This window comes from Hibiscus syriacus, unplaced genomic scaffold (assembly GCF_006381635.1).
Source record: "Hibiscus syriacus cultivar Baekdansim isolate YM2019G1 unplaced genomic scaffold, ASM638163v2 tig00112319_pilon, whole genome shotgun sequence".
Classification (NCBI taxonomy): domain Eukaryota; kingdom Viridiplantae; phylum Streptophyta; class Magnoliopsida; order Malvales; family Malvaceae; genus Hibiscus; species Hibiscus syriacus.
The window spans coordinates 1,000,802-1,072,890 of NW_024063301.1; the positions used below are offsets into that span (position 1 = coordinate 1,000,802).

The 72,089-nt window shown below is 37.1% G+C and overlaps 1 protein-coding gene and 1 pseudogene across 1 annotated transcript; one reads left to right on the forward strand and one right to left on the reverse strand.

The window, feature by feature from the left end:
- Nucleotides 1-24,932: 24,932 nt before the first annotated feature.
- Nucleotides 24,933-26,444, forward strand: LOC120177805. The gene has a single exon (XM_039183818.1). It carries the CDS (start codon nt 25,022-25,024, stop codon nt 26,063-26,065), a length of 1,044 nt encoding a protein of 347 aa, XP_039039749.1. The 5' UTR covers nt 24,933-25,021; the 3' UTR covers nt 26,066-26,444.
- An 8,770-nt stretch (nt 26,445-35,214) lies between these two features.
- On the reverse strand, nt 35,215-36,386 carry LOC120177791 (annotated as a pseudogene).
- Nucleotides 36,387-72,089: the final 35,703 nt, after the last annotated feature.

Consider the following 72,089-nt stretch of genomic DNA (forward strand, 5'->3'; position numbering starts at 1 on the left):
ACCCACGTGTATAACTCTTATTTAAAGGGAAAAATATCCTTTAAGCTAAAAAGAATAAATTTCCCCTTTAATTATCCATCTATGCTATTTAATCCATCATCAAGATTCTTTACTTAAATCCTAGAACTTTAACTTATTTAAAAATTGAGCACAAAACTTTTAAAATTCTCATTTTAGTCACTAGCCGAATTTTGGGATATTACAATAACTCTTTATAAGGTGTTCAAAATCATACAGAGAAAATACCCTAGGCTTGGAAAAAGGCGGCTGCAATGTCCCTTTTTCCACCTTTCCCTACTCATCCATCATTGGTGCCCTTCACAGCTAGGCTTCGCCGGGGCAGCGACCAGGCCCTCAAGAGAGGTTGGTGCGTTGGAGCAGTTATGGTGGTGGTCTGATCTCACAGAAAAGCTCTGTTCTGGGAGTTTTTATTCCTCTTGTTCTTTATTTTATTATCTTTTAAGGGCTTGTACTTAAAGTTTAAATTCTTGGATGATATTTTTCACACCATGAACTGTTTTACTTGGTGTTGGTTATGGTTTTGATGAAACTTTGTTTTATGCTTTAATTATGAAGAAGTTTGTTTATGTTTACCATTGTTTTGTTCATCGTTTTAATATTTTGCCTTGCCACTGTAAGAGCTTCCAGAGATTGCCTGGTTCCCAGACAAAACATTCCTAGATTTTGTAAGAGCTTTCGAGAGATTGTCATTCTTCTAGGAATAGATGCCTAAATTTGAGACAATTAGGGAAGATCTACGTGAATAATGGGACTAATCCAAGATAGTGAGATTCTAATCTGCCTTAGAGATAAGGAGAGGGTTTTATTCGACTAAAAGGGGTAGTTACTTGAGTAAGATTGCTAACGAATGTAGTTTACACTAAGGGGTATTGTCGCAACAACAGTTTGACAAACTAAGGGTTGTAGCTCACGTCGAGTAGAATTTTTGTAGTAACCGTCCTTGAATACTCTAGTAATCTTATCAGACAACTTAAGTATAGCTCACCAATTTATTCTAGACATAGGATAATTTTTCATCTTAGCAAAGCCAACCCAAGTGCTCCGTTTGAAGTCTGATTGTGTGAGGTTGCTAGTTTATTTATATAGTTTTGACAAATTTAGCCTTGACAACTTTTATTTGTTTACCTTTTTGCATATTTTTCTTGCCTTAACAAAACTTTTCTGCTCACTTCACTTTATAATTTTTCTGGCCTCGACTATACTTTTTTCGATTTGTTTATATCATTAGACTTAGATACTTAGGATTAGTTAGTGACACATATTCCTAGTTGTAGAAATCTTTTAAAAGCCCTAAATCCTTGTGGAGATGATACTCACTCACTACTATATTACTTGCATCGATTGTGTACACCTGCACAAATTTTCTTACCTTAGCATATACATTTACAAGCAATCAAGTTTTTGGCACCATTTCTGGGGATTGGAAATTAATGTTTTTAAAAGTTTTGTTATAGCATTATTTTGTTTCTTTAGTATTGTATTTTTTATTTTATTTTTATGTATTTATTCGTAATTTTTGTTTACCCTTTTCAGGTATTGTGTGGTTGCGAACTTGTAGAAGTCCCAAGGAACCATTATCTCATTTTGAACGTGAGATGGAAAAACTTTTCTACCAAAGAAGATATGTTCAAGGAGATCAAAAAGCTATATACAAAGTTCAAAATGAAGTGGAGGAACCTATATGAAAGTTTGCTTCGCAAGTGCACCAAACATAGATTCCACGACTGGACTCAAGTTGTGATGTTCTACAATGGAGTCAACGCACCCACTCACATGATGTTGGATGCCTCGACGAATGGTTCTCTACTTTACAAATCACCCGAGGAAGCCTTTGATATTCTTGATAGGATAACCAACAATGATTATCAATTCCTATCTACAAGGCTAAAAACCGGAAGGAGAGTGTCTGAGGCATTTGAAATTGATGCCAAGGATTCCGTGTCTGCCCAACTTTCTACCATAACAAATATGTTAAAAATTTTGCAGCATTCCAGTGAGGTGAAAGAAGTCAAAGTAACCAGCTTAGCATGCATTTTTTTCCACGACAATCATCATGAAAGTGAATGCCCAGAAAACCAGGAGTCCATTAATTTCGTGGGCAATTTTAATAGAAGCAACAACAACCCCTAATCTAATACATACAATCTTGGATAGCGACAATATCCAAACTTTTCGTGGGGTAATCAAGGGACCAACAACAACCATGCATGCAACCTTAACATGCCACAACAAAATATTTATGAACCTATAAATTTTTAGCATCAAAAGATGCCCTGGCAAAATATTAATAAGGGTTCAATATCTTCCTCAAATTCTAATTCCCTTGAAGCTTCACTGTAAGATTTCATGGCCTCGACAAAAGATTTCACGACTTCAACTAAGGCCTTGCTGCACGAACACTCTTCAACAATTAAAAGCCAAGGCACACTGTTACAAAGTCAGGCAACTTTATTACAAAGTCATAGCTCTTCTTTGAGAGCATTGGAGAACCAAGTGGGCCAAATTGTCACGACATTACATTCTCGCCTGCAAGAAAGCCTCCTTGGTGATACTGAGGTCACTAAGCCTTATGGAAAAGAGCAATGCAGTGCACTTACATTGAGGAGTGTCACCCAAATTAATCTGGAAGATAAGCTTGAGGAGATGAAGCAAGAAATTTCTCGCCATGGCATTACACATAATGAATTTGAAAGTCAAACTGACACTATTGAACAAGATGAGTTGTGTAAGGAGAAGAAAAAAAACGAGAGTTCAACAAGTCATCCTACTGATGGAGGAAAATTTATTGCCACGACAAAAATTTCACCCCCAGCCACAATAGATTAAGTCAAACCCCCACCACCTTTCCCTCAAATGTTAAAGAAGCATAACGAAGAGATCATATTCCACTATGAGTCAACTTCATGCGGAGACCACTTTAATGGAGAGAGGACTACTACAAAGGTCCTACAATTTAGATGTGCAAGACATGAAATGCCAGGGCAAAATATTTTGAAGGTGGAACGGTTATATGGTTGGGTATTTTGGTATATACTGGTGTTCCGATCAAATGCGACAAAATTGTCATATCAATTCAAGATGTTTGGAGTTTGAATCCCTTAAACCCTCTTTATTTTATTTTATTTTTATCATGACAAAATTATTTTTTTGTTTGTTTGTGTGTTTGTTTCTATTTGCTTTGTTTCTTTATTTACTTTTAATATTAGTTTTTTTATAAGAACATGATCCTAAGCATGTGGACAAGAATAAAACCCTTGTGGATAATGCACCCACTTAGAAATAATACTCAATTGGTGTTGGCACAAACGATGACATTGCTGATGATGTACATCCATCTGCACAAATGCCACGACGAATTGCAATACCTCCGATCAAGCATCACCTGAAGATGATAGACAATCACGTTTGGACTTCTCCAACTAAGAAATCTACACATACCAACACCCCACCATCAAAGTAGATGTTAGTCAATGTACCTTGCATTACATTTTATCTTTAGTTTAGTCTTCATGCATTGAGGACAATGCATCCCTCAAGTTTTGGGGAGGTATTGTTCATACTTAGTCATTTGCATTGATAATGTTCAGTAGAGATTTTTTTTTTGTTATGACATTAGTTAGGATTAGGCTAGTTATTTGGATTAAGTTGATGATGCCTGATGATGATATTGTTTTGCGTTGGTTAGAATTATTGTACATAATTGTTGATGAAGGTAGAACCAACCTTAGGACTTAATTCTTTGTGATTCTTTTAACACGACTGTATGTTTTCTATCCTTAAGGTACTTAGAAATTTTTTAGGATAGAACTTTTACGAGCCCTGGCATCAAATTAATGAAAAGATTAAGTTGAACTCCTTAGCATTATGAATTGAAAATAAATTCCTCGACATAACTGTAGAGGGAGACTCATCTTTACATCGATATTATCTGGAAACCCCCTTAAATAAATGGTTGCCTTGGCGCATGAGTTAATGAAAGCAATCACAGGATGAATCTACTTGACTTGCTCGGGGGTGGAACGTATGCTTCCTTTCACCTATAGTGTGGGATGGTAGGTGTGATGGGATGACTCCCCTTGTAGTAGTTGTTAAAAGAAAAAAAGAAAACAAAATATCTAAAATTAAATGTTGAATAAACAGGAGTGACGTTGTGCTTAATGAATAATTTTATGCCTTGGCAAAACAAAAGAACTTACTTAAGATTTTTCTAAATTCGTTAAGCATAGACTAGATATTATCACGCACACACACTGACAAAGGATCCTGACCTAGGGAAAGGTACTTGACTTCCCAGTTAGTCTATCATGTTGAGGCCAAACTTGTTGCTGAGGGCTAAAATTTTAAACCACTTGACTGTCCTGATTTAGACTTTGCCATATCTTTTCATTTTTCTATTGCTCATTATCCATTGCTTTAGGATAAACAATAGTTTAAATTTGGGGGTGTGATAACTCCGTTAAAAGACTATATTTTAGGTCTTTTTACTTAAGTTATTAAGTGTCTACAAGCCATTGAAATAACATTTTAGCTGTATATAGTTGCATTTAGGACATATTTTCTTGTGGTGGATAGGTTTCACCGAGGCAAAGTTTATTTGATTAAATTGATGTTGCTGATGAGAAAGGCTCTTTGTTGGTTATGATGATGTAGGAAATGACTGAGGAAGAATTTATTTTCCGAGACAAATTAATTTGCTAGGGCCAATGAAACAGAAGACAAAGATAGTGAGGAACAAATTTTCTTGCCAAGGCGAGTTTTATCTCACCAGTCTAACGTAGTGCGAGACAAAATTACTGATGTCACATGCCAGCTGTCCAATTTACCTCACGTGCAATCATGCCCCCATCAAGAAATTTGAGACCACTGTAAATTGCTATGTTATTCACAAAAGGGTTTAACTTCAAGGGTATTTAGGAAATTTCCAAGGGTACTAAACCCTAGAAATTTCCACTATAAATACCTCATTATAACTCTTCATAAGGTGTTTAGAATCATACATAGAAAATACCCTACGCTTGGAAAAAGGCGACCGTGGCATCCCTTTTTCCACTATTCCCCACTCTTCTATCCTCAGTGCCCTCCATAGTCAGGATTCATCGAGGCGGCGGCCAGGCCCTCGAGAGAGGCTGGTGCACTGGAGCAGTCATGGTGGTGGTATGATGTCATGACAAAGCTCTGTTCTGGGAGTTTTTATTCCTCTTGTTCCTTATTTTATTATCTTTTAAGGGCTTGTACTTAAAGTTTAAATTCTTGGATGATATTTTCCACACCATGAACTGTTTTACTTGGTGTTGGTTATGGTTTTGATGAAACGTTGTTTTATGCTTTTATTATAAAGAAGTTTGTTTATATTTAACATTGTTTTGTTCATCGTTTTAATATTTTGCCTTGACACTGTAAGATCTTAAAGAGATTGCCTGATGCCTAAAGAAAACATTACTATATTTTGTAAGAGCTTTCAAGAGAATTCGATTCTTCGAGGAATAGATGCCTAAATTCGAGAGAATTAAGGAAGATATACATGAATAATGGGACTGATCCGGGATGGTGAGGTTCTAATCTACCTTAGAGATAAGGAAAGGGTTTTATTCGACTAAAAGGGGTAATTACTTGAGTAGGATAGGCAAAGAATGTAAATTATGCTGAGGGGTATTGTCGCAACAGTTTGACAAACCAAGGGTTGTAGTTCACGCCAAGTAGTATTGTTATATCAACCATCATTGAATACTCTAGTAATCCTAGCGGGTACTTAAGTATAGCTCATCAATTCATTTTAGATATAGGATAATTTTTCATGTTAGCAAAGCTAACCCAAGTGCTCCGTTAGAAGTCTGATTGTGTGAGGTTGCCAGTTTATTTATACAGTTTTGACAACTTTAGCCTTGACATCTTTTATTTGTTTACCTTTTGCATAGTTTTTTTGCCTCGACAAAACTTTTCTTCTCACTTCACTTTACAATTTTTCTTACCTCGACCATACTTTTTTCGATCTGTTCATACCATTTTCCACTTCATATTTTCCATGTTTATATCATTAGACTTAGATACTTAGGATTAGTTAGTGACACCTATTCCTAGTTGTAGCAATCTTTTAAAAGCCCTCCAATCCCTATGGAGACGATACTCACTCACTACTATATTACTTGCATCGATTTTGTATACTTGCACAGATTTGCTTACCTTAGCATATACATTTCAAGCGATCAATACCCGAGTGAGTATCGAAATCCAAGCATGAGAGTATCGATACTGGAACACTAGTATCGATACTATCCCACAAAGTTTAACCTATTTTGACTCTATAGTATCGATAATCAAGGGTAAGTATCGATACCCAACAACATTTTTGGGCAAGAAACCCAATTAATTTTATAAGGATAATTGAGGGACTCAAGAATGCCTTAATAACCATGAATAAGAAATCAAGTGAGAACACTCATTAATGATCAATTATATCTATAAACAGTATTAAATAGGAGGATATAAAACTAGCCTTATTTGACACTCGAGAAAACGACAAGGAAGCCTGAGTTATTTACTTAATGATGATAGCATCAAAGTATAGATTGTTTGGATATCCTTAGGTAGTGCATAAGGTACATGAGACTAACTATGACATTAGGCCTTAACACTTGTAAGGGGTGGGTTAGTTGGGTGTCGAATATGATGTAGTGATTTCGGATCCTCATTCTATATAGACTGGAGGGTGTGTGAGCTCCGAGATGCATTAATCTCTCAGTTGTACCATGATGTCTACCATAGAGTAGTGTGGGCATGCGTGCATACTCACTTTATGTTTTCATACTCAATAGTATGTGCATTAGTGAACACTTTTAGTATGATCTTGTGTTTAATGTGACACTGGGCTAGTGAGCTCAATGTTCAAAATCGTGTTTCCGTTCATAGGTCTTTAGGTAGAGCATTCGAGGAGCCGATCGATCGAGAAGTTCCAGATAGTCAAGTAGTCCAAGTATGTCTTGAGACTTATTTTAGTGGGTATATAATATTCATAGACCTTCATGAATATAAGTCATAACTTACATTGATATTTGGTTGTAATATTTTGGGAGCTCCATCGTATTGCAAACATATAACTATTATGTTTCTTAATTTATAGAACTTGGGTTATTATTAAATAGTATTTTATAGTCATTTTAAAGAAAGAAAAATTTTAGGTTAGCTGCTACGGTGGTCATATGTTATGTCCTAATCAGTCGATTGTGTATCGTATCATATTAGGGTGTTATGTTTAGTGGTATCAAAGCGTCAGGTTTAGTCTGTTATAGGAACCGCGGGTTTGAGTTAGTAAATGTCTATAAGTATACATGGCCCTAACGAGTTAGGAGTCGTCTATATCTATAACAATGATAATGACTCATTATTTTACCTTAATTTCTATATTTATCTGAGTGATGTTGTCAATCCTAGCCACTAAGGCATATTAGAGAGTGTAACCTCTTTAGCAGATGACTCCGAGAATAAGTTCGTCTTGGATATAGAGTTTAGAAGTCAGAAGGACACCTGAGTCAATGCGGAGACCTTCTTTAGAGACCTGACTGTGACCCTTAGGTGCATAGTATGATCCATTCGTAGGGCACCTATCGTACCCCCTATCTTACATGTACCTACAGCCCCTCTAGTAGCGCCTTACCAGGAGTCACAGGTTAAGACTCCACAGATATCAGATGAATGATATCTTTGAGTCAGGATACTTAGAGCATGTCACCGCCTTGTTGAAGGGTGACACTATAGATTGGTGAGAGACCATTAAGATGACCATGGAGCCCGAGAGGCCAACGTGGGAGCTTTTTCTATCTGAGTTCAGACAAAAGTTCATTGGGGAGGCTCACATGGATGATTTGAGAAACCAGTTCCTTCATCTGAATCAGAGGGATCGTTCGATGATGGAATACGAGAGAGAGTTTCTCTGGTTGAGTCGGTATGTACCAGATCTAGTATCATTAGAGGACCATAGCTGTAGGAGGTTCAGGGAAGGTTCACTTAGCTGCCGACCCACCTAGGATCTTCACCGACTTGACTCGTCAGGTAAAGACATATGAGAGGGTTTTGGGGAATGAGATCCAGAGCTTCAGTTGCTACCTCAATATAGAGTAAGAGGATGGATAAGTTATCGAGACCTATTCAGGAACCATCTAATAGGGTCAAAGATTCACAAGGATCATGGATGACCCCAGATAGTCAGTCCAGGATACCGACTCAAAGTGCGGATCGTGGGGGTAGACCCAGGTTTCGTAAAAGGCCTTTATTGTCAGTGTAAGTGGTGAGTGCCAATAGATATGTGGGGACACCGTACCCGACCTATCATACTTTTTGGAAAAGGAACACATGGGCATTCCATGATGAGACTCAAGGATGTTTTGATTGTGGCTCAGTATATCATTTCATTTAGGATTGCATGAAGGCTCAGAGTGGGGTCGTAGAGTATATTTAGAGGTATGTCCAGTTAACCTCAAGGGGTCAAAGACCCACTAGAGGTGGGAGTTATGCTTCCTGACAACACAATAGGGGTGTAACTAGATCCATTCTCATTTGTTAGCATATGGTAACCTCCCTTCAGTATGTCTTTAGAGTATAGGAGGAGTGTGACCTAGCAGACATGATTTTAGGTACATTCATTATGTTTTCTATTCTGGTTATAGCACTAGTAGACCCAGGATCCACTCAATCATATATGTGACATGACATAGCCCAAGAAAGAAACCTAGTGGCTGAGGATCTGAAGATAAGAGCTCGAGTGTCCAGTCGTCTAGGGTTGGACGTCTTGCTAGACAAAGTCCACCATTGTTACCTAGTGGAAATTCAAGGTGAAACCTTCCTAGACAATATAATGAAGTTTCCCTTTAGAGAATTCGATTTAATTTTGGGAATAGATTAGCTCTATAAGCATGATTCCAGATTGAGGTGTAAGGCTAGATAGCTTGAACTCAGGAAAGTGGATCGAACCAAAGTCGTGATGGTTGGTGAGAAGCCAAAATGTACAAGAATTGTGTCAGCCATCAAGGTATAAATAATGATAGATCGAGAATGTGAAGACTTCTTGGCTCACATAATCGACACCCAAGTTAATGTCCCGAGGCTTAAGGATATTCGAACCGTACGAGATTTTCCAGATATCTTTCTTGAGAATTTGTTAGGATTACTATCTGACCGAGAGTTAGAGTTTGGCATTCAGGTTTTTTCGGGTTCCGCTTTAGTGTCCATTGCTGATTCCCATATGAAACTGATAGAGCTAAAAGATTTGAAAGCTCAGATTCAATAATTGTTGGAAAGGAATTTTATTCAGTCAAATATTTCTTATTGCGGAGAGCTGGTCCTCTTTGTTAAGAAGAAGGATAGATCGATGAGGTTATGCATCGACTACAGTCAATTAAACATGCTAACTATCAAGAATCGATATACACTCCCTAGGATAAACGACCTCTTTGACCAACCTAAGGGAGTATGTGTGTTCTCCATGGTAGACTTGAGATCAGGGTACTACCAATTGAGACGTAAGGATGAAATCATAGCTAAGACAATGTTTAGGACAAGGTATGGCCACTATGAGTTCCTTGTAATGTTGTTTGGACTCACCAATATTACTACAACATTCATATACCTAATAAATCGAGTGTTACACCCATACTTAGACCAGTTGTGGTGGTCTTCATAGATGACATACTTGTGTACTCAAGATCAGAGGATGAGCATGACTGATACCTCTGTATAGTTATACAGACCTTTCATGGGTGTTAGTTGTTTGCCAAGTTTGGGAAGTGCAAATTTTGGTTGTCCGAAGTTACATTTTTGGGATTATGGTAGCAGGGAATGACATTTGAGTTGATCCTCAAAATGATTCAAGCTGTGTTAGAATGGGAACCTTTGAAGAATATGATCGAGGTGCATAGTTTTTTGGGTATTGTTTGGTATTATCGTAGGTTTGTAAATGGTTTTTCAATGCTAGCTGCCCCGATGACCAAGTTCATTCAAAAAGGGGTTTTATTCATGTGGGATAAAAAATGACATTAGAGATTTGAACAATTAAAGATCATATTGACCCAAGCTCCCGTTTTAACCCAACAAGAGTTAGGGAAAGACTTCACCGTATTTAGTGACACTTCATTAAATAGTCTCAGGTGTGTTCTTATGAAAGAAAGAAAGGTTGTAGCTTATGTATCCTAACAACTTAAGCCTCATGAATGAAACCACCCCATCTATGATTTGGAGTTAGCAGTCGTAGTTTTTACGCTCAAGATTTGGAGACACTAACTTTTCGGTGAGAAGTGTCACATCTTCATTGATAAAAAAAAAGCCTTAAATACTTGCTGACGTAAAAGGAGTTAAATTTGAGATAATATAGATGAGTTGAAATGTTAAAGGACTATAATTGTGTGATTGACTATCACCGAGGGAAAGTGAATATAGTTGCCGAAGCACTGAGTGGAAAGTTAATGTTAAAGCTGAGGGTGCTGTTAGCACGTCTGAGCTTGTCTAGTGATGTTGGGTTGTTAGTTGAGTTATGAGTAGAGCTCGACCTAGTGAATTAGGTGAGAAGTTTACATTGTTCTGATAGCTGCCTTAGGGCTCTCGTGGAGCAAGTCCAAAGAGGCGAGGCCACAAATTTTAAATTTCACAAGGGGATGTGTTTTTCTTTACATACCGACTGTGTGATCATTCTGATGAAAAGTTACAAAACAAGATCATACATAAAGCCCATTGTAACCCACTTTCAGTTTATCTGAGTAGCAATAAGATGTACCAAGAGCTTTGATCATTATATTGATGGCTGAGGGTGAATAAGTAAGTGTCCAAGTTTGTTGTAAAGTGCTTAGTATGTCAACAAGTAAAGGCAGAACACTAGGTTCCTTCAAGGTTACTTCCGCCAATTCAGAGACAACAGTGGAAATGAGATATGGTGACTATGGATTTTTTGATGGGGTTAACGATGACTAGGGAGAGGCACGATGAAGTTTGGGTCATAGTAGATCAGTTGGCCAAATCGGCTCACTTTCTCCCGGTTCAAATGGATTACACCTTAGAGAGGTTGGTGCAACTCTATGTCTGTGAGGTAGTGAGATTGCATGAAGTTCCATCATCAATCATTTCCTGTAGATATCCTCGTTTCACTTCCCAGTTTTAGAAAGCTCTACACGAATCCTTAGGCATCAATCTTCACTTTAATATCGCGTTCCATCCACAGACTGACATCCAGTCCGAGTGTACTATTTAGATTCTAGATGAAATGCTTAGGTGCACCAATCATTTCCTATAGTTTTGGGTTGGGCTTAAACTTGGCCCAACATGAGTTAAAATGGGTGTTTTTAATCTTAGCAAGAATGCGGAAGGACCAAAAGAGAAATTAGACCAACGTTTGAAACAAAAGTTAAATCCCATTAATGGGAAAATATCTCATGTTCTTCCTTCTTTTTTTATTCATCATATTTGTCTTCTTTCTTCTCCCAAAAGCTCCCATCTTCTTCCGTAGTATGTTAGGAAAAGGTTGAAGCTTTATAATTTTTCAAGCTTATTTCTGAAATTCTAACGTAAGAATTAAAGTCTTCATCTTCAAAGCTTTCTTTTAAGATATTAAAATCGAAGTTTGCCTGTAGAAAAAAAACCAAAAGTGGGTTTTAGTAGGGGTTTATGAAATCCAACATTCTATCTCATTTTTCGTAATTTAAGTGTTAGGAAGTATTCATGAATTCAGTCCAACCTCCTAAGATAAGTTGGTAACATATTTACCTTGTTTTGATTAGTGAAAGGAGTGAGAGAAGGCTCCAAGGCTAAAGGGAATGGGAAGTTACACCTTGGGTGACCTTGGAGATTTTTCCAACAGCTAAGAAGTCAAGGTAACAAACTTACAACTTCTTCATTCTATTAGTGTATCATTTGAATGCTTCTAACTTTAGAGTTTGAGTAGTAAAGCATGTATGCACATTCATGGTAGATTCTTGTGATATGTGTTATTAGCATTAGTGTGCCATTGGAATGCTTCTAACTTTAAAGTTTGACTAGTAAAACATGCATGAACATTCATGGTAGATTATTGTGATATATTTTATTAGCGTCTTTAAAGACCTATTATGATCCATTGTAACTTATATAAGACTTTAAGAACACTTGGGGACCTCAATAGGCCCTTTAGAGTGGTTTAAGGAGCCAAATTCATGGTTAACAAGGCACTTCTAGGCTGAAGTATTGATACCGAAAGATCAATACCAATACTATTCATTGATCCATTAAAAACAAATGGGTATTAGGAAGGGAAATATCAATACCCTTTTAAAGGGTATCGATACTGATGGCCTAGTATAGATACTCACAGGGTGATATCGATTCCAAGCAGTTTTGGCCGATTACAGTAGGCTATTTTAGTATTTATACTCATGGGGGTATCGGTACCAAGGGTAGAGTATCAATACTCTCTATAGGGATATCAATATTGAGGTAATTTTTAGAAAGATCGAAGCAAAAATTTGTATCGATACCCGAGTCAGTATCGATACCCGAGTCAGTATTGATACCTAAGCCCGAGAGTATCGACCTTGGACCAGTAGTATAGATACCACCGCTTAAATTTTAACCTGTTTTGACTCCCTAGTGTCGATACTTAAGGCTGAGTACCGATTACCACAAATATTTTTGGCCAAGAAACCCAAATGATTTTAGAAGGATTATTGAGGGACCCAAGAAAGCCTTAATAACCATAAATAAGAATTCAAGCATGAACACTCATCAATGATCAAGTATACCTAGAAATACTATTAAATAAGAGGATATAAAACTAGCCTTATTTGATGCTCGGGAAAATGACAAGGTCACCTGAGTTACTTTAGTTAATGATGATAGCCTTGAAGTATAGATTGTCCAGATATCCTTAGGTAGTATGCAAGGCACTTGAGACTAACTATGGCACAAGGCCTCAACACTTGCAAGGGGTGGGTTAGTTAGGTATTGGATCTGATATAGAGATTCCAGATCCTCATCCTATGTAGACTAGAGGGGTGTACGAGCTCTTAAATGTATTAATCCATCTTTCGTACCATGATGTCTACCCTAGAGTAGTGTGGGCATACGTGCATACTCACTTTATGTTTTTGTACTCAATAGCATGTACATTGGTGAACACGGTTAGTATGGTCTCGTTGTTAGTGTGGCACTGGCTTAGTGAGCTCAACGTTCGAAATCATGTTTCAGTTTGTAGGTCTTTAAATGGAGCATTCGAGGAGCTGGTCGATCACTGACGTTCCAGACAGCCGAGTAATCAAAGTATGTCTTGAATCTTATTTTAATAGGCATATAATATTTGTAGACCTTCACGTATCTAAGTTATAACTTACTTTGATATTTGATTGTATTATTTTGATATACTATTTTGGGAGCTCCCCCTTATTGTAAATGTATAACTATTATGTTTCTTAATTTATGGAACTTTTGTGATTATTAAATAGTATTTTATGGTCATTTTAAAAATAAAAATTTTGGTTAGTCGCTTTAGTGATCCCATGTGACGACCTAATCGATTGATTGTGTGTCGTATCGGATTAGAGTGTTACAAGCTTCATATCCCCTTAGAGCTTTCAACAATGGAGACACCACGAAGAATGAGAGAAGAGATAGAAAGAGTGGTTGCCTTTCTCTCTTTCTTATCACATAAATTCTAATTTACCTTATATGTGGGTGTCATTTACGTTATATAGTGGGGGCTCTTAGGGTTTTATGCCCTTAATTCCTTTTGTGCCCTAGGGAAAAGATTCTCTTCACATGTATATCACAACTGGCTGGGGGGTTGCGTGTACATCTATAAAAAAATATCTTAATTTTGTCATTTTCTGTGCCTAAAAATTTTATTCAAAATGTTACAGTATTTTACTGATTCCCCTCCTTTGTTCCAAACCTACACAAATCACTACCAAACACTAATTTTCTCCAATCAAAGAATCATTTACAGGATAATTAAAGTTTAGTAAATGTGGTTGAAATTAAACAATAACCCAAGTAAAAAGGCATGAAATATATCCTTTTTACGGGGTTAACACATCCCCAAACTTAATCTATTATTTGTCCTCAAGCAATTAGTAGTAATCAACAATAAAACGTGCTATGGAAAAAGTTATTCCAAGGCATGCTATGGTAAAATTTTTAGTCCTTAGAATAATTGGCTTCAACTATACATATCAAAATTTTAATAACTTTTCTTTAAGACAAGGTTCTCTGCATGTGTATGTAATTGCATCCAATATATGCTTAACAGTGTTATAAAATCTCTAAGTAAGTTATCTAGTCTACCCTTGTACTTATTTAACATTTAAACACATTTTTACTCCCATTACTTTAACAAAATTGCAATGTTTTAAAGGGGCTTCAACTCGTCATACCTATTTTCCTAGACTTGAAAATGAAGTAGAGCAAACACCTCATCCCCAATCCTATTAAGTAGAGTCATCCCGTGAAGAATTTCATTCACTCATTTACCATTGCTACCATTTATTAAAGGGGGTTTCTAGGAAATGCAATGCAAAAAGGAATATCCCTCACAGTTTATGCCATTAACATTTTTTCACATTTAAAATTTTCAATAAGCACAAGGGAGTTTAATTTAAGCCTTTTATGCTATCATTAAGAATTAACCGTTCATTAATTTCATATCATACTAAGGCATGCAAGAGTTCATAAAAAATTCTAAAGCTTTTAAGCATAGATAACATGCAATCGTGTAAGAGTTCAAGCACAAAGAAGCAAGTTATATGGTTAATTCTACCAATCTCAATAGTCATGTACATTCAATTCGCAATGATAAAAAAATAATCATCAAACACTATCAAATTATTCATAAGTTGTATTCAAAAAAAGAAAACAAATGACATAACAAGATTATACTAACTACTACAAATACAATTGACTAACTATGAAGACTACCCCCCCCCCCCAAACTTGAACAAAGCATTGTCCACAATGCATGAAAACTAAACTCAAAATGAAATGAAATGAAATGTAAGGTACCTTGACTATTGGTCCTATTGTGGTGGTGGATTTATCTTTTGTGCCACATGCTTGACACATTTCTTCTTTAATGATGTAATGAGTTTTTAGGGTTAGTAGTGGGTTTCATCTCATCATCAGATTCCTCGGTGGGTGGGTTCCAGACATGACTAACTATGCGCTTTAAGCAAAGCTTCATAATAGGCGTTGAAGCTATTGGTGGTGAAGATGGAGATAGGACATCATCACCATTCATCTCATCGTTTGTGTCATCAATAGAACCGAAACTCTTAAAGAAGTGTTTCTTGGGGGATTTGACTCACTTGTGTTTCTAAAGATCTTAAAGAAGAACCATGGCTTTATAGCAGTGTTCCTTGGTTCTCATTAGAAATTGCATAGTCTTGGAATATAGCCTTCATGATCGTTATAAGGTCTTGAAAAGTAGTTTCCAAAGTGTTAAAGTTAGATGAAGATATTGAACCCTAGAATATTTAAAATTTTGGGGACCAAATTACAATTAGCAATAGTTTGGGGATACATCTAAAATGTCTAAAAGTTTATGGATTAATTTAGAATGTCATTTATAATTTAGGGATGTAAATTAAATTTCAAAAGTTTACGGACTAATTTAAAATAAAAAATTATAATTTGAGAATGTTTAGAGCAATTAATACAAATTTTTACTAAAGCTTAAAAGTTTTATTTTATGTTTTTATAAGGATTTTTAAGGTGGAGCAAATGTTTGATTCTCATTAGGGTACAAATATATATTAATAATAATATGTCAACTGTAGAAATGATCATCCAGCTTAGTTGGTAGAGAACAAGGCTACCTTGGGGTCGTGGGAGATCAAGTCCCACGAAGGGCATTTCATAATTTGGAGGTCTCCTACGGAAGCTGCTCTCAACCTGACGTTGGGGGCAACCTACTATCCTACCTCCCCCTTACCCCATTATATATGGGAATAAAGGTCAACTAATAATATGTCAACTGTAAACTCATAATATTCATAATATGTAAAGAATAATATTATATTAGGAAATAGTGAATAAAATAAGACAAATAAAATAACTATATATTTTTATATACAACGATTAAATTAGAGAATTTTATCTTCTACAATATATGTTTAAATATACATACTTTTTTTAATTTAAACCATCTTTCACTCATTAAAGAGTGTAGATGTAGTTACAATAGCAGTAAGGCATGGGGTAGTATGCGATCAAAATACAATGGCTTGGCGGTGAGTGAAACAAAATTAGCAAAAGTATGTGCCACAGCATTCGCCTCACGACGAGTGTAACAAACAGTACCATGAGGATAAGCATCAATGAGCCAATGAGCTTCAGACAAGTAGAATTGCAGGACAAATCGACCAGAAGGATGATTTATCAGCTGATTTACCACAATGAAATCATCGCTCTCAACTACTGCACTTAGGAACTTCATCTCAATCGCTATCCGAACTCCATGGCAGAGAGCTTGAGCTTCAACAAAACTAGCATTCGCCACACCTTTAGAAGGAAAAGCACGACATACAATGACAGAACCAATACTATCAGGTGCAACAAGTCCCGCTGTCGGAGAACTGAGCTGCCGCAGACTAGCACCATCAACGTTGATCTTGATGGTCTCACGAGGGGGGCTTCGACCAACGACTACTATGACTCAGCGAGGAAGATGTAGATGACTCAGCTGAAGAGGACCATATCACTGATAGATAGGCTGATTGAGGGGCTTCGCTAATGTATATAATGTGTCATCCGGGTAATAGGCGGGGCTCATAGTACAACACGCTCCGACGATGCCAAACATTCCAACAGAGTATGAGAAGTGCTGTAAAGTGTTGGACAGACAGGGAGTGCATAAGAGATTCCAACCAATCACCACAAGAGGGGAATTGCAAGGAGACATCAACATAAAACCAGTTGAATCCAAAATTGGTTGTACCTTGGAGCAATCTCTCAAAGAATGAAGAACAATTTCATCAGAGGAGCCACACAAATAACAATGTCCATCTGAAACACTTGTCAAGAATAAACGACGAGACACTAGAAGTGCCTAGTGCGTTGCTCTCTAGCTAAATAAGTGGACTTGTGGAAGTGTAGACAGCCATGACAAAAATGTCCATGATCAAGAGATAGGGAGTTGATCAGATTACCTCTGTAATAACCGCAAATATCTTGAACGAATTGAGTAAGACCCTAAAGAATATCCATTCAGGTTGATGGTGTCAAGCGCCACAGGGGAAATAAGGCTCTGTAAAATTTGGTGAGCATCATTCGGAGAAAGCCATCTTCAGACCTGAGCTTCGTTCCAACCAGAACAATCCGTGAGCATGAAATCGCCGCAAAAGATGTGGGTAGAAGATGCATCAGTGGGGAGAGCAGTGAGATGGATGGGTGAGGTGCCACCCCGCCCTTCTCGGAGAAGCGAAACCTGACTGTTAATATAAATGAATAAAAAAAACCCAACATGTAATTCACTAAAGGCAGTGAATATACCTCTCCAAGCAAAAGATGGACGATTGTCGAGAAAGATCAAAGATGTTTTCAAATGGAAAATACTTGACAAGAAGTTCCCGTGCAACAAGACTATCTGAGTTGGTGATACAATGCCAAATCTTTTTCCCGAACATGGCAATATTAAACATTCGAAAATCATGGAAACCAAGCCCCCCACACGCCTAGGAAGGCACATAGTATCCCACGAGACTAAAGGCCACCCCTGGTTTGTAGGATCACCGATCCACAAGTAGGAATGAAGCACCAAAAGCATGTCATCAATCATCCCATCGGGAAGCAAGTAACAACCTATAACATAAGTCAGTAGGGCTTGGCCAATAGTCTTGATATAAACTACACGGCCTCCATATGATAAAATGCTTTGTCTAACTGTGAACACGAGATGCCACTTTATCTTGAAGGAAACCAAATGCTTGTGTTCTATTATGGCCAACAACCAGAAACATGCACAAATAATATCCCAGACCAGACATACAAGAAACACTCAATCAAGAACTCAGGCGAATTTGAACTTGTTAAGGAGTAGAAGGGCTAACAAATATGTTTGATTTTACAAAGTTTACCTTTTGCTCGAAGCAACTATCATAGAGATCAAGAACAACCTTGACACGAATTCAAAGTCCAATATACGAAGGAAAAATAGACTACCGTCAGTCTAGAATATATGTGTCACTCGTGGCCTACCATGATACGAACTAAGGCCTATAATCTGGTTGGACCGTTGTTTAAAATGAAGAACTGAAGGTAGTCTCTGGGCACAAAGAACGAATAAAATGAGGACAAAGGATCCCCTTGGAAAAGTCCATGGCAAGGAGAAAAACTATCTAAAAGACAACAATTGATTCTGATATGATAAGAAACCAATGATACAAGTGACATGATCAAAGTAACTCAGCTGTTCGCAAAACTCATATAGAGAAGCATGGCATGGGGAAAAGATCATTCAACACTGTTTATGTCTTTTCCATGTCTAATTTCAGGGTGGTGAAATCAAGACATTATAAAAAATTAATCTACCCATAACAAAAGCTCTTTGATTATCATCGATACAAACAAGAAGTGGCCGAAGTCGATTAACAAGTACTTTTGCAACTATTTTATAAATGACAGTACATAGAGTAATATGTCAAAATTGTGTCAAATCCACAGGGTCTACAAGCTTAGGAATATGTACATGGACTATTTTATTAACCCTTAGACATGTACTCACAGACTTCTAACAAAGAAAGGCAAAGGTCGAGGGCATCTCCCTAACCAACGACTAAAAGATCCGATAAAAACTACCATGAAGACCATTTATACAAAGGGCTTCGTGAGAGTCGAATTGTAGGAAAGTGTCATGAATTTCATCTTTAGAATATGCTGCGGTCAAAGAGGCATTCATGCTCTCGATGGCAATCGGTGCCACAATTTGGAGTAAGGCATTATATCGGACGAGGAAGTAATGAACAAATTAGAATAAAACACCACAACCTCACCTTGGATAGCGTCAATGTCATCGACCCACTCATCTGTGCTAATATACAAACCATATATTGTATTACGTTTGTGACGTTAAGACGAGCGAGAGTAGAAATAAGATGTTTTGTGGTCACCCCGTGAAAGCCAATTAACCCTCAATCTTTGTTGCCAATAGTGTTCGAAGCAATTAGCCGCTTTGGAGAAAATATTTTAAGAGTGCAAACTACCGCAAGTCATAAGCAGACATCGATTCTTGGAGAAGTCTTTCTAGTTGGTTTTTTAGCGAAGTAATGTGGCCTTTGTTTCTAGCATATTGTACATGTTGCCAATCATGAAAACATAACCAACAACACCAATCTTGGAGAGGATGGACATGTGAGAACTAAGCCATGCCTCTCGCACACATTGAACACAAGTGCCATCCTTAGTCAACCATTTATCAAACCGGAAATAATCTCTGTTAGCTCAGGAATGAGGAAGGTGAGTGGGTGTCGTGTCCAAGATGGGATAACTATGATCCGAAGAGGGAATAAAAATCATTGGTGATGGAGCTAAGAGTGCAAGAGGTCCACTGTGAAAATAAATCGATCTAGACACAAATTTGACCCGCCGAAAGAGTACCTTTGTACCAAGTGAACCCACCATGAGATGGATGAAGGTTCTAAAGATCATTACGACAGAGTGCATCACAAAAAAGCTAGCATATCAACTTGTGCACAACTGCGGCCGCCTAATTTTTTAGAATTAATGAAGATCCTAATAAAATCCCCCCCCCCCAAAGATCCAAGGAGCCAAAGATTGAGGGCGAAGCCTATCAAGTACCAACCAAGTGTCATAGTGTCTTCGTCTATCACTACAACTATGTAAACCCATAACTGAAGCTTCTGAGTCTCATTCTCTATCATAACATCTATATGAAAGTTAGAGTACGTAAGTAACTGAACAAAAATAGAATTGCACCAAAAAAGTAGAAGTCCTATACAACCATGGCTGTTAGCCAAAGAAAAGCATCCCCCCATATCCAAACTTTGTTTCAATGAGTTAACTCACGCTAGCTAAAGATGAGTTTCACAGAGGAACATCAGGGTTTTTTTTTTGAGAAATAAGTTATTCTAAAGCGTGAATTGTCTGTGAGTTCTTAAGTCCCTGATAGTTCCAACTAATGATTTTCATAAAGCCTAGTGAGGCTGGTGACCAGCCTGCACCGAAATTGAAGAGGAAACAATGGGATCAATCATCGAAGAAAGATGACCAATGTGTTCAACAAAAGAAACCCTAGCCTTTCTGGGTGAGGGGAACAAAACCTCAAGGATAGAGAGAGTAACAGATCGCTTAAAATGATGTATCCCTTTAGATCAAGGGTTAGTAAATCTACCAAGGATAGTAGGAGATGGCGGGGGAAGCATATAAGGGTTGTAGATGGAGCTCAGGTTAACAGCGGACTGACAGAGGGAGATTTAGAAACTACAGAAGTGGTCGATGTTGAAAGTGGAGTCACGATAAAGGAGACAATGCCCAATCGACGACTAAAGGAAGCCTAGAGCCTAGTGGTGGGGGCACCTATAACGATTCCCCAAATTGGAGAGCATTACTAGAAGCCCCCGCTCCTATAGGGCATGAGGCCAACACATGACCAACAATTCCAAAACGAAAATAAAAATATGGAAGACGCTCATACTTGAGAAGACATAGTCGAGGTCAACCATTAAGGTAATAACCGATAGCCAGACAATGCTTGAGAGATTTCTGAGTATCAATACTGTCACGAACACAAAATTAAGAGCCCAAATGTCCAGCACGGGGACGAAGATCAATCGTAAGAGGAGTGCAAAGTCTGGCAGCAACCAGCTAACCCATAAACTTGATCATCCATCTAAGAGGAAGATCATACACACGAACCCATATTGCTAATTGAGTAAAGTCATAGTCAGTAAGGCTACATTGATCATCATAAGATGTGAGAGAGAAGAGGTCCCTATTGAAAGACCAAAGGGATCGATAAAAAACTGACTAACAAGCTTCGATAAAAGTGAAGTGAATCAAAAAGTGTTTCTCGCTGAGCACATATATCTCAACCACTTTAGAAAGACCCCAAATACTCTTGAAAATCCTAATAACAACATCAGATTCCAGTGATAGTGTACCATACAGATGACCAACCAACAAGATAGAATTTCAATGAATCGGTTGACGCATGGGCTGAATACCCAAGGGGAAGGAAATCATCAACCTCATTTTTTGTGAAGTGAAGACTTGCGAGAAGGGTATTAACCTCGTCTGCCATGAGCGAGAAAGTGAAATATTCCACAATCAAGAAACCCAAAGATGGTTCCCAAAAACAGAAACATCTGTAAAAGAACGGTTGGCTATTGGAGCGTGAATATTAGGCTTCCCTAACACACAAAAACAAGTGGGGAAGAACTGACAGAAACAACCTAAGGGAAACTGTCAACATGTGCCTGGGAGATATGATAAAGAAAGAAGTGCATCTGTCATACAAAGTTTCATGACCCAAGAGGGGGTAACCACCAAGGACAATGCAGATAAACTGATAGAAGTTAATTGTCCATGGATAAAACCCAAACTTCCACGCCAGGTAATTCCAGACAATCGCCACAGACCATTCCAACTACCAACCCTACTCAGACCAACGAAATAAAACAAGCTTACAACTATAAACGACATTCGAATAAAAAATGGGGGGATGACCTGATGCCTAAAAAGCCAATACTTGGAGAAACATAGAACTGGAAAGAGGTAGAACATGGGTTGAAAACCAAATCAGAGGAGAAGACCATACGACGGAACCTGCATCGACGAGAAATGGACGCCAATAGCCATGACACACTACGACATATGGAGGGCCAAGAGAGCGAGAGAAAGCCATAAGAGAATACACATTTTTTGAACAATATAAAGGGTAAGCTACATAAATGGTCACTTTCATTTGAGTTTTATAATTTTTTCCTCACTAAATTCGAAAAACATAAGATTTGATCATTTTCATTTCGTTTTAATTAAGACATGGTCAGTGAAGGTTAACGACCATTAAACCTTTAACGGTTTGCTAACGTGACACCATAAATATATAAAATTAAAATTACATCATTTCCACGTAATAAATGGATTAAGTTTTGGTCACTTTTCTTTCATATTTGTACACTTTTGCTCACTAAAGTTAAAAAATAATAAGTTTTGGTCACTTACGTTATTATTTTATTAAGTTTTGATCACTTACGTTACCATTTTGTTAAGTTTTAGTCACTTGGACGTTGAATATCGTTAGTTTGATGAGATGCCATGTTAGTAAAATGATTTAATTTTTATTTAACCCTTAAAGTTTAGACAAAATACTAATTATGAATCTTTTTTTATAAATTCAAATTAGTTTAGGGACCATATTTCAATTTACCTATTTTTTAATATTTTCTCCAAACCCCCAATATTACTCATCTTCTCATCTCTTCTTCTTCAGACATCTCTATTTCATTCTAATAGCCTTATTATTTCTAATTATTAGTTATAATTATTTGAAGTCAAAATAGGTGGGTTCTCATTTGTAAGAAAAGGTGTAAAAAGAAGTAACAGAGATCGTGAAAAATGTAGAGAATTCATTATTAAAACTTTGAAAAGATTCACCACCACTGTGACGCCACAACCTCGAGCTGAGAAAACTAGAGCTTCTTCATTGGCAACGTTATTGACACAATACGTAGTTCCATCTTTGATGAATTGTTGACCAATAAAATTCCCATGATGCGAAAGATTATCGAGAATGTTTTGTCGCATTCAAATGTGATTGACCTCCACAATATTTACGAAGATCAAACTGACGTTTACATAATACTGGAGCTCTACTTCGGAAGCGAGTTGTTCAATCGGGTTGTCGCAGAATGAAATACTCTAAGGCATACGTTGTGGCATTGGTTTGACAGATTGTGCAAGCCGTAGGGGTTAACAATGATTCATAGGGATCTAGAATAAGAAATTGCTTGTTCTTGAGAAAAATATATTCGAGGTTGAAGATCATGGATTTTGGATTGAGTTCAATGGATGAATTCGCGGGTCTAGATATCATGTTGTTTAGATGTATTTATTATGTTTCACCTAAGGCACTTTGTCAAGGGAAAATAACCACGAAGAATGATATTCGACTATCGTGTTATTTGGATCCATTGATTTTTCTTCTTGTTCCTTGTTAGATTTGTTATTTTGCAATCTCAATCTTTAGAAATTAAATTTTAGTTTGTATAACCGGGATTACCCAGCTTCATTTTATCTCTAAATGGAGACCCTCTCTTTTTTTCTAAACTTGTGGTGGTATTATTTGTTATCGGAAGTTGGAAATCTTTAATTATTCTTAAAATGCATTATGAGTCCTTGAAAGAAGACAAACAGAACAATGGAATAGAGATGTATGAATAAGAAACATAGAGAAGATGAACAACAATGGGGTTGGGAAGAAAACCTATTAAAAATGGATAAATTGAAATGTTGTTCTAAACTAATTTGAATTTACAAAAATGACTCATAATCAGTATTTTGTTTAAAGTGTAGGGGTTAAAACAAAAATTAAACCATTTTTCTAATGAGTCACGCCATCAAACTTACGACATTCAACGTCCAAGTGACCAAAACTTAATAAAGCGATAATATAAGTGACCAAAACTTAATAAAGTCATAACGTAAGTGACCAAAACTTTATAAAATGATAACGTACATGAACAAAACTTATGTTTTTTTTAAAATTTAGTGAGCAAAAGTATACACAAATGAAAGGAAAGTGACCAAAATTTAATCCACGTATTATCTACGTGGAAATAATATAATTTTAATTTTATATATTGGTCATGCCACATCAGCAAATTGTTAAAGGTTTAACAATCTTTAAATTTTAGTGACCATATTTTAATTAAAACGAAACGAAAATGATCGAATCTTAATTAAATTGAAAAAAAATTGACCAAATTTTATGTTTTTTTAAATTTAGTGAGAAATTTTTTTATAAAGCTCAAACGAATTTTTTTAGTTTACCCGAATATGAATTAAATTAAAATTAAGTTGATATTATATAATTTTTTTAAAAATCGAAAACATAATTGAAGAAGTAGATGATCATATATTGGTGTTAACTGCAACGTATTTAAAAAAAAAAACGCTGGAATGTAATTGAAGTGTATGGTATTGAAGTTTATGGATTTCAAAATTTTTGAAAATTGAATTTTTGAAATTCAAAAGGTCCATTTTCGTAATAAAAAGGGCAAATTACATTATTTAATCACTCAATCATTAATTTATTTATGTTTTAGTTATTTGCTTTTTTTTCAAAATCATACTTCAAGTTACATTTTAATTCTATTTTCACCGTTAAAAAATTAATGATAATACTGATGTGCCATTAGAAGATAATATCACATCATCATTGAAAAAAATTAAAAAAAGTTATTATATCAACATTTCTATTTATTTTTTAACGGAGAGTGATTAGGGGCGGATTGACACTTTGTTTACTAGGGTCAATTGACTTTATTCTGGTATAGAATATGCTTGCAAAAATATAGAAAAGTTTGGGAGAGAAAAAAATTAAATGTACTTGAACCTACTTAATTTCACTTCGACTTTCATGAATCCACTTGATACAAAGTCTAAATTTGTCATGGCAGGTGACCGAAACAGAAATAAAATGTAATATTAGGTATGATTTTAAAAGTAAAATTATTAAATAACTAAAATGAAACTGAAGTTATAGTTGAATGAGTGAAAACATAGTTTAACCTAAAAATACAAATCCAAACGAAGCGGAGCGCTTCGTGGAGGATGAGCGTTGCTCCTAGCAATTAAATTACCCCCTCGTATTCCCAATAATTACGCTTCCACTCTCCTTTCTCTTTTAGTAATTTCCTTCCCTTTTCTTTTCCAATCCCAAACAGCAAACAGTCCAGCCTCAACCCTCACAATCTGGCGCAATTTTTGCTATAAATCAAATCGACAAGGTAATTTCAATTTAGGGTTTTAAGGTGAACAAAAAATGAAAGCTTCATTGAAATTTCGTGAAGAGAAGAAGCCAGTACTGAGAGCCAAAATACCTCTCAGCATCTTAGGCCTGCCCTTTCAATCAGGTATCGTCGCCGGCGATTCGAAGGAGCTCGCCTTAAATCTCTCCACTTTCTTCGAATCTGGACCGTCCATCAAGATCTCCTATCGACCTAATGACGGGTGGAACCCTTTCTCTGTCATCGTCAAGACCGGGACCGGACCCTTTGGTTCTCCCATCTCCAGCTCCATGCTCATGAGTGCCGAGTTTAACCTCCTTGGCCGTGGAAACCCTAGCTTTATGCTTCACTTCAAGCCCCAGTTTGGGGATTTCTCGATCAAGAAATCACAGTCTTCTGTTTTCGATAAAGCCGTGAAGCCGAGCAACGGCCGTGTTTTGGAGGATGATTCGTCGATTGAAGTGATGGATTGTCCTGCTGTTAAAGGCGATTCGATCGGGTTCTTTGCCGATAAAAGAAAACTGGTGGGTTTCAATCCGAAGGATTTTGCGGGGTTACTCTCTGGGATGGAGATAGCAGCGAGGACGGCGGTGCCTGTGAAGGGAAAGACTTTGGTTAAATTCCGTTGGGGGATGAGGATTCCATCAGAGTTGAAGAGTGGTGATCCGAAGATTGGGTTTTCGTTGGCGAAGATTCCATTCTTGGTGATGGATAAGATCGGGATAGAACACGTGGATGGCACTGATTCCAAACAGGCTATATTATCCACCGCCAGTAGATCGGGTCCAGAGACTGGCCCTATTTCCGACGCGGCGGAAGTGTGTTATACAATCAAGCGACAGTTGGAAGCTTTGCAGTCTGAGAATGGCTCATTGAGGAGAGCCGTAGAGGAGCTCGCACATGAAATTTCTTTGGGAAAATATAGAGAAATAGAAAGAAATGGGTTTAGCAAGCCGAAAACGGAGAGAGATGAGACAATGAGAAGAAATCAATCGAAGATGGAGAGAGTAAACAAGGAGAGGAAATCAGTGGAAGGGGATTTGAGCGAGGAGTTGAAGAAAGCATTGAAAGGAGCTTGAATTTGGTTGCATATAATGGTAATGTAAGCTTAAGCTTTGGTTTTAAGGCTTTATGTTCGAATTGGTAATGCTACAAATTAGATTCAATTTTGCATGCAAATTTCTTTTAGAATATTTGAGTATAGAATTAGCTGGTGCTAGTTGTGAATAATCCAATTGTAGATTGGGTTGATTTGCTTTCTATGGAAGCTAGGAATGCAATAGGGAAGGAAGCATGTAAAAACATGCAGTAAGGAACTTAACATTTGATACACAGATCAAGCCCTGTTCAACATCGGAAATGCTCAACCATTTGCATAACAAGCTTATGAGATTATTTTGTAGTTTGGCCATTTGCATAAGAAGCTTTGAGAGATTCTGGTTAGGGGTGTAAATGAATCCAGTTAAAATGAATTAGTATTCGTTTGTTTATTTTTGAAGGTATTAATGTTCGATTCGTGTTCGTGTATTTATTTTTTAAACTGTTTATGTTCAGTTTGTTTAGCGATGTCATGTTCGTTTTTATGTTTAAAAATGTTAACTCAACAAACAAACAAAAAATTAAATAAAATACGTTCAGTTTAGGAGAGTTAAATAGGATTTTTGGGTTGATTCATAACTCATCCAAAACCTAGACTAAGTAACAAAGATGTTATTGAACCAATGCCAAGGGACATTGGTCCAATACCCTATTTTCCTTTACAAGTCAGGAGAAAAATGGTGAAATTATGCCATTAGTTCTTAATCTCTTTAGACTTCGCATTTTAAAATCAAAATTTTTATTGTGTTCGATTTAATTTCTATTTTTATCAATATTTGAAATATAAAAATTAAAAGAAAAACAAACAAATAAATGAGTTTATAAATGACTCAATAAATGAGTTTTCAAATAAGTTTGTTTGTAAACATAAATAAATTGAACAAATCTTTGTTTTTGTTTGTATTTTTGTTTGTTTATTAAATGAATATAAATACTCTACTCATACTCGTATATTTAGATTCATAAATGAACATAAACATATGTTATACAAATAATTCACGAAAAATTTATCTAAACAAATAGTCCACGAATAATTTATCAAATTAATCTATTTATTTACACTTCAAATTTTGATCTAAAGAATTGGAAAAATTGCTTGTTGAACCACTCTTGTTTGTGCAAAAAACCGGGGCCAATCCCTTATGCTGGTGACAAATTATAGGACCTAAACTTATAAAATTAGTGAGACACTAACTTATAATATAAGATAATAAAAATTTAATATAACAAAGTTTATATAATTTTAAAATATAAAAAGTGTATGAATTAAAAATTGACAATCAAAATTTAATCTCTGGTCTTGTGGCACGTTTCTAGGGTTATCTCTAGTTTTCTTTTTTTCTTTTCTTGCGAATGACGACGACAGCTCTTGTTCGCATGGTTGGTGACAGTTTCTCAAGGCTAATCTTATGGATGATATAGCGACAGGGTTGGAGGGTTCGGCCTTAGGAAGAGGAGGAATATGCGATTACCCTTGTCCAGAATGAATGTGCATCTTTGATCTCCTTACACCTCTGTTTTGTGGTGACTTTCCTCTCATCGAGTCTGATAAATTTTCAAGCCATACGATCGACGATGGCGAATGTATGGCATCCAATAGAAAGGAATTCAATTGTCGAACTAGGTGAGGGGTAATACTTGTTTAGATTATTCCATCAAATTGATGTGGATCGGATAGCGATGGAGGGTCCTTGATATTTTAATGATCATCGCCTTTTACTTCATCGACTGATTAAGGGCGGGGATCCTTTGCTAGTCCCGCTACAGGAGGAGAATTTCTAGGTGCGAATTAACGATCTCGCAGTGGGTTTGATAGCAGAGTCGGTGGCAAAAGAGTTTGGTGATTTTATAGGTCGATTCATTGCTTATGATGCGTCTGTTGTTTCATTGGGATATAAGGGAAGTATGCGTGTTCGAGTGCGGGTAGATATTCGAAAGCCACTAAACTGTAAAAGGAAAGTGACCTTACCGAATGGGAAGCTTGTGTATGCACATTTTCAATATGAAAAACTTAAACAATTTTGTTTCAGGTGTGAGAAATTGAGGCATAGCGAAGTGTTTTGTCCGCAACGCATACTCCAAGACAATCAGAATCAAGTTTTCTAATGGGATGAGTCGCTTAGCCCCCTGGAGGTAGAGATTAGTGGCACCTAGATAATCAGAACGAGGGCCCTTCGGGTAAGGGGCAGGTTTTGCTTTTACCTCGTTAGCCATAACTGATGAGAATGTTGTGCACCCAGGGCAGAATGCGGGGAATGAAGTGCTTGGAGCTATGTTGCGCAAATCAAAGTTAGGGTAAAAGGCGACGATAAATTGGATCAATCTGGATTTCAAACGTGTCATTTTTGATCCCTCAGTTTTTCTTGTAGGTAGTTTTCAAAGTGATGTTGATATGGTTTCACTTGAAGAGAAGAATCTGATGTCAAAACATGATGGTTTAAAGAGGCCACGAAAATTATCGGTTTCTGAGTCTAAGTCCTTTGAGGTGAATATGGTGGTATCCCCCTCTGATTTATTGACAGGCCCAAAGAATCAGGCTGGCTGATCACAATAAAAATTTTAACTTGGAACATCCGAAACTTAGGGATGCCTCAGACGGTTAGATGTCTTAAACATTTGTTGAAGGACATTAACTCGGTTTTAATTTTATATATAGAGACAAAACTACAAAGTTCAAGGATGGAAAAAGTTTGAAGGTCTTGTGTTTTCCTAAGATGTATTAAGGTGGATTCTTGGGGTAGTTGTGGAGGTTTTTTCCTTGCTTGGCGTGAGTTGTGTGATGTTATGGTACGTTCATTTTCGGTTTCTCATATTGAAGTTATTGTTGATAATGATGGTGATGGTAACAGTTGGAGGTGTACAGGTTTCTATGGGGCACCAGAAGAGCAAAACATAGTTCACTATTGGAATCTTCTATGGGGACCTTGATGAAATTCTCTTTTCTTATGAGAAAAGTGGGGGTATTGATCGTAGTGTTCATCAGATGGAGGCTTTCCATGAGGCTTTGGAGGATTGTGGCTTGAAGGATATGGGCTTTAGTGGTGCTTGGTACACTTGGGTGAGATGTAGGGGAGTTGAGACAAATATTTGAGAGAGGTTAGATAGAGGGGTTGTAAACGTGCCTTGGGAAGAGTTGTTTCCACATGCATCCGTGACCCATGTTCTCTATTCATTTTTGGATCATTGTCCCTTTTTGTTGATTACGGATGATGTGCATAATGAACGGAGACATTGGAACTTCAAGTTTATGGCGTCTTGGGAGCTTAAAGAGTCTTGTAAGTCAGAGATTAAACATTTGTTGGGAGAAGCTGTGGGCTGGGTTTTGGAAAAGCTCTGTTATGTTAGTAAGAGGCTTGATAAATGGTTTCAACGGCTACGTAGGGGGAAATGTATGGCAATGTCAGATTTGAAGAGAAAGCTTGCTCTGACCGATTAAAATCTGGGGGAGATTCTTGTTACGAAGTTTTTACTCAATTTGGAAGTGAATAAGTCGGAGTTGTATTGGGAGTACCGCGCCCCTGTGAATTGGTTAATATATGGAGATTATAACACAACGTTCTTTCATCGTTTTACATTGAAACAAAAATGCCGAAATAAAAATGAGTTTGTTTAGTCAGGGGATGGAGCGCGATTGGAGGATGAGGTGAACATGGGGGAGCTTGCTCAATCCTATTTTTAGAATTTGTTCTTGTAAAGTTCTATTGTTGGGTCCAGCCAGATTTTGAATGGTGTTTGGCGATGTATAACGGAGGTTATGAACCAGATGTTGCTTCGGGAGTTCACGAGAGAGATCTTCCATGTCGTGAAGTTGATAAGTCCATTGAAGGCTTCAGGAGAAGATGGACTGGGGCTGTTGTTTTATCAACGGTTCTAGCACATATTTGGAGATAAGGTTGCGGACTATTGTATAGGGCTACTCGGAGGGTAGAATGATATGGAAGAGGTAAACACTACCCATATTGTTCGCATTCCAAAGATGAGATCCCTAAGCGGTTTGTAGCACTTCCGACCCATAAGTCTGCGTAACATCTTGTACATGGTAGTCTCAAATGTCCTTGTTAATAGGATACAGGAGTTTCTTCACTTATGCATTGATGAGGTGCAAAGTGCGTTTGTCCCGGGCATCTGATCCAAGATGAAACTATTGTTGCGTACGAGATTTTGCACTCTTTTGTTACTAAAAAGGTTGGTTGTGAGGGTTTCTTTGCTCTCAAATTGGACATGAGCAAAGTGTATGATCGTGCAGAGAGGCATTTTGTTTGGGCGATGTTTCATAAGATGGGTTTTGCTATTGGTTGGATTGGTATGATTCGTAAGTGTGTAACCTCAGTATCTTATTCGGTCATTTTGAATGGGATAGTGAAGGAATCCTTTGTTCCTCAAAAGGGCTGAAAGCAAGTGGATTCTTTAAGCCTTTATCTGTTTCTAATTTGCAGTGAGGGACTATCATCTCTCCTTTGGCAAGAGGCTCTCCGGCAGACTTCGAGGGGTGCGAACTAATCATCGTGCTTCCTTGATTTTGCACTTTCTATTCACAGACGATAGTCTCAGTTTTGGGGAAGCAACTCCGAGGACGGCTCTAGCAATTCAAGAAATCATTCGGGTTTACGATGATAGTTAGGGAAAACAAATCAATTTTGATAAAAGTGGCTTGTTCTTTAGTTCAAATGTGGCCAGAGAGAATCGTGTTTCTGTTGGTCGAATTCTAAATGTGGCTAGAGAATCAAATCCTGAGAAGTACTTAGGTTTACCAGCAGTGGTGGGGTGTAACAAAAAGAAAGCTTTTGACCATTTGAAAGAGAGGCTCTTATCTCGTATCCAGAGTTGGAGCTATCAAATCATTTCCCAAGGTGGTAAAGATATATTCTTTAAATGTCTTGCAAGTAATTCCTTTGTTTTCTATGAATTATTTCCTATTGTAGAAGAGTTTAGGCACTGAGATCGAAGGAGCTTCAGGGAAGTTTTTGGTGGAAAAAGGTAGACGGTAGATGTAGTATCCACTGGTGCACATGGTTAGTTAATTAAAAAAAAACGAGGGTGGATTGAGTTTTTGAGGTATGGAAAAATTCAACATCTCTTTTCTATCAAAGCACGGCTGACATATTTTAATGAATCTGACTTCTCTGGTGAGTCGATTGCTCCGCGCAAAATACTCCTCAAGTTCAAATTTTCTGAAGGCAAGGTTAGGGGCTAATACATCTTACATTTGTAGGAGTCTTTGGAGTGCACGAGGCTTATTGGAAATGGGGCTGAGATGGAATGTCGGTTCAAGGATTGCTATCTCTGTTTGGGATGATTTTTGGTTACCTGGGGATCGACCGAAAAAAGTGATTTATCCGAGGCTGGCTGTCGTAACCTGTCTTAGATCTTATTTTTGTAACTAAAGGTAAATGGAACGAACATTTGGTTCATTCATCTTTCAACAACGAGGAAGTAGAAGATGTAGACATCTGTTTTTGTCCAGGTTGAAAAATATTATTAAAAAATATTATTATTATTATTATTATTATTATTATTTATTAATTATTTTCTTAATGTTATTATTACATTGCAGGCCACCATAACCCAGCAGATTACAACACTCAAACCCAAGGCCCAGTATAAGCAAATCCAACATGATTCAGGCTCGGATCCAACCCGACCCGGAGGGGACCCGAACCGGCCCATGTGATATCATAATAGTTTAGGGTTTTTAAAACCCTAAACTAAAGCCGCCACCAGCCTAATGGTTCGGCTTCCCCAGCCGCGTCAGATCCTTCATCGCGCCAGTCATGCCGTCGAGCCATCACCGACGAGCCGATCAACGTCGTCATCATGGTCGACAAGCCTGCACCAAATACACCCAACTTATCCATCAGTTCACCAAAGTAAAAAACAAATCAACCTAACCCCGAAAAATCCGGAGATAATCTACCTAAACCAAACCTACTTTAGCACTAAAAGGGAAAATAAATGGAGAGATCGAAGAAGAAGAAAAGGAGAGGGGTCTCGAACCAGAGGGCATTAGACGAGAACAAAGAAAAAAAAGATTTGGGGACTGATTCGAACGAAAGAAAACAACAAGAAAAAAATAAAATAAAGAGAAGCACATCGAACAAAAAAAGGTAAGAGAGAAAAGAAGAAAAGAGATAAGAGAGAGTACATAGGCCGAGCACCGGTGAAAGCCGAGGTCGCCGGAGATGGAAGATCCATCACTTTTGAGACGCTTTTAGGCCAAATGAAGGCCAAAACCTTGCTCTGGGCCATGAGAGGCTTTGGGTGATGCCCACTTTTCTTCCCTCTGACGTCGGCATACGGCGGCGCCGTCGGCCAAGGGCGGCCGATGAGACAGTTGTCTGCCTGTATTTGAGAGTTCTCTAGAACTCTCATGTTCTCTCTCTTTCACGAAATGAGAGAATGAAACAAATGAGGATTTTGGTAATTTTTTGCTTTATTTTATCCTTATATAGCGCGCTAGAAACGACGTAGATTTGGAAGGGACCTGGCATGAAATTTCGCGCTTGGGTTATTCAACAGAGAAGTACCTTGTACTTTGTATCCTTCTATTATAGTCATTAATGCAATTTCATTTTCTTTTTGGTTCGATCTCTCAATTTAATAATAATTGCATTTTAGTCATTGGTTTTATATTTTTGAATATGACTTTGTGATTTATATTTTTTTCATTTTAGTCATTGTTAGCTTTTGGGTTTAATTATTATTCGGCCTTTATGTTCATGTTTTAATGCAATTTAGTCATAAGTATTATTTAGGGGTTATTTACATTTTTGATGCTTGTATTATTTAATACTTAAGGTTTGGGTCCTGGTGTATTGTGTAATTAATGTTTAGCCCTATTAGTTTTTGTTAATATCATTTTAGTCCCTTAAAATTCTATTTTAGCTATTTTAGCCCTTCAAACTTGGTTAATTGTTATTTTGGTTCTTAAAATAATCACATGTGCTTATTTTGCCAGTATTTTGGGTTGTAATGTTTATTGATTTATATTTTAGTTCTTTATGCATGAATATTTTACATATTTGGTAAGCAATATACAAAAATTAAAAAGAAATTTTAATGTGAGGAAAATATACGAAGATATCTCCCAATTAAAGGGAAAATATCTTTTCGAGGTTTTTCTCATAAATGTTGTTCCATATTCTATAATTTTATTTGTTTCGCGTTTATTTATTTTAAGTATTTTCACCACTTTTTTACTTTTATGTCATTCTATTTTATTTTATTGTCTTTTTCCAAATTTGTGAAATAATATTTTTGCGATGGGAAATCTATGGGAAAGTCTCCTAACTACAAAGGAAGTGTGTTCCTGAAGATTGTTCACATTTTTTTAATAAAGTTAAGTGAATAAAAGGATCGTAATTTAAATATATTTTCGAGTTTGTAATTCTCGATATTTAAACACTGTATAACCGTTTAGGTACCAAAATTTGGGCGATATTGGGGTGTTAATCCTTCCCCATGCGTAACCGACTCCCGAACCTGTTTTAATCAATTTTTTGGTAAACGCAAACCATTTTTGTCTTAAAAAATGATTTTCCCAAAATTGTTTTAAAAAGACGTTTTTAGGTATTCGACCTACCTAACCCAAAGATTGATTGCGACTCTACCCAATTTAATCTAAATTAATCTGAAAGCGACCATTTTTCCAAAATTAAAGTCATAGATGTTTTTAAAACAACAAAACAATTGTTCACCTAAAAATGGTTATGACAGCTTGGCGACTCCGCTGGGGACAACTAGAGTCAGGCCATGAATGATTATACGTTGTTTCGTATTTGGGAATTATAAACTTAAATTGTATTTAATTTACGATCCTTGTGTTTATTTTGAGCGTCAACATAACATGTTTTATTTTACTTTTAACTAATCAATTTTTTCAGTGGTCTTCAGATTTAAACAGATTTTTGGAACTTGTGTAATTGTTCTATTTTGTTGTGTCTTCAAAGGTTTGTGAGTTTCTCCTCACACATAACACGTACATTTGCATACCATAAGCTCACTTACAAGCTTTGTCCCTTTTAAGTTGAGATGAAAGCTTAGCCTACGTGAGATAATTTGTTTCTCCGTGCGGGTTTTAGCAAGCAATCTTTCGGGTTCATATACCTTATGTCTACGTGAGATAAATTGTTTCTCCGCATGGACATAAGGGAATGTATCCTCTCGAATTAAACTCGATCCACACTAACCTGTAATGGGCCAAGATTGAGGGTTTGGTAACCCAAGGGGCACCGACAATAAGGACAATTCGTGTACCCTTTTTCTCATAATGTCGAAACCATGCATATAGTGAGCCTTAGAACAGTCACTCTAGATATAGTCATATCGAATCTCTGTCCGTCAGTAGGTACCCAAATTAAGTTTACACAAAGGAGGAGCATTTCTAAACCTTTTCTTTTTACTTTAAATTATGTTGAATAACAACATGCAAACTAGATATCATGCGGTTAGGATTATTTTCTTCAAAATTATCATTGTGGATATAGCATTTCCGGGTAGGAATGCTATTTAATTAAAGCATGTTCAGGTAGATATATAGGTGTTTTATTAATCTTTGAATAACATTTTTATTTGTATCGATTATCTTACATGTATTAATTAATTTCCTTTCTTTTGTTTATGTACACTAACTTATTTCTTTTCTTTTAATTGTGTCATTTTTCATCCTTCTTTGCATTGCATTGTCATCGTCATGACATAATGCAAAAGTGTTGATCCTCAATAGGATAATCAAGTGGAAATTTCTCAAAAAAAATATAAAAGTTTTCAGTCAAGCAGTCACGTACACAGACATGCACCGAGGGCTAAAAGGAGTTCAGAGTTTAAAATGAGACTTGCTCAAAGATCGTACATCATTTGAGACTTAAACGATGATCAACTGATTTGAGGAGTAATCCAATAGTGGAGTCTTATCTACGATCATCTCATAACTAGTCATCAAGAAGCAACGTACTGACTTCAGCAATGCCGAGTCATTAACGAAGTTAGTTTACAGAGCATTGAGGGGCATCAGTTCCAAATATGAAGATTCAAGATGAAGCATTGAGTTTAACGATAGTGCAATATTCAAGACTGAAATGATGATTCATTGATCCAAAGAGTAATCCAACAGTAGATTCTTATCTACGATCATCTAATCGCTAGGAGCGACGCACTGACTTTCGCACTGACTTCCACTTAAGATGTAACGAACGAAAAACTTCATTAGATTAAGTAGGATGTAAAAAACAAAACTGTAAAGCGGCTCACCCATCATATTCCTTGAATCCTTGTAAATTCCGAGTTTGCATATACAGTAATCAAAGTAGCAACCAATTGTGCAATAACAAAGGCAGTGACCAGTAACAGTTCGGGACAGATGCTCAACATAAGACCAACAACATGATCTAGTAAAAAAATTAGAGATTGTCTCACAATGCTCACTTGTAAATATAAATCACACATCATTTTATCCTCCTCTCTGACTCTTATAGACCTTACACCAAATTTTTCCGAGAAGAAGTCGTTATCATGCATAACCCAAAAAAAATGACAGTCATCAATGCAAAGTAGCTTCCAAGCACAGTTCTGGTGGAAAAAATTTCTTTCAGTTTCCAGCTATCAGACAAGGGAGATGGCTTTATTCCGTCCTTTGAGATTATCATTATGGTTCCATCATTTAGATTGACAATGATCAAAACCATGAATAGTGGAAAATTGAACTTCTAGATGAGAGCAATAAACATAAACCCAAATACAATACGGATAGTGAGGGAGACTGCATAGATAGTATAGTTCTTCATCCTTTGGAAAATGGCTCTGCTAGTTAACACCACACTGATAATAATGCTTAGTCTAAATTTTGTAAGAACAATGTCTGAAGCACTCTGTGCCGCATCAGTAGCATCGACCACAGCGATACCAATATCAACATTATTCAAAGTAGGAGCATCTTTAACACCATCTCCAGTCATTCTACAAATGTGATTCCTCTCTTGTAATTTCTTCACAATTTCGTATTTGTGCTCCAGAAAGAAGCCAACAAACCCATCTGCCTTCTCAATCAACTCTTCCATAGGGAGGGCGGCTATGTTTGCATCCTTGTCTTAACCAAGAAAAAGAAGCATATGGATACATGTTTGTTCCCATTCTAAGTCGTCGGTCTGTCTCATTTGCAATGGCAAGTTTATCACCCTTAATCATCTTGATATTGATACCAAGATTAAGAGCTCTATGAATGGTCTCTACACTGTCATGCCTTGAAAGACCAAACAGAGGGTTAAATCTGTTCAGGAACACATTTGCTTGGTCGATGCCAGTTACCATTTGAATCAAGCAAGAATTCCAACAACAGCAGCATAAATGGTATTTTGATTTTCAGTTCTAGAGGTTTTTGTTGCAAGCATGACAACATGCTCCTTATCGACATCCTTTGCAAACACCTCAATCAAGTTTTTATTAACACTCACTTTGTTAAGAGTTAATTTTCTCATCTTATCACTACAAAGGAAATCTATACCGATTATTTATTCAATGGCAGACATTCGCTTGGTAATAGAACCCTGTTGAGACAACTTGTGAGATTCGATTTCTATGGGTATCATTTTAAAGGACTAGGATTCAAGATGAAGTGACGATCCACTACAAACTCAACCATCTAAGCGAAGGCATGTCTGTAAAGTAGACTGTCTTATGAAAGCTTTTTTTTTTAAAAAAAAATTGTTCTATGATATTCATCATTGGGATCAACATTTTTGCATTTTCATCTACATTTACATCTTTTCATTTTACCATCTGCATTTGCATCTCCGCATTCTGCATGATGCATTGCATTTCAGAGGATCATCAATTTTGCATCTGTATTTGTACCTTCGTATTCTACATGATGCATTGCATTTAAGAGGATCATCAGTTTTTGCATCTGTATTTGCATCTTCGCATTCTGCATGATGAATTGCATTTCATAGGATCATCAATTTTGCATCTGCATTTGCATATTTGCATTCTACATGATCATCATAAGTAAAAAAGGTGTTGATTAACCATGTAATCATCAGATTAGAAGAGTGATCATTGAAATGGAAAATAATTTTCATAATAATGAAGAACCCAATCCGACGGTTCGAGCTTAGTCTGAAAAAACACAAAGGGCGAGAGGAGACAGTTTTCCTGAGGATTATGTATCACAGATGTCCACAGATGTCAATGTCAGTTTCAAACAGAATGATCTACAAGAGCTGATAGAGATTTGGGAAGTAGTTACCAAACAAATTTCACAAGAAATATGGTGATATGGTCTATATTCTCTGCATAAAGATAGATGAATTGATCCTTAAAGCTCTGGTCGGATGTAGGAATTCCACAAACAACTACTAACACCAATAATATATGAGTATATTGCTTTATTCAATTTTGAGAGCCTCCAGGTGGATGGAATTCATTTTAGACATCCAAAATTCCAATCATTCAAAAGCAAGATTCTGAAGATTACGAATAGAGTTGAAGATTGGATAGAAGAACACATTCAACCAAAAGCGAGTGTCTTTCTTTGACATTATCTCAAGAAGATTTCTTTAACAAATTGGAGAGAGGTATAAATCTTTTACCAGTTACATTGGCATATATATTTCGATCATTAAATGATTTCCATAGATTGGAGGGAAGGCGATTCAGAGGTTGCACTCAACAACTCATTATCTTGATTCAGATTTCTGGAAAGAATATAAAGTTGTTGGGATCATGTCTGAGATCATGGAACTAAATAAAAATGCCAAACTGCATTCACAGATTGATCTCTCTTGTAAAGATGAAAGTTCTTTTGGAAGAATGGAACTCTTTCTAAAAATTGTTACTTTTGGAAATCGATACCTTTTGCATTTGCATTATGCATTGCATTCATTCAAGCATTTTTGCATACATCATTTATAAAAACATGTAATTAATATGTGGAGGATTTGATGAAGTGGTCCTAACCATGTGATACAACATGAAAACAATAAGTTAAAATCAGTACAGTTGGAGCTTGTTCAGCTGGTTATAGGACTGAGCCTTCCAGAATGATCTAAGAAAAGAGTCCTCATATCTCGAGTGCTACGATGTTGATATCATGTATAGTTACCACATGGGAAGCTACAAACATTCCACTGAGAATTGTAAAGCACTGAAGCGCAATATCTAGAACGTGATGGATTCAGGGGCATGAACAATCGAAGAATGATAGGGGCATGGAATCTACCACATTGCAATGAGAGCATTGTTTTGTTTGAACATGTTTTTGTTATGTCTTTTATATTTGTTTAATCTTTAAAACGATTGAATTTATGCTACCTTCTAAGGTGAAATAATTGAGCAAATTTTAATATTTAGTTCTTCAAAAATCGAATGAATTAAGGATTCTTTTAATTGTTCAAGAATTACAGATTTTTTGACATATGGCAAGATCAGACCTTTCTTATCATGTCCAAAAAAAATCCCTCGATTCTTTACCTAGAATAATCCATGGAGATACAAAGAGTCATACACATATCGATACCTTTCAGTCAATAAAGTCACACCATCATCTTTTTAGACTTAAAACCAATATTTTTTACCAATAAAACCTAAGGCATTGAGTACAAGATGTTCACTTGAGCATGAACCTTCCTACCATAAGACATGAGGGCATTTCGCATCAATTTTCTGAAGTTGAGCTTGTACAATTGAGACATGCTGGGAGCAAGAAGCAGAAAGGAGAATTACTTCAAAATAATTCTATCATGCATTAATTACATTGTTTTCATGTGAATAAAACTTAATCCTGAAAATCTATCCCCCTAGGGATACCTCTTGTGCGATGACTTTTGTGTATAAGATGATGAACGACTTTATTTCATTTATCCATATATGTATGTATATATATATATATATATATATCCTTTGTTGTCCTCTTTTGAGCCTATATTATTTTTTCTTCTGATTCAACCATAACCAATGATCACCCTCCACACATGGGGGGTAAGGTTGAAGAAATCTGCTCACATGAGTGAAGACATCAATCCAGAGAAGATACCAAAAGGTAAACCAAGTGTCAAGTGTGAAGATCCAATTAGAACAAAAAGAGAAAAGAAAAAAAAATTAAAGCAAAGAGAATAAATAAGAGCAATAAGAGCAAAAAAAAGAAAAGAAAAAATAAAATAAAAAATAAAAGAAAAAAGAACAAAAGAACAAAAAAAGAAAAAGCAAAAAGAAAAAGGGACGATAATCGACTCAAATGACACATCGAGCTTTAAATCATGAGATTGATCAAGCACAATCATTCCAGAATCACTTCACTCGAAGATCATGGAGCATCTAGAGAACATCAAGATAAATACATATGAGCATATTCAAATTGAGCAAGACAGGATTGAAGGCATCATAATGAATTAATCCTTGGTTCAATACCCTTAAGCACTTTTTGGGCCTACTTATCCATTTCTTTCATAATCATGAACCATGGCGTACATTACGTGCCTTAAAAAGTCTCTTCTAATCATACATGGATTTCTAAACAGAAGAGACTATCTTCATATTTCATATCGCACATCAGGATTAATCTTCATTTGCAAAAAGGTTTTCTAAAATATTTAAGGCATGATAGAGAAAAATAACAAAGGGGGTTCAAGACGTAAATTTTGAATGACATTTTGAAACCAACAGAGGATTCGAGTTGGAAACCTGAAAAGGTGACTAGAATATAAAAATGGTACAGCTGAGGCGATTGCACAAATTCCTTGATAAGGCATTGCACAATCCGAGTGTGATCATGAGAGTTGGGAGTCAGAGAACACTTCCATTAGAGGAGCATACAAGTTATCCCATCAAATCAGTGAACATCAAAGAAATAAGAATGCCAAACCATTGACCAATCACAATAACCTGAGACATTTTACCCTTTCCTTACCTAACCATTTCCCAAAGATAGATTTGATCTTAACATTTGTCAAAAACTATAATTTATTGAAGGATTAACAGTGTAATTAATTCTTTGATATCCAATGAAATATAGTTTTATGATTTGTCACAATTGTAAAACCTAGAAATGAGCAATATTTTCAAATCTTTGATTAAACATTTTTCAAAACTCTTCTAATTGATATTTCAGATCTTGAAAATAGAAGAAGAAGAAAAACACTTTTCAAACAAGGCAATCTCTCTAGAGTGGATCTTAGTATACGGCTCTCAGACATAAAGCTCATGCTTAGAAATAGTGGTGAAACGAGAAACAGTGGTGAAGCAAGAAACAATGAGGCACAATGGAGGCATATTTAAAGATTCAACAGTAAATGTTGGGGCATCTTTGGAGATTCAACATCGAATATTGGGGCATCTTTGGGGATTTAACATCTTGATACGAACTATCATATCTTCTGAAGGCATTTTCTCCACCAGTAGGAACACTATCAGTATCCTTTGATGTTGTTTCTCTCGAAACAAAATGTAGTATCGATTGAGACAATTTCTTTTTAAGAAAAATCTTTGAGTTTGTTTCTCTGAAAACAAAATTTTGTCTTTTTTGAGACAGCTTCTTTTGAAGCATCATTTCTGAGTCTATTTCTTTTGAAACCAAAACCTTAGATGGCATGCCGTCCTCATCGTGTAGGGACTGTGTCATCACCTGACCAGATTTCCTCATTATGTAGGAGATGTGTCAACCCCAGATAACCAGTCGTCCTCATCAAGTAGGAACAGTGTTATCACCTAAAGATGGCATGTCGTCCTTATCGCGTAGGAACCGTTTCATCACCCAACCATATTTCCTCATTATGTAGGAGCTGTGTCAAACCAGATAACGAGTGGTCCTCATCATATAGAAACCATGTTATCACCTTTAGATGGCCAAAACTCTTCATCACGTATGAGCCGTGTCATCACTTGACCAGATCTCCTCATTCTGTAGGAGCTGTGTCAACCCAAATAACAAGCCGTCCTCATCACGTAGGAACCGTGTTATCATCTTTAGATGGCCAGAACTCTTCATCACGTATGAGCTGTGTCATCATTCGACTTGATCTCCTAATCACATAAGAGCCATGTCAACCAGATAACTAGCCGTCCTCGTCACGTAGGAACTGTGTTATTATCTTTAGATGGCCAAAAGTCTTTATCACGTATGAGCTGTGTCATCATTCAACCTGATCTACTCATCATATAGGAAATGTGTCAACCTTTGATAAACAACCATCCTCATCACGTAGGAACTGTGTTATCATCTTTAGATGGCTAGAACTCTTCATCACGTATGAGCCATATCATCATTCGACCTGATCTCTTAATCACGTAGAAGCCATGTCAACCTTTGATAACCAGCCGTCCTCACCACGTAGGAACCGTGTTATCATCTTTAGATGGCTTGCTGTCCTCATCGCGTAGGAACCGTGTCATCACTCAACTAGATTTCCTCATTATGTAGGAGCTATGTCAACCTAGATAGCCAGCCGTCCTTTTCACGTAGGAACCGAGTTATCACATTTCCTAAAGATGGCCAAGAACTCTTCATCACGCATGAGAAGTGTCATCCCCTGACTAGATCTTCTCATTATGTAGGAGTCTTATCACTCTTAGAGGACTAGAACTCTTCAGCACGTATGAGCCGTGTCGTCTCCCAAATCAAACAAAAAATCTCAAAACTGGTTGTCCTTTTCGTCTTTGCCCTATTCTTGTTAACATAAGAATGTGCAAATAGGGGCAACTGTAGACACCCGTTTTTGTCTGGGTCAAAAAATATTATTAAAAAATATTATTATTATTATTATTATTATTATTAATGTTATTATTATATTACAGGCCACCATAACCCAGCAGATTACAACACTCAAACCCAAGGCCCAATATAAGCAAATCCAACACGATTCAGGTCTGGATCTGACCCGACCCAGAGGGGAGCCGAACTAGTCTATGTGATAGGATAATAGTTTAGGGTTTCTAAAACCCTAAACCAAAGCCACCACCAGCCTAATGGTTTGGCTTCCCCAACCGCGTCAGATCTTTCACCGCGCCAGTCATGCCGTCGAGCCATCACCGATGAGCCGATAAACATCATTATCATGGTCGACAAGCTTGCACCAAATACACCCAACTCATCCATCAGTTCACCAAAGTCAAAAACAAATCAACCTAACCCAAGAAAATCCGGGGATAATCTACCTAAACCAAACCTACTTCAGCACTAAAAGAGAAAATAAATGGAGAGATCGAAGAAGCAGAAAAAGAGATGGGTATCGAACTAGAGGGCATTAAATGAGAACAAAGAAAAAAATGATTTGGGGACTGATTCGAACAAAAGAAAACGACAAGAAAATAAAATAAAATAAAGAGAAGCAAATCGAACAAAAAAAGGTAAGAGAAAAAGAAGAAAAGAGATAATAGAGAGTACCTAGGCCGAGCATCGGTGAAAGCCGAGGTCGCCGGAGATGGAGAAACCGAAAGGTTTCTCCTCAGATCCTTCACTTTTGAGACATTTTTAGGCCAAATGAAGGCCAAACCCTTGCTTTGGGCCATGAGAGGCTTCGGGTGATGCCCACTTTTCTTCCCTCCGAAGCCGACATACGACGGCGTCGCTGGCCAGGGGCGGCCGACGAGGCAGTTGTCCGCCTGTATTTGAGAGTTCTCTAGAACTCTCTTATGTTCTCTCTCTTTCATGAAACGAGAGAATGAAATAAATGGGGATATTGGTAATTTTTTTATTTTATCCTTATATAGTGCGCTAGAAATGGCGTAGTTTTGGAAGGGACCTGACATGCAATTTCGTGCTTGGGTTATTCAACAGAGAAGTCCCTTGTACTTTGTATCTTTCTATTATAGTCACTAATGCAATTTCATTTTCTTTTTGGTTCGATCTCTCAATTTAGTAATAATTGCATTTTAGTCATTGGTATTATATTTTTGAATATGTCTGTGATTTATATTTTTTTCATTTTACTCACTGCTAGCTTTTGGGTTTAATTATTATTCGGCCCCTATGTTCATGTTTTAATGCAATTTAGTCCTAAGTATTATGGGGTTATTTACATTTTTGATGCTTGTATTATTTAATACTTAAGATTTGGGTCCCGGTGTATTGTGTAATTAATGTTTAGCCCTATTAGTTTCTATTAATATCATTTTAGTCCCTTAAAATTCTATTTTAGCTATTTTAGCCCTTCAAACTTGGTTAATTGTTATTTTGGTTCTTAAAATAATCATACGTGCTTATTTTGCTAGTATTTTGGGTTGTAATGTTTATTGATTTATATTTTAGTTCTTTATGCATGAATATTTTACATATTTGGTAATTAATATACAAAAATTAAAAAGAAATTATAATGTGAGAAAAATATACGAAGGTATCTCCCAACTAAAGGGAAAATATCTTTTCAAGGTTTTTCTCATAAATGTTGTTCCATATTCTATAATTTTATTTGTTTCACTTTTATTTATTTTGAGTATTTTTCACCACTTTTTTACTTTTATGTCATTCTATTTTATTTTATTTGGTCTTTTCAAAATTTGTGAAATAATAGTTTTGTGATGGGGAATCTATGGGAAAGTCTCCTAACTACAAAGGAAGTGTGTTCCTGAAGATTGTTCACGTTTTTTTAATAAAGTTAAGTGAATAAAAGGATCATAATTTAAATATATTTTCGAGTTTGTAATTCCTGATATTTAAACATTGTATAACCGTTTAGGTACCACAATTTGGGCGATGTGAGGTGCTAATCCTTCCCCACGCGTAACCGATCCATGAACCCATTTTAATCAAATTTATGGTAAACGCAGACCATTTTTATCCTAAAAACGATTTTTTCCAAAATTGTTTTAAAAAGGCTCTTTTAGGTATTCGACTTATCTAACCCAAAGGTTGACGACGACTCTACCCAATTTAATATAAATTAATCTAAAATCGGCCATTTCTCTAAAATTAAAGTCATAAATGTTTTTAAAACAATAAACAATTGTTCACCTAAAAATGGTTATGACAGAAGAGATTCTTAATATTCCTCTCTCAAAGTTAGTAAAAGTTGATAATCTTATTTGATGTGGCGAACACTTAGGGGTGTATAGTGTGCATAGTGGTTACAAGCTCTTGTTTCCAAATAGTATTGGGACTCAGGGTGATGAAAGGTTGTTTCGGTATATCTGCAATTGTGCTTGTTAGTGCAAAATCAAAATTCAAGTATGAAAATTTACTTTGAATTATATCCCTACGAAGCAATGTCATTTTATAAAACGTTTGGTTGGCAACCTTTTTTGCCCTAGATGTTCGAAAACAGTTGAATTCGATGTTAATGTAGCGCAGGACTGCATCTTAGCCACTTCGGTTTGGTCCTAGCTAAACTATGAGTTGCCTAGTGGTATTGCCTTAGAGTGTTTCCCTATGTGGTTAAAAGTTTTGTTCCAAAACTATGCATCAGTAAAGCACGAGAGATAGTAGGAACTATTTGGACATTGTGGTTTGTTCGTAACAAGTTGTAAAATGAAGGAAAAAGTACCTTCGTTGTTGAAGTGGTTACCTCTGTTAAAGTTCACTACTCCAAGTTCAATCTTGTCACGCTTCGCTTCAAAGGTGTCGTTTCAGTTCCGATACAGGTCCGATGGACCCTTCCTCCCTCCTTGTTCGTAAAGGTGAACTTGGACGCAAATTTCCTCGCAATAAGTAAAAATGGGTGGTCAGGAATTGTTATTTTAATGAATGATCACTTTCGTTTAAGTTTGATATATTTTTTTCACACTGAACTAAAAAATATAATATTATCACTTTAATTTTTATTTATTTAAGATGCGATCACTAATGATTAACTTTCGTTAGACTTTTAATAGATTGTTGACATGACACAATGAATATATAAAATTAAAATGGATAAAGTACACAAATGGCACTAGTAGAAAAAACCCCTTTAATGACGCGCATTGCGCATCATCTATGGGTGCGGATGACACACATTTGCCTGTCGTTGAAGCCACCAACATGAATTTAAGATAAAGCGCATTTATGACGCTCATTGCGTGTCATTGAAGCCCCCGTCACAAATGAAGACGACACATATTTGTGTGTCATAAATTTATGACATGCATTTATGACTTACACTGCGTGTCATTGAAGCACACATCATTAGAAAAGATGACACATATTCATGTGGCGTGATTGTATGTCGTAAATTATATATATATATATATTGTAGATTGACAAATAATCAAACTAAATCACATTTAATGCCTCATAATACTAACTATATATATCATATTATATATAATCAATCCATTTGCATACAATATATTAACATTAAGTTATAAAAAATATTGTAATCATATGTCAATACAAAATATCACGGCATAATAAAGTTTTCCATATAAGATACCCATTCTTTGCGAATATCAAACATGTCGACGTTGCTGGAGATGCAACTATTCTAGCTTCTTTTGCAATTTTGAAGTTGCTTCTTCAGAGTCGATAACTATTGAAACAGGCTGCGAATGAGCATTGGCTTCAACTGAACTAGTAGAAACATCGGATGCACAGTTGTTCCCGAACCCTTCCCAAAATTAGAGCTGATCACCTTTGGTTTCCACTCTTTATTTGAACCAACTGTTGATGACATATAGGAATTAATACTTTGCATATATTAATCAAGCATCAACTATCTTCAGGTGAGAACATAATGTAGTCCAAACATTTGTAAAGAGCAAACATTTTCATTTATGGTTATCAAGTCATCACCCAACACTAAGTAATATGAAGAGAATGAAAAATCAAGTAAATTTGTGGTAAAGGTATCTTAAGCTTTAAAAGCTTTACTTTTCATTTCTCACAGTTACACTGTTATAATGATGATTTTCATTCAAACTTGCAACAAACGTGCTACTGAATTCTATTTCGCTCAGAGGAAAAGGTGATTGATATCCATTTACCAAAATTAGTTATAAATTCCAATGATTATAAGGAGTAACATGGTGGGTATGAACTCTGAACATCCTTAATTAATCAAACAAAGGAGAACATTCACCTAAACTTTCCTGGTCTAAGTGAATTTAGATAAATACCATCTCTAACAAATAACACACATATCTTGATAACTTAAGCATCCATGTACAGTGCAGCAAAAAGCCAAAAATCAACTTTTTTTAAATATCAACATTCACATAGACTGTAATAACTTTCATTATATCAGTATGGGATGGGAGATTGTCGAGTACAAGCTAGACATGCATCATAAATCTTCACTGGACAGCTAAAGCTTCTGGAACCAATTAACTATTTTTTAAAACTGATATCCACTTCATTGATGAGGCCAAGTTGGACTATGTAGCTCAAAACTATCCATCTCAACCCCAATATAAGTTACAAAGAGAAAACATTGAACAATTATCAAAGAATGGACACCCTTTTAAAAAGTATATATGTTCCGATAAAGAAACAAAGGCAATAGATGCATGCTTGCAGAGAAGTAACACAGCTAAGGAAAAGGAAGAAACTTAAAGGGAGATTAACATATACCTTTGGATGGCTCTGGTCTGTATCTAGTTGTTCTGTATTTCTGCAGTGAAGAGATCGGTTAAAGGGTAATCAAATCCAAGCCTTTGTGTACATATTTAATATATATATATATATATATATATATTAATAACTAATAGAAAAGTTTATGCACCTACAAATGACTTTTAACATGATAAATTGTCAAGCCTTCAACTTTCATAAGCTTCAACACGCCCTTTGGAGTAGCTCCTGTATGTTGAAAATACCAAACAAATTAAAACATAACATATTTTGGAAAATGTTTCATGAGAAATGAAAGTAACGCACTTTCACTGCCTCCAAATTGGTTAACAACTTCAACAAAGGCTTCATAAAGTTCTGGGGTCCACCGTATTTGTGATTTTGCTGGGGCGTACACTAACTCTGTAACTAATATTAAGGCTCATCATAACAGTTGCACTTGTAGCAACGGAGACAATACAAAGACAAGACAATAGGAAACCTTATTATCATCACAGTACACATAATATCCATTTGCATTCTCTTTATCCTAAGCCAGCCAAGTCTCACATTAAGCTAAAATCTAATACTGTATTGAGGATGTAACCAGACCAGACAATACGAGAAAGGATATATGGACCACCAAATGGGTGCATTGAGGATGTAAACTAGTACTGTATTGACCACCTAATCTCTCAGTTGCCTCCACGACTTGTCTCCTTGCTTCTACAAGCAAAAGAGAAACATCGACATGTAATGGAAAAACATGATTAGTTCAATCAAAATTCAAAGTACCCAGACTCGAAATCATACGAGTTTTTATCAAACTCAGACAACAATACACTGTAAGAAGTACCCCAAAACAATCAAACCAGAAATAACCAACCTTAAGATAAGTAAGTGACACAAATAACCAGACCAGAAAACAAATGGGGGATCAAACCGTTAAAGGTTCAGAACAAAGAGAGATAGGGGAAGGGGACATTGGTTCAAGGAAACATTCAGACAGATCAAATTTTCAAGGAAACAAACATAAGTTCAAAAACGAAAAAAAATCAATCCAGATATAAATAACCTACGGCACAAAGATTTTTAGTTAGCTTAACGACGACCTTTAAATTTTCTAAAGTTTCATGATGACACTTCGAATCATGCCACGAGAAATCGAACGTAGCCACTGAAGAAAAACAAAAACAAACGAATAAATAAATATTGTTTCCAATAACACAATAGTAACTAAAAAGAAGTGAGTACGAAAATATAGTACCAGACATTCCAGCTTTAAGACAACCAGAAATAACATCAACAGATCGAGACCTTGGACCTAAAGTTCCCACTATCTTGGTCATTGCCGGGAAAAAACTCTGTAAAGAATACGAACAAATCCGTTTCCAAATCTACCAGGATCCGATCAGATTCCCTGGAAAACTAAAAACCCTAAACAGATTGACTTGAAAAACAAAAGGGAAACTTAGAGCCTTAAATGGCTCCAGGATTGAAACCATCCTGATTGGTTAGTCAAAAACGCAATTTCCTTCAAATCTAACATAAACCCAGAAGAGTTTATTCAAATCCAAGAAATCCCACAAGTTCCAGTTCAGAAACATTAGAAAGTAGCAAATCAAAGTTCTACCACCAAGCGTAAAAAATATGCGTACGAGAGGGGGAATATGGGTGTTATAGATGCATAGATGGAGTGGGCTTACGGTGGAAAGTGGATAGAGAAGAGGAAGTAATGGAATTGGAAGGAGCTGGTTGTTCTTTCATCTCTACATCTTGAGTCATTTTTGAGAGCCTAAAACAATTTCAAGGTTTAAACTGATTATCGAGGGGGATGAAGCGGGAATGATGAAAATAATGGGGGAAAATTAAAATACGACTCCTAAAGATGACACACTGCCCGCGCGTGTGAGTACTATAAAATATACGCATATAATATGCAAGTATACACAATCGTTCAAGTAATATAATGATGAGTGAGTATCGTCTCCACAGGGATTGGGCGAAATTGTAAAAGTCTAACCAAAGCTAAGTATTAATCTATCTATGTATAGTTAGTCTTTATATATACAAATGTCACGGCAAATGAAAATGTGTATGCTGATGGATGCAGATGAATGGTTTGATGGTATAGCAGATGGAAATGAAGTGGCAAGATAAGATGTTTAGTGTTGAAAATGGTGTAATGTCGAGGCAATGAGAGATGGTAAAAACAGTAAATAAACAACAAATAAAATGAAAAGAAGATAATCCTCACGTGACAAGCTTCTAATGGAATAAATGATAGGGATTGATTTAAGGATGCTAAACTTATTCTTCAGGTATATTTAAGCTATCTAATCTTTACTTGCTCGACAGGGCTTTCCTAAAATGTTCTCAAAGGAACCTAACAGAATAGGATACCAAGGCATCTGCTCTCACTCAACGATGTTGGCCAGCCTACCCTATTGATAAAGACACCCTTTTTAGTCGTTGAAATCATATCCTAGTCTCTCCCGAGATCTAAGGGATTAGGTTATAATATTCCTAGGCCGGTTCAAATCCCCTTGAAAATATTATAACCCATTGCTTATGAGGATCTTGTCTTGCAGTTCTCTCGAATACTTACAAGTATTTTTAGCTTAGGTTTCTCCCGAATACCTAAACTTCATCTAAGAAATGGACATTTCCACGCCTCTTACAAGCCTAGATGGTGAAGCATTCATAAGAAAAGCAAATAAAGAACCAAAATAAACTTAAATATACCATTAAAATAAAGTCTAAACATCCATTAAACTAACCACCGCCAAATAAGTTAGTTCGTGGTGGCATTCAAAATATCCAAACAGAAAGTCATGTAAATATTCGTTCCAACAACCCACAAATAAATATAAAAATAGTAGCAAAAAAGGAAAGTGAGAAGTAGCCTTCGAATCACCACCGGAGGTCTCCTCAGCCACCACGAACCACCTTAGCTCGCTAGCTCCTCTCGGCACCTAGCTCGCCAGCTCCTCTCGGCACCTAGCCGCCACCTAGCTCGCCACTTCTTGGAGCTTAATCAATGGAGGAAAACCCCAAGGAAGAAGAAGAAGAAGAAGAAAAGGAAATAAAAATCTGATTTCTTTATGCTCTATGCGTGTGCCTCTTCACGTGTTGTAGTGTCTCCCTTGAGGTGTAATATATAATAAAAATATATATGGGTAATGATGAGGTTGTTGGGTATAAAATACCCCTAGAATCACATGTAGTGCGTGAACTTTATCCTCCAGGTGGCAATGGTCCCATAGCAGCTCTGGCAGGAGGTTACAGCAACCATTTCACGTGCAGAGCCAGCCGTCCTCGTATAGTTATATCTTTTTGTCGTTTTCTCCACCAGAAATGCCAAGACATTTTAATCTGCTTCAGTAATGTGTGATGCTGCGACATTACTTCCCAACGAATCCTTTTTGCTTGCTATTCCCTGCACACCATAGACAAACTATACATTTCCTTCAAGCAGCATCATTAAGAAATTAAATAGCACTACCACCACAAATGCAACTATATGCAACTACATGATCCTAAAATGCCTAAAATGAGCTTTTAAACAAACAATAACTTAAGTGAAAAAGGACTTAAAAGTAGCCTTTTTAGGAAGTTAACACACCCCCAAACTTAAGCTATTGCTTGTCCTCAAGCAATGGATAGCAGTTACATAAGCAAAATGTCATGGCAATGTTCGACAATAAGACAGTAGGAAAAAATTGAATTCCAACCCTTAGAAAAATAGGCTTCAACATGTTAGACATATCAAGAATTCAATTACTTTTCCCTCGGTCAAGATCCTTTGTGGTAATGTGTATGTGTGATTGTGTCCAATCTATACTTAGCAAACTTAGACAATTTCTACTCAAATCCCCTAGTTTTTGTCAATGCATTTACTTATTCATTAAGCACATTTCTTTACTCCTTTTTTCTTTTTCTGATGATTTTTTGTGTGCAGTTACGAAGGGAGTCAGCTCATCACACCTACTCTCCCACACTCTAGGTGAAAGGGAGCATAACTTCCACCCCCGAGCTAGTTAAGTAGAGTCATCCCGTGACTACTTTCATTCACTCATATGCGCATGGCTGCCATTTATTAAAGAGAGTTCCAGGCAATGCCACGGAAAAGAGGAGTGTCCCTCTACAACTATGCCTAAGCATTTATTCACAGTTTCATATATAAGGGAGTTGTTTTTTATTTTTTCTTTTAAGCACAATACCATATTTCAATGCCAAAACTGACTAGAGTTCCTTCATAAAAATTTTTCAAATTTTCTAAGTATAGAGAACATACAAATCGTGTAAAAGTTTTTCACAAAGCACCAAGCCCTAGAGTGAGTTCAATCATTCTCAACAGTCATTTACATTCAGATTCTAGCCTAACAAGATCATCATCATCGGGTATCCTCAAAACATTCTATCTAACTTTCCTACCATTTACTGATGCCATGGCATAATACTACGCTAATGTTATCATGCATATGTCCTACTAAGAACACTACCTCCCCAAACTTAAGGGAAGCATTGTGCTCAATGCTTAAAGAGAACTAAACTAAATATAAACTAAATGGCATGCAATGAAATGCAAACTAAATGAAAATGAATGCAAGTGAGGTACCTCAATGTTTAAGTGGTGGTGTTGCCTTAGAGGTGATAGCAGCTCCTCGTCGGGTGTGCTTGCGAAGGGGTGCTGGGCTGGACTCTGAAGAAGTAGAATAATAATGCGCAATATTCTTACGTCTATCCGTGGTCTTGGTGCGTCAACCACTACGTGGTGCAGGAACGAGACTGGGTGTTTCTTCGACAAGGACAATGGGTGGATATTCAGGGGTTTCGAAACGGTGCTAATCAGGAGTCGGGTCATCAACTGGAGGATCTTCTTCATCTTGGTCGGGCTCTGGAGATGCCTCGACATTGAATGCCGGTAGAATTTCTTATGGGAAGCAAGGGAAATTCCGTTGACTGTGGGGAATAATTTCTTGAAACATCGATTCCACCACATCATCTCTATGCTTCACATACCCAAAGAAATTGCGGATGTCACTGTGTAAAGCATGCAGATGAGTCTAAGTCTGCATCACAGCTTCCTCGAGAGCAAGTAACTTTGCCTTGGCATTAGTTCCTGCAGATTACTCATGAACAGGGTCTTTAGATTTGGGATTTTCAATTCCCAACAACAGTGGTAGTCTGGCTCTAGTTATGCCCGATAATCCAGGTAAAATTTTATCAAAACCATTTTCCTCTACTTTTTTTCTTACGACACAGTAATAATTAAGTTAGGAAACACCAAAGCACTTACCTTTTTTCTCAAAAAGTCGTTAACTTGCTGAACAATAATGCGACCAACATCAATATGACAGTATACAATTATCGAATGTAAGAGCAGTAAGCGTGAAAGTGATACCGTCGTATTATGAGAAGTAGGCATGAGTTTGTGCTTAAGGAAGTGATTTCATAACTTAGCGCGCGACTGAAGACGCTCTTTGTTGACCGAGTATCTACTTGTTTGGCGCCCATTCCACTCAGTGTTTTCGAAGCATAAGTCCTCAAGAATTTCATCGTAGGTGGTGCTATCGACTTCATCCTCGAACTGGGCATGTCGGTCCACCACATTCTGCAAATGATAATATCAATTAATCACAGTGGGTGTAAAACGAATTTGTTTACCTCACACAAAAATGGCATGTTGGTTTGGCTTGGAAATATTTGTGTAAAATTCCTTAACCAACGAGGCATTCATTGAACCCGGATGGCGTGCGAACTTCTTCCACTTGAGCGGCGTAACAATGTCCATTACGTCAGGTCCCAAGCCACCATCAGTCTCCTCAGTAAAAATAAAACCTAACTCAAAGAAGAGTTTTTGGTTCTTGAAGTTTTGGAACCGAGCCTTAGCCTCCTCGTTCTCAAACTGTTGGTACTTGGAACCTTCGGGTGCAGCCGGTCTTGAGCGCACCATTTTCAACAGTTGTGAAGTAAGAAAAATGGAAAAGAAAGTATCTTTCAAAAGCTTTATGAAGTTTCAGCTATGGAGAGAAGAATAAAGAAGATGAAGAATATGAGAGATAAAAAGTAAAAGTTAAAAATGAAATAGAAAAGTTAAGGAAGAAAGAGAAAAGAAAAAGTTAAAAGTTTAGGAGGGAAAAGGAGTGATACGACGGTTAAGAGAGAAATTAGTGGGCGGGGGGTTATGCGTGTATGGGGAAGGAAAAACTACCAAAAGAAATGATGATGATAGGACAAAACTGTTGGAAAGAGAAAAGAAATGTCAGAAATAAAATAAACAAAATCAAAGATTATCTCTCCCATTAATGCACTGTCCTTTCCTCCATTTGGGTAACCGCTCCCTACACGGTTTGCAGCAATGTGGTTCCTACGAATCATATCAAAAATTAATTACAAAATAAAATAAAATAAAATGAAAGAAAAGGTTAAATTTAAATTTTATTTATGCACAGACACAAATTCCATGCCGTTGAATCGAATTTTGGTTCTCCTCTTAGCACGCTTCAGCATCGTGCAGACGTAACACATCCTTGTTGTGCGGTGGTGGAACTCCATTGTAGGCTTTCAGACGCTGGCCATTGACCTTGAAGATCGTCCCATTGTCTATTCTCTTGATGTCAACACCTCCATGGGGGTAGACATAATGCACCTCAAATGGCCCTGACCATCGATATTTGAGCTTCCCATGAAAGAGTTCGAGTCTGGAGTTCTAAAGCAAGACTCGTTGCCCCACATGAAAAAGCTGTGGCATCAGTTTTTGGTCATGCCACTTCTTGGTTTTCTCCTTGTATATCAGAGCATTCTCATATGCTTATTCTCTAAACTCTTCTATTTCATTAAGTTCCAGTAATCTTTGTTCCCCAGCTAGTTGAGCATCAAATTCAATCGCTTGATGGCCCAATACGCCTTATGTTCAAGCTCAACCGGGAGATGACAAGCTTTACCATACACTAGCTAGAATGGTGGCATTCCCAAAGGAATTTTCAACGTTGTTCTGTACGCCCAAAGTTCTTCATCCAACTTTGGCGACCAATCCTTTCGCCTTGGGTTCACCACTCTCTCTAAAATTTGCTTGATCTCTCGATTGAATATCTTTACTTGGCCATTCGTTTGCGGATGATATGCCGTGGCAATCTTGTGTCGAACTCCATATATCTTCAATGACTTGGCAATCAACTTGTTATCAAAGTGGGTTCCTTCATCACTAATAATATCACGAGGTACTCCAAACCGTGTGAAAATATACTTGTGCAAAAACTTGAGTACGGTCTTGGAGTCATTCCTTGATGTTGCTATTGCTTCCACCCACTTTGACACATAATATACAACAAGCAATATATATAATTTTCCTTCAGAAGATGGGAATGGTCCCATGAAATTGATGCCCCATACATCAAACAGCTCTATCTCTAAGATATTTTACAGCGGCATCTCATGTCGTCTGCAGATGTTTCCAGTCCGTTGGCATCGATCACAAGCCTTGTAAAATGCTTGGGCATCTTTAAAAAGAGTTGACCAGTAAAAGCCTGATTACAGAACCTTAGCAGCAGTCCTTGCTACACCAAAATGGCCTCCACATGGGGCCGAATGACAATGGTACAAAATATCACATTGCTCCTCTTCGGGTACACATCGTCTAATGAGTTTATCGGCACAATGCTTGAACAAATATGGCTCATCCCAAAAATAGTGCATTTCATCGTACTTGAACTTCTTTTTAGCATGACTATCTAAATCAAAAGGCAAAATTCCACTAACAAGAAAATTAACAAGGTCAGCGTACCACGGAATTGCCGCGGCATATAAAAGCTTCTCATCAGGAAATTCCTCTTGGATATCTACAGTGTCATTGCATTCAGAATTGTTCTGTAGCCTAGATAAGTGATCAACAACTTGATTTTCAGTTTCTTTTTTATCTACCACCTCTAAGTCGAATTCTTGCAAAAGTAAGATCCACCTAATAAGTCTAGGCATGGAATCCTTTTTGTTCACGAAGTATTTTATGGCCGGATGATCAGTGTGAACAATAACCTTTGTGCCTATTAGGTAAGGTCTAAATTTTTCAAAAGCAAATACCACGGCAAGTAATTCTTTCTCAGTGGTGGTGTAGTTCAATTGTGCTTCATTTAAAGTGCGGCTAGAATAATAAATAACATGAAAGATTTTCCCTCGATGTTGCCCTAAAACAGCCCTAAGACATAATCACTTGCATCACACATCAACTCAAATGGTGATGTCCAATCGGGAGGAACTACAATGGGTGTCGAGATCAGTTGTCTTTTCAGCTCAGTAAATGCGTTGAGGCATAACTCGTCAAACGCAAAGGGTTGATTTTGCTGAAGAAATGTGCACAAGGGCTTAGAAATCTTGAAGAAGTCTTTGATAAACCTTCTATAGAATCCAGCATGTCCAAGAAAACTTCTTATCCCCTTGACCGAAGTTGGTGGTGGAAACTTTTCAATCACTTCAATCTTCGCCTTGTCTACCTCAATACCCTTGTGTGAAATTTTGTGGCCTAATACAATGCCTTCAGTCACCATGAAGTGACATTTCTCCCAATTTAAGACCAACTTAGCCTCTTTGCAGCTTATGAGAAATTTTGCTAGATTGTCGAGGCATCAGTCAAAATCATCCCTACAAACAGAAAAGTCATCCATTAAGATCTCCAGAAAATCCTCAACCATGTCTGAAAATATAGCTTGCATACAGCGCTGAAATGTTGTCGGGGTATTGCAGAGTCCAAAAGGCATCCTCCTAAAGGCAAGAGTGCCATAGAGACAAGTGAATGTCGTCTTTTCTTGGTCCTCTAGTGCGATGGCAATTTGATTGTACCCCGAGTACCCATCCAAAAAGCAATAGAATGCTTTGTCGGCATATCAATCCAATATTTGGTCGATGAAAGGTAGAGGAAAATGGTCCTTCTTCGTAGCGTTGTTGAGTTTTCTATAGTCCATGCATATCCTCCATCCGGTAATAGTGCGAGTGGGTAATAGCTCATTATCCTCATTAGTAACAACAATCATGCCTCCTTTCTTCGGAACACACTGGACAGGGCTCACCCATGAGCTATTAGAGATAAGGTAAATCACTCCAACATCAAGCAATTTCAAAATTTATTTCATCACCACTTGCTTTATAACATGGTTGAGTCTTCTTTATGGTTCAATTGAATTACTGTGGCAATCTTCAAGGAGAATCTTGTGCATGTAGATCGTAGGACTAATGCCTTTCAAGTCGGCCATAGTCTAACCAATTGCTTTCTTATGCTGTATCAAAACACTGAACAAACTTTTCTCTTGATTAGCAGTAAGGTTAGCGGAAATAATCACCGGTTAAGTCTCATCGCTACTTAAGTAAACATATTTAAAATGCACTGGCAAAGTTTTAAGTTCTAAAGTAGGTGCATGCAATAATAAAGGCTTAGGAGGAATAAATTCATCAAAATTCAGAGGTTCAAAATTCATACCTGATCTAGCTTGTAGTAAGCTAGATTACTTCCCCAAAATTGGAAAGTCGTCGGACTCCACTAAGCTTTCATCATCCACTAAATATTCTTTTTCTGCTAGCTGAATGAAATTGTTCTGGCAAAGATGTTCAGTCTCTTCTTCAATTACTGAGTTCAATTTAGAAATGCCTTGGCATTCTTTAGTGCCATCAACATATTTGAGCGTTCGAAACACATTGACAGTCACACACTGATCAGTCATTCTCATGGTGAGTTCACCTTTTTCACAGTCTATCAATATATGTCTAGTGGCTAGGAAAGGTCTTCCTAGAATAATCGGTGCCTTGGCATCATTCGCAGTCTAGAATTAAGAAGTCGACTAGAAACACAAACTTGTCCACCCGTACTATAACATCCTCAACTCTCCCTTCAGATTTAACATGGGATCTGTCGGCAAGTTGTAAAATAACCAAGGTGGGTCTTGCATCTCCAATTCCAAGCTTCAAGAATATAGATTTCGGTATTAAGTTGACACTTGAGCCAAGATCACACAGTGCCTTTCCAACAAAATTAGCTCTAATCGAAAAAGGAATTATGAAGCTGCCCGTATCATTTCGCTTTTGCGGTAACTTACTCAATGAAGAACAAAATTCTATTGCCGTGACAATAGTCTATACTTTCCTCTTCTTGGTATAGATTTCCTTCAGAAATTTGGCATACATCGGCATCTGTTCAATAGCTTTCAAGAGAGGTACATTGATATGGAGCTGATCAAGAATGTCCACGAACTTCTTGAACTAAACTTCATCATTATACTTCTTCAATCTTTGCGAGAAAGGTGGGGGAGGTCTATCTTCCTTTGCTACAGTAGTATGAATTGCTTTTGCCTTGCAATCAGAATCTGGTGCCTTAGTAGAATCCTCCTCCTTGTCCTTCTCAAAAATGCTATCATCATGTAATTCAACTTCACCACTTTCAGTAGTGGGAGTAGATTCATCATGTTGTGCCCCACTAGCTTTAACTTGTTGATTGATTTGTGTTCCACTCCTAAGAGTTAACACATTGCAATGCTCATTTTCATGCCCTTTAGTGACTTCAGTATCAATTGGAAAGCATCCTTGCTAACGCTCTTGCAATGCCGTAACAATCTGACCAACTTGACCTTCCAAAGCTCTTAAGGACGAGCTATGGCTTTGAAGTAAGGCGCCTTGACTATGAAGTAAAGCTCCTTGATTCTTAATTGAAGTAGAATGGTCTTGCAGCATTGTCTTCGTAGTAGATATGAATTCTTGAATTGTAGCTTCCAAGGAACTCATGCTTGCTGAAGTTGAACCTCATTTGTTAGTATTATGCCATGAAATAGAATTTTGGTAACTCTAAGGCTCATTGTGATTCTACTGCCGAGTAGAGTGATTAGAATTGTGGACTCCTTGATTTCCCTATAAGAAATTGGGGTGCTGACGCCATCCAGCATTATAAGTGTTAGAGTAAGGATTGTTGCTGCCTCGATTTTAATTGCCTACAAAGTTGATGGACTCATGATTGCTAGGGTATTCGCTCTCATGATGATTGCCTTGGCATAACAGACATGCCAAGCTAGTTGCTTTCACTTCCTTCACCTCAGTAGAGCGTTGTAAGTTTTTCAGCATATTGGTGATAGTTAAGAGTTGAGCGTACACCGAATCTTTGGTATCTAACTCAAATGCTCCAGGTGCTCTCATCCCACTCCCAAGTCCTGAGGAACTGATAATCATTGTTAGCAATTCTGTCCAAGATAGCAAACGCCTCAGTAGGTGATTTATCCAGTAATGTCCCATTTGCCGAGGCATCAAGTAACATTCTCGTGGGTGCATTGACTCAATTATAGAACATGACTACTTGAGTCCAATCATGAAAAGCATCATTTGAACACTTTCAAAGCAAACTCTTGTAACGATCCCAACACTCATACATGAAAAGATGATATTTCATTCCTTTGCTTCGTATTCATGTTCGGTAGGTTGTACCTCAATAAAAAAAACTCTTACAAAAATAGCCCACGATTCCATCGAACCGAAAGGTACACCACTCAACCAAGACCTTGATCGGACACACAATGAATACGAAAATAACTTTAATTTCAAACAATCCTCATGCACTACTTGGCGAAAAGAATCACAAACTTCTAGAAAATTACGAATGTGCTGCCTGGCATCTTCATTTGGCATACCCCCAAACTGCCCCATTGAATTCAGCATGTTGAACATTATTGGTTTCAACTCGAAATGTGCAGCTTGAATTTCAGGTGCCACAATCCCAGGATTCAGATCATCCAGCATCGTATTTAAGTGATCACGAATAACGCGCGGCCTAACAGCAGGATTAACATTGTCTAATGTCGCGACATTCTGATTTTCGTCATCCTGATCATAGCCTTGGTTTCCAATTTGATACATGTTTCCTCTAGCGCATTGAGCACGTCTCCTTTGTCTAAAGAGTCTTTCAATCTCATGTTCTATCGGTTCCAAAGGCTCTTCAGAATTTCTTCTAGACATACACTAAATAAACCTGAAAAAAAATAAAACACAAATATAAAGTAAACTATACAAAAATAAAAATACAAAATAAAATAAAATTCTCAGGCAAAACTAAATAACTTCAGGCTGTCAATCCCCGACAACGGCGCCAAAAACATGTCCGCGTGTGTGAGTACTATAAAATATACACAGATAATGTGCAAGTATACACAATCGTTCAAGTAATATAATGATGAGTGAGTATCGTCTCCACAGGGATTGGGCGAAATTACAAAAGTCTAACCAAAGCTAAGTATTAATCTATCTATGTATAGTTAGTCTTTATATATACAAATGTCACGACAAATGAAAATGTGTATGCTGATGGATGCAAATGAATTGTTTGATGGTGTAGCAGATGGAAATGTAGTGGCAAGATAAGATGTTTAGTGTTAAAAATGGTGTAATGTCGAGGTAATGAGAGATGGTGAAAACAGTAAATAAACAGCAAATAAAATGAAAAGAAGATAATCCTCACGTGACAAGCTTCCAATGTAATGAATGATAGGAATTGATTTAAGGATGCTAAACTTATTCCTCAGGTATATTTAAGCTATCGAATCTTTACTTGCTCGACAGGGCTTTCCCAAAATGTTCTTAAAGGAACCTAACAGAATAGGATGCCAAGGCATCTGCTCTCACTTAACGATGTTGGCCAGCCTTCCCAATTGATAAAGACACCCTTTTTAGTCGTTGAAATCCTATCCTAGTCTCTCACGAGATCTAAAGGATTAGGTTATAATATTCCTAGGTCGGTTCAAAGGCCCTTGAAAATACTATAACCCATTGCTTATGAGGATCTTGTCTTGCGATTCTCTCGAATACTTACAAGTATTTTTAGCTTAGGTTTCTCCCGAATACCTAAACTTCATCTAAGAAGTGGACATTTCCATGCCTCTTACAAGCCTACATGGTGAAGCATTTATAAGCAAAGTAAATAAAGAACCAAAATAAACTTAAATATACCAGTAAAATAAAATCTAAACATCCATTAAACCAACCACCACCAAATAAGTTAGTTTATGGTAGGGTTCAAAATATCCAAACACAAAGTCATGCAAATATTCGTTCTAACAACCCACAAATAAATATAAAAATAGTAACAAAAGAAGTAGCCTTCGACGCGCCACCGGAGGTCTCCTCGGCCACCACGAACCACCTTAGCTCGCTAGCTCCTCTCGTCACCTAGCTCGTCACTCCTTAGAGCTTAATCAATGGAGGAAAACCCCAAGAAAGAAGAAGAAGAAGAAGAAGTAGAAAAGGAAATAAAAATCTGATTTTTTTCTGCTCTATGTGTGTGCCTCTTCACGTGTTGTAATGTCTCCCTTGAGGTGTAATATATAATAAAAATATCTAGGGGTAATGATGAGGTTGTTGGGTGCAAAATACCCCTCATACCCCTAAAATCACATGTAGTGCGTGAACCTTATCCTCTAAGTGGCAGTGGTCTCATAGTAGCTCTGGCAGGCGGTTACAACAATCATTTCACGTATAGAGCCAGCGTCCACGTGCAGAGCCACCTGTCCTCATACAGTTGTATCTTTTTATCGTTTTCTACGCCAGAAATGCCAAGGCATTTCAATCTGCTTCAGCAACGTGTGATGCCGTAGCATTACTTCCCAACGAATCCTTTTTGCTTGCTATTCCCTGCACACCACAGACAAAATGCACCTTTTCTTCAAGCAGCATCATTAAGAAATAAAATAGCACTACCACCACAAATGCAACTATATCCAGCTACATGATCCTAAAATGCCTAAAATGAGCTTTTAAACAAACAATAACTTAAGTGAAAAAGGCCTTAAAAGTAGCATTTTTAAGAAGTTAACACACACAATTAAAGCTATACTCCGTTTTTTTGTAAATATTTTGGATTATGACTATTAAATATGAACTGTAAGTCATAAATCATTCAGATTTTAAAAAACATGACATTTTTTTAATGACACACATGTTTTGCAAGTCATAAATTAGCGTGTGTCATCGTTCGTGTGTCATTAAAGGTATATTTTCTTGTAGTGTGGTGTCACTAATATTTAAATAAGTTTTTGTTTTCTCCCACAAAAGTTTCAAAAATAACAAATTGATTGAGATCATTTTATAATATAAGTTCGAGAATGACACGAATCAATATAGAACCACTCTTTATACACATGAACGAACCAAGTCGACACATTAAGTGCAAGGATCCCATATGTCAAAATCCCAAATCCCTGCATTGCAAAAACAGTAGAGAAAAATGCTCCTCGAGTCTTTTTATTTTCATATTCGAACATGATAGTGGCTGACAAGGGATAATTCATAGTCACCATCGATTTCAAAACTGAGCCAAAACCTGAATAAAAAAACATTTTCATAACACCATTTGGAACAAAACAGGTCACCATGAGCATCAGTGTGAGTTCATAAATCTTTTTTTAACCTAATTTATCACCAAGTCAGCCAAAGAAACGTTGACAAGCTAAAGTTCCAACAAAGGATGTACTAGTAACTCCAGCTACTATATTAGGAGGCAAAGTTCTAGGATTTGGGGTCCGTTCAACATGGTAGTAAATAAGACCAAGCAATACAGTGATAAGATAGATGCTAAATAAGTCATAAGCTACAGTGAAAATTTTCATTCCTACAATTGCAATTGTAGTGAAATGTTGCCATTGTGTCTTTGCTGCATCAAAAGCATTGAGAACTCTAAGTTGATTTCTAGCCATGGTTATATTTTACCAAAAACAGTTAAAATGATAAATAGAAAATAACTACGAGATGCCTTAAAATAATGGAAATCAAGGAACAAAACATGCTAAAATCATATCCTAAATACAAAAATCAAAAGGCAAGAACCGAAAGAGAAGAGCTTAGCTCTGACTCGCATAGTCATCCATTTAACATGATTATTGATCATTCGTGTAATTTATCTTTATATATATATATATATATATATTTGTTAACACATGCAAATCGATGGAAATGCGAACCTTGTTACCACCACGTACATAAGGAATGTGCGAGCCTCTTACCCTGCAACCGACTACATACTAACCACTTAATATTCGTGTAAACCTACTTTGAGTGTAATCAATAACGGCTACATTCTGAGCATCCTAACCTAAACTCTAACCTCCCAAGATAGCCAATCATCATTGATGTGACATCTTTAAACAGTCAATCAACACTTATCACGTCACCTCCAAAGACAACCAAACAGAACCAATATCAGTTAGTCAATCAGGAACAAGAACATGAAAACTCCCAACCAAAGTCAGATCCTAGAGTTCTATAAATAAACACGTAAGAGAGAACATAAGGGACACAATATACTTTCTAGCCTCATTCCTTATGACTCAAATTATCCCTTGACCATATTACATGGATGTTGGCTACTTTTCCAGTTAACAATTGGTGCGGTGAGTGTGGAACGAACGCACCACCTTCATACCTTAAAATAACTTCTAGGGTTATCTCTAGTTTTTTTTATTTTCTTGTGAATGATGACGACGGCTCTTGTTTGCATGGTTGGTGATGGTTTCTCAAGGCTAATCTCATGGTCGATACAACGACATTGTTGGTGATTTTATAAGTCGATTCATTGCTTATGATACTTCTGTTGTTTCATTGGGATATAAGGGAAGTATTCCTTTTCGAGTGCTGGTAGATATTCGAAAACCACTAAAGTGTAAAAAGAAAGTGACCTTATCGAATGGAAATTTTGTGTAATGTGAGTTTTCAATATGAAAAACTTAAAACAATTTTGTTTCTGGTGTGAGAAATTAGGGCATAACGAAGTGTTTTGTCACAACATAGATTCCAAGATAATCATAATCAAGTTTTCCAATGGGATGAGTCGTTTAGCCCCCCTAGAGGTAGAGATTGGTGGCACTTAGACAATCAGAACGAGGGCCATGCGGGTAAGGGGTAGGTTCTGTTTTTACCTCGTCAGTCATAACTGATGAGAATGATGTGCCCTCAGGGAAGAAGGCGGGGAATGAAGTGCTTGGAGTTATGTTGTCCCAATCAAATTTAGGATAAAAGGTGACGATAAATTGGATCAATCTGGATTTCAAACGTGTGGTTGTCGATCCCTCAGTTTTTCTTGTAGGTAGTTTTGAAAGTGATATTGATATGGTTTCAGCTGAGGAGAAGAATCTGATGTCAAAATTTGATAGTTTGAGGAGGCCACGAAAATTATCAATTTCTGAGTCTAAGTCCCTTGAGGCGAACGTGGTGGTATCCCTCTAATTTATTGAAAGGCATGAAGAACCAGGCTGACCGGTCATAATAAAACTCTTAACTTGGAACGTCCGGGACTCGGGGATGCCATAAGACAATTAGATGTCTTAAACATTTGTTGAAGGACGTTAACCAGATTTTAATTTTATTTATAGAGACAAAACTACAGAGTTTAAGAATGGAAAAATTTTGAAGGTCTTGTGTTTTCCTAAACGGTATTAAGGTAGATTCTCGAGGTAGTTGTGGAGGTTTTTTCCTTACTTGGCGTAAGTTGTGTGATGTTACGGTACGTTCATTTTCGGTTTCCTATATTGAAGTTATTGTTGATAATGATGATGATGGTAACAGTTGGAGGTGTTTAGGTTTCTATGGTGCACCAGAAGAGCAAAACATAGTGCACTATTAGAATCTTCTACGGTAACTCATTGATCGTTCAGAGCTGCCATTGATAGTCATTGGGGACCTTAATGAAATTCTCTATTCTTATGAGAAAAGTATGGGTGTTGATCATAGTGTTCATCAGACTGAGGTTTTCCATGAGGCTTTGGAGGATTGTGGCTTGAAGGATATGGGCTTAGTGATGCTTAGTACACTTGGGGAGAGATGTAGGAGAGTTAAGACAAACATTTGAGAGTGGTTAGATAGAGGGGTAGTAAACGTGCCTTGGGAAGAGATGTTTCCACATGCATCCATAACCCATGTTCTTTATTCGATTTTGGATTATTGTTCGTTTTTTTACTACTGATGATGTGCATAATGAACGGAGACATTGGAACTTCAAGTTTAAGGCGTCTTGGGTGCTCAAAGAGTCTTGTAAGTCGGAAATTAAACATTTGTTGGGAGAAGTTGTGGACTGGGTTTTGGAAAAGCTATGTTATGTTAGTATGAGGCTTGATAAATGGTTTCAACAGCTACATAGGGAGAAATGCATGATAATGTCAGATTTCAAGAGAAAGCTTGCTCTGACCGATTAAAATAAGGGGGAGATACTTGATACGAAGTTGTTACTCAATTTGGAAGCGAATAAGTCATAGTTGTATTGGGAGCAACAAACCCTTGTGAATTGGTTAAAATATGGAGATTAGTTGTGTCTTCTATCGTTTCACGTCGAAATAAAAATGTTGAAATAAAAATGAGTTTGTTTAGTCAGGGGATGAAGCACAATTGGAGGATGAGGTGAGCATGGGGGAGCTTGCTCAGTCCTATTCTTAGAATTTTTTCTCGTCAAGTCCTATTTTTTGGTTGGACCAGATTTTAAATGGTGTTTGGCGATGTATAACGGAGGTTATGAACCAGATGTTGCTTCGGGAGTTCACACGAGAGAGGAGATCTTCCATGTCGTGAAGTTGATAAGTCCGTTGAAGGCTTCAGGAGAATATGGAATGGGACTGTTGTTTTATCAATAGTTCTGGCACATATTCGGAGATAAGGTTGTGAACTATTGTATACGGCTACTCGGAGGGTAGAATGATATGGCAGAGGTAAACATTACCCATATTGTTATCATTCCAAAGGTAAGATCCCTAAGCGGTTTGCAGCACTTTCGACCCATAAGTCCGTGTAACATCTTGTACATGGTAGTCTTAAAGGTGTTTGTTAATATGATGCAAGAGTTTCTTCACTTATGCATTGATGAGGCACAAAGTACGTTTGTCTCGGGGCGTCTGATCCAAGATGATATTATTGTTGCGCATGAGATTTTGCACTCTTTTTTTACTAAAAGGGTTGGTTGTGAAAGTTTCTTTTCTCTCAAATTAGACATAAGCAAAGTGTATGATCGTGTGGAGAGGCGTTTTGTTTGGGCGATGTTTCATAAGATAGGTTTTGCTATTGGCTAGATTGATATGATCTGTAAGTGTGTAACCTTGGTATCTTATTCGGTCATTTTTAATAGAATAGTGAGGGACTCATTTGTGCCTCAAGAGGGCTTAAGGCAAGTGGATTCTTTAAGCCTTTATCTGTTTCTAATTTCCAATGAGGGACTATCATCTCTCTTTTGGCAAGAGGCTCTCCGACAGACTTCGAGGGGTGCAAACTAATCATCGTGATCCCTTGATTTCACACTTTCTATTCACATACGATAGTCTCATTTCCAGGGAAGCAACTCTGAGGACTGCTCTAGCAATTCATGAAATCATTCGGGTTTACAAGGCTAGTTCAGGAAAACTAATCAATTTTGGTAAAAGTGGCTTGTTCTTTAGTTCAAATGTGGCCAAGAGGATCGTGTTTCTGTTGGTCGAATTCTAAATGTGGCTAGAGAATCAAATCCTGAGAAGTACTTAGGTTTACCAGCAGTGGTGGGGTGTAGAAAGAAGAAAGCTTTTGACCATTTGAAGGAGAGGCTCTTATCTCGTATCCAGAGTTGGAGCTCTCGAATTATTTCCCAAGGTGGCAAAGATGTATCCTTTAAAATTTATCTTGCAAGTAATTCCTTTGTTTTCTATGAATTGTTTCCTATTGCATAAGAGTTTGTGCACTGAGATCGAAGGAGTTTCAGGGAAATTTTAGGTGGAAAAAGGTAGATGGTAGATGTGGTATCCACTGGTGCACATGGGCAACGCTTAGTCAATTAAAAAACGAGGTTGGATTGAGTTTTAAAGGTATGGAAAAATTCAACATCTCTCTTCTATTAAAGAAAGGCTGGTATATTTTAATGGATCTGACTTACTGGTGAGTCGATTGCTTCGAGCAAAGTACTTCTCTAGTTCAACTTTTTTGAAGGAAAAGTTGGAGGCTAATCCATTTACATTTGTAGGAGTCTTTGGAGTGCACGAGGCTTATTGGAAATGGGCCTGAGATGGAATGTCGGTTCAGGGATTGCTATCTCTATTTGGGATGATTTTTTGGTTTCCTGGGGATCGATCAAAAAAAGTGATTTCCCTGAGGGTGGCTGTTGTAACCTACGTCTCAGATCTTATTTTTGTAACTGAAGGTAAATGGAACAAACAACTGGTTCGTTCATCTTTCAACAACGAGGAAGTAGAAGAGATTCTTAATATTCCTCTGTCAAAGTTCGCACAAGTTGATAATCTGATTTGGTGTAGTGAACACTTAGGGGTGTATAGGGTGCATAGTGGTTACAAGCTCTTGTTTCCAAATAGTCTTGGGACTCAGGGAGATGAAAGGTTGTTTCGGTATATCCGGGCAAAATCAAAATTCAAGTATGGAAATTTACTTTGAAGTATATCCCTACGAAGCAAGTCATTTATAAAACGTTTGGTAGGCAACCTTTTTGCCCTAGATATTCGAAAACAGTTGAATTCGGTGTTCATGGAGCGCAGGACTGTATCTTAGCCACTTCGGTTTGGTTCTAGCTAAACTATGAGTGGCCTAGTGGTATTGCCTTAGAGTGTTTCCCTATGTGGCTAAATTTTTTGTTCCAAAACTATGCATCAGTAAAGCACGAGAGATAGTAGGAACTATTTGGACATTGTGGTTTGTTCGTAACAAGTTGTAAAATGAAGGAAAAAGTACCTTCGTTGTTGAGATGGTTACCTCCGTTAAAGTTCACTACTCCAAGTTTAATCTTGTCACGCTTCACTTCAAAGGTATCGTTTCAGCTCCTATGCAGGTTCGATGGACCCTTCCTCCCTCCTCGTTCGTAATGGTGAACTTGGACGCAAATTTCCTCGCAACAAGTAAAAATGGGTGGTCAGGAATTTTTATTCGAAATAACGAGGGTTTAATTATGGGAGCGTGTAGAAGACAAATAGATGGTGCTACCTCTTTTTTCGCGACGGAGGCCAAAACAAGGATCCATGCTCTACAGCTCGGTGAAGATTTGGGATTTCAAAGCATAATAGTGGAGGGTGATTCTCGGACGGTGATTCAAAAACTTGCTTACAACGACGGGGACCTCTCGGAAATCAACGTACTGATATGGGAGGTCCAATTGAGAGTGGGTACGCGACATGCATGCAAGTTTTCTTTTGTGTCTCGATTGGGAAACAAAAGCCACCCATTGTTTGGCATCAGACAAGTCAATGGGTTCAAACGATTGGTACTGGGTAGAATTTGCTCCTCGGAGGACAATGCTGCAGGTTGCTGAAGATGAGTGTTGCCTTCATCCACCTTAGAAGTTGTTTGGGTGGTGGGGTGGCTGACTTTGAAGGCTTGATTAAGAAGCGTTTGTTGGTATTCCTTGCTCTGGACGGTTCAGTTTTTTTACTCGCTTTGAAGGGGTGAAATGGTCGGAGTCTTTTAGTGTTTTTAGTTTTTACTTTTCTTTTTGTTTTTCCTTTAGTTTCCAGATTCTTCTTTTGCATTGGAGGTTGTGTTTTGCTTTATTTTCCCACTTTGGCTTGCTGGATTGTTTTGTGATCTTTGTTTTGTTTTCTTAATAATACAACCAGGCATTTCCTTTGTTTTAAAAAGATGACAATTAAAATATATGGATTAAATCCAAAAATTATATATAACATTGCTAGTTAACAATGTAATCTCAATAAAATAGTTTAAATTAAATGATTAATCAGTTTCGTTTAATTGATTATTGACATGACACAATGAATATATAAAATTAGAAAGGATAAAGTACACAAATGGTCTCACTAATATTTAAATAAGCTTTTGTTTTCTCACTTCAAAAATAACAAATTGATCGAGATCATTTTATAATATATGTTCGAGAATGACCCGAATCGATATAGAACCCCTCTTTATACACATGAACGAACCAAGACGACATGTTAAGTACAAGGATCCCATATGTCAAAATCCCAAATCCTTGCATTGCAAAAACAGTAGAGAAAAACTCTCCTCGAGTTTTCTAATTTGCATATTCGAACATGTTAGGCTGTTATAATAAATGACACGTGTGTGTATGTTAGTGGCTGAGATGTTAGAGTTGGTTAGGTTGTTAAACAGCTAAGCCAAACTGTTAGAGTCCGTTTTGCTACAGTTATGGAGAATGTAAACCCGAGTACTATTGTATATATGTGTGTGTAGCTCAATGAAGAAATCACATTGCTTGTTCTACATTTATGTTTACTATCTTTTCTAATATGGTATCTTGCGCCGAAGGTCTTGGGGTTTCCTATTAAACCTCCGCTGCTGCTTACTCTCGCCTGAGAATGGAGTCGTCCAAAGGCTTATTGCACAAGAAGATCAACGTCGTTCTTGACGAAATGAACTTCTTGCTATGGAAGCAACAAATTCTGTTGACTGTTCTTAGCCATCGTTTAAAACGGTTGCTGACCGGTGCTTTGAAGCCGCCACCTGAGACGATTACTGGTGACAATGATGAAGTGAGCGTTAATGAGGCTTTTGAGGATTTCGTGGGGCAAGATAGTGCTCTTGTGTCGTGGCTTCTTTCCACCATCAGCTCCCACCTTCTTCCTCAGTTTGTAGGTGCTGAATCGGCTGCTGCAGTATGGACTACGGTGCAACAGCTCTTTGCCAATAGGTCTATAACGGCAGCGATGAGCCTGCATTATAAACTGCAGTCTCTCAAGAAAGGTAACGACAACATACATACTTACCTCACCAAAGTTAAAGAGATATGTGATGCACTTGCCTCGTGTGGCAGTGCAGTCCCTCATGTTGGTCATGTTGTCAGCATTCTGAAAGGTTTGCCCATGGAGTATCAACCATTTATTGCTATCATTACCATGATGAAGGAGACTCTCTCGTTGGAAAGTCTGTACACGGTTCTGTGCAACGACATAAGGCGTGGTTGGTTGTAAAAGGTTTCTCACAGGTGCCTGGACATGATTTTACTGATACCTTCAGCCATATGGTAAGGTTCTCCTTCTTTAATGTTGTGTTGGCTTTAGCTGTTGCTAACAGTTGGGAATTAAGACATGTAGACATCAACAATGTATTCCTTAATGGAGATCTGGATGAAGATGTCTTCATACAACAACCACCAGGATTCGAGCAAAATGATGTGGATAGGACTCCTCTCGTCTGCAAGCTCAAAAAGGCACTTTATGGGCTTAGGCAAGCCCCACGAAATTGGCACACCAAACTTCGAGATAATCTAGTTCAGATTGCCTTTGCAGCCTCCCGAGCTGATCCATCGTTGTTTATCAACAAAAGGGATGATGGAGAGTTATTTCTTTTGGTCTACGTTGATAACATTGTCATCACTGGCAGTCATCGGGTGCAATTCGAGAGGTGATTCAGTTGCTCAGTAATAAGTTCTCGTTAAAGGACCTTAGCTGCCTTAGCTTCTTCTTGGGGATCGAAGTGCATAGAGAACATGGCTCAGTTATGTTGAGTCAGAGGAAGTTCGTACTAGAGCTGCTTGAAAAATCTGGAATGAAAGGAGCTGCTGCATGCAAAACACCAATGGTAGTGTCCTCTAAGCTTTTGGGGGACGAGGGTGAATTGTTGAAGAATCATAGTGAATATAAGAGCATCGTTGGGTCTCTGCTATACGTGTGTCACACTCGACCAGATTGGGCTTACAGTGTTGGAAAGGTGACACAGTATATGCATGCTCCACGAGAAACGCATATGATGGCAATTAAGAGAATATTGAGATATTTGGCTGGAACTGTGGACTATGGACTGTTGTTTCAATCGATTGATGCAGGGCTGACTATTTCAGCATTTGCTGATGCGGATTGGGGAGCTAGTATTGATGATAGAAGATCTATTTCTGGCTATGGAGTATTTGTTGGCCAATGCCTTGTTGCATGGAGCTCCAAGAAGCAGAAGTCAGTCTCCAGATCAACGATGGAGGCTGAGTACAAATGTGTTGCTGATACTGCTGCTAAAGTAACTTGGGTGAATGCCTTGCTCGTTGATCTGGGGCTATAACAGTTACAAGAACCAGTAGTTTGGTGCGATAACACTGGTGCAGTGGCAATGAGTGCAAACGCGGTTTACCACACTCAATCGAAACAAATAGACTTGGACGTTCATTTTGTTAGGGAGAAGGCAGCTGCCAAGAAGATTCATGTTAACTATGTTCCGGCTGTATATCAAATTGCTGATGGTTTTACCAAGCGACTGACTAGAACTGCATTTGAAGAATTTCGCAGCAGAATATGTGTTGCACCAGTTAGCAAAATCAAACAAGAAAGCTGGAAAAAGTAGGGGGAATGTTAGGCTGTTATAATAAATGACACGTGTGTGTATGTTAGTGGCTGAGATGTTAGAGTTGGTTAGGTTGTTAAACAGCTAAGCCAGACTGTTAGAGTCTGTTATGATGTAGTTATGGAGAATGTAAACCTGAGCACCATTGTATATATGTATGTGTAGCTTAATGAAGAAATCACCTTGCATGTTCTACATTTCTGTTTACTATCTTTTCTAATAGAACATTATAATAATTCATAGTCACTGTCGATTTCAAAACTGAGCCAAAACCTGAAGAAATAAAACATTTTCATAACACCGTTTGGAACAAAACATGTCACCATGAGCATCAGGGTGATTTCGTAAATCTTTTTTCAACCAAATTTATCACCAAGTTAGCCAAAGAAATGTTGACGAGCTAAAGTTCCAACAAAGGTTGTACCAGTAACTCCAGCTACTACATTAGGAATTAGGAGGCAAAGTTCCAGGCTTTGGGGTCCCTTCAACATGGTAGTAAATATGACCAAACAATACAGTGATAAGATAGATGCTAAATAAGTCATAAGCATCAGTGAAAATTTTCATTCCTGCAATTGTAATTGTAGTGAAATGTTACCATTGTGTCTTTGCTGCATCAAGAGCATTGAGAACTCCAAGTTGATTTCTAGCCATGGTAATATTTTACCAAAACAGTTAAAATGATAAATAGAAAATAACTACGACCTTCCTTGAACTAATAAAAATCAAGGAACAAAACATGCTAAAATCATATTCTAAATACAGAAATCAAAAGGCAAGAACTGAAAGAGAAGAGCTAAGCTTTGACTCACATAGTCATCCATATAACATGATTAGTGATCATTTGTGTAATTTATCTTTTTTTATATATATTTGTTAACACATACAAATCGATGGAAATGCAAACCTTGTTACCACCGCGTACATAAGGAATGTGTGAGCCTCTTACCCTGCAAGCGACTACATATTAACCACTTAATATTCGTGTGAACCTAATTTGGGTGTAATCAATAACGGCTACGTTATGAGCATCCTAACCTAAACTGTAACCTCCCAAGATAGCCAATCAGGATCATTGATGTGACATCTTTGAACAATCAATAAACACCAATATCGGTTAGTCAATCATGAAAACGAACATGAAAACTCCCAACCAAAGTCAGATCCTAGAGTTCTATAAATAGAAACGTAAGAGAGAACATAAGGGGCACAATCTACTTTCCAGCCTCCTTTCTCATGACTCAAACTATCCCTCGAACACATTACATGGTGTTGCCTACTTTGCTAGTTAACAATTGGTGCGGTGAGTGTGGAACGAACACACCATCTTCATACCTTAAAATAAATTCTAAACTCTCAAATTTACAACATCAAAACCCTAGACTTGAATATAGAGTTTTTGGATATTTTTTGTTTTATTGGTCTAATAGACCCGCTTAAGCCAGGCTCATAAGACATGTATGTATATGTGCCTAAACACATAATATATACAATCTATTATTCCCTCTGTCCCATAAAAATTATCCTATGTAAACTTTCAAAAAGTCCAAATTTTGAAACTTTAATCGTGATTATTTTAAATATAATAATTAAAAATTTATAAATATGTATATTATAATCCCTAGACCCGACATGGATGTTATGACCAAATCTAAGCAGTTACATATCGTATTCATGAATTCTTTTTATATTTAAAACAACGTTAAAATCCATATAACAATATAATATGAAATTAGCCATAAAAAAGATTCATACGATAAAAATATACATATACATAGACACACACACACACACATGAAACCATATAATACATACATACATAGGAAACCATATTAAACATATACAAAATAAAATACTCGTACTATAGATATATCAAAACAGTAGCAAAAACATGTGTCACCAAAATATAACAAAAAGGCATATAGAGATATACAGTGGTACAAAAATATGAGTAGTCGGTCCTCCTGATGTCAAGTCTGCTAGTCTACCTTTTGCTACTATTTGAAAATGCTAAAATTTACAGAATGTGCTAAAAAGCACAATGTGCTCCTTACGGTGTATACAAACATATAGACAAAATACTTCAATAAAAATATAGTTCATCAAACATGTTTTAAAAATATGAACATTACCCCCATCCCATCACTAGAATGTGTAGGTTCCCTAGAACCATACATCCACTTGTACTCCCGGTAAAGGCCTTATACATACATCATAAGGACTTGCGGCAAGGACTTACCCTATGCACAAAATAGAGGAGTCTACAGTAAGGTCTTATAAGTCAT

Excerpts from the sequence above, each read along its gene's own strand:
- LOC120177805 (XM_039183818.1), top strand. The coding sequence starts at position 25,022 with ATGAAAGCTTCATTGAAATTTCGTGAAGAGAAGAAGCCAGTACTGAGA.